Source organism: Mya arenaria, chromosome 7 (genome assembly GCF_026914265.1).
Source record: "Mya arenaria isolate MELC-2E11 chromosome 7, ASM2691426v1".
In the NCBI taxonomy this organism is placed as follows: Eukaryota; Metazoa; Mollusca; class Bivalvia; order Myida; family Myidae; genus Mya; species Mya arenaria.
The window spans coordinates 56,457,882-56,529,970 of NC_069128.1; the positions used below are offsets into that span (position 1 = coordinate 56,457,882).

At 33.3% G+C, this 72,089-nt stretch overlaps 1 protein-coding gene across 1 annotated transcript; it reads left to right on the forward strand.

Annotated features, from left to right (window-relative positions):
- The first annotated feature begins 29,715 nt into the window (after positions 1–29,715).
- LOC128240911 (uncharacterized protein CXorf38 homolog) lies at positions 29,716–43,036 on the forward strand. Its single transcript, XM_052957902.1, has 4 exons — positions 29,716–29,828; positions 39,753–40,349; positions 40,497–40,655; positions 41,590–43,036. Exons 2-4 carry the CDS (start codon positions 39,801–39,803, stop codon positions 41,923–41,925), a joined length of 1,044 nt encoding a protein of 347 aa, XP_052813862.1. The 5' UTR covers positions 29,716–29,828; positions 39,753–39,800; the 3' UTR covers positions 41,926–43,036.
- Positions 43,037–72,089: the final 29,053 nt, after the last annotated feature.

Here is a 72,089-nt window from a genome sequence, read left to right on the forward strand (position 1 = left end):
AGGTGAAAATGTTGATTTTGTGATGATGATTTTTAGGTTTTTTTTAAGGGACTATCCGCATACCCTATATAACAAAATGCAAACAATAAATCAAAGTATACGAGCTGTATTTCTACAGTAAATATGACATTGTGCATAGAGGACCCCAAGAAGTTTATGTATTGCCTTATTGTTCAGATATTGTTATAAATACAGTATTGTGCATTAATACTGTTGTGTTTTATAGTATGAATTACAGACCAACTCTGAAGACCATGAATACAAAAAGAAGCGTTTTTGGCTCAGCCAACCAAGAAACTGGGCTGCCCAGCCAAGGTTGTGGTGAAAGAGGTCATTGCTTTGATGCTTTCCAGGTACTTCATTGATAAGTTCTAATCAATTTCTTGTGTACTGTATAAACCACACAGAATCTATATTCAATGTAGATAATGGGTTCACAGGTTATTAATCTTTGTTGTGCAAATAAATATGTTTTGTTATTAAATTGTAACTTGTATGTTTATTGTCATGCACATGGATCTCTGTAGTTTTTCCAAATTATAAGACTTTAATAGTATTACTATGACAAAATAATGTCGTCAATTCTTTATCAATTTTTTTAATGCAAAACTAATTTCAAAACAAAACACAACATCAAGTTTTTGAAAACGTTAAATAATATTTTTCTTTATTTGTTCCCAGTTTTAGTACAATGATGCTTTTGATTATGAAACTCTATGATCACACAGTTTTAAACCTTTTATTTTATAAGGCAGACTGTGTGTGATGTTTTTGGTTTCTTACAATGACTGCATCGCATCTTTGAAAAGTATTTACATAAGGTGCTCTGAATTGTTTCCCTCCGTGTGCATATAAAGTTGGGATCTCTAATCATAGAAGTACTAAGGGTTTACCTTTTCGTTTTTTATTATTATTTGTTTTATTGATAAGTTTCCTCAAGTTAATGCATACTTTGATAAGATGTAACTTTTACGTTTTATCTTTATTAAGGATTGTTGGAATAAGAGTGAGGTTTGTGCACATAACCTGGTTTAAACCCCCAGTAAATTTACATTTTACTGAACGTTCCAAGGCAGTACCTAACAATTCTTGATACATAAACATACCAAACATATATATATATATATATATATTATTTATGCACTGTGCTGTTTGTAGAGTTTTGTGCTGTTCTATGTTTCTTGTTTGGGATTTTTTGTTCTATGTCTTTGGCGTTTGCCCATTGCCACTATATCGGGTTTATGGTTAAACTTATATTTCTGTAGCTTTTTGCATAAATATGAGTAGTAATGCAAAAATCATTACGTACTGCAATTGAGTTAATAGAAGAGATTGTTGGTGATATTGACATTTTCATTTATGATTTTAACCTGAATTCTTTTGCATTTGTTTTTTCCAAAGTTGCGCTCCTTTATGAGGATATAATTGTTACTTTCATGAAATTATATCATAATGGAGAGTAATTATTTGTAAAAGATGTCAAACCATGCTCAAAAGCAAACAAAATGTCTTGTCTAATCATCAGTTATGTATTTGTGTCTGTGTCTATACCATCACATGATACACATACAAATGTTGCAGTGTCTGTCAGTATAATAGTTGAGAAAGGGCCTTAAAAGAGTTATGCCATTTGAAGGAATTATCAAATATCAATTTATTGCAGGCGGCTGGGTGTTCCTTGATTATTGACGAGAAATAAATTTTTGAATTCAAACGTTTGGTAGAGGACGGGGTATCTTCAATGGCTGAGGTAACCCGTAGGTTAACGGTGTCTTCGTACACCATTTATCCACCAGGAACGCCCAAAACAAATAGGCGCTTCTTTCCAGACAAGAAGATAGTTCGTTATCTTGTGGACAAGTTGAGGAAAACCAGCTCCCTAAATGAGCAGGAAAAGGCAGACATTTTTGTAAGCCATATTACAATTAATTTGTCCACTTTCTAGTCAGTACATTAGGGGTATTATAAGACAGGCACTGTTTCATTAAGTCTATCCATTGTCTTTCTAATTGTTATCATAAGTTTTGTAACTTTTATCATGGTCTTTTTCTCAGTTTTTATTACAAATTTATATACATTATAGAATTTAAAATTTATTTATTTTTGAATTACAATCAATGACAAGGTTTGATTTTGTGTAACATCAAGAAAGATTGCAATATTTTGATCAGATCAAATTGGAATTCAGGTGGTGCCAAAACGATGTACATTGATATGGAGACTTTATGAAAAAAATTGGAGTGGAAACTTTCAAAGAGGTCTACACTTTTGGTCAATGTAGGTAGTTTCCCATGCTTGATATGGGATTATCAAATTCCATACTTTTATGGTGACTTACTTGCATTGAATGTTCATCTGAGAAACATCATCAATATTGTTTACTTGAATTGAAATATACAAAAACTTAGCATTCATCATACAGCTTCAACATTGGAGGGAAGAACACACACATGATGAAGGAGTTAGAGGTAACAAGATGGGAAGACTGTCTTGTGTAGTTTGATGTTACGTTTAATTTTAATTGAACGGTTTTGCACACCTCGCCTTTGCTGGTTTTATGGGAAGACATATTGGACTTGGTAATAAAAACATTTTCATTCATCATGGCTGAAACATTTTTAGCTAAGCATATGTGACATAAGATCTAAAGAAGTAAAGGACCTCGAATTGGAGAAATATCATGAACAAACACATACAAGAAAGTGAGACACACTTAACACTGATACCTTGTGTGAAGATAGTCAAACATCATTAATAGAAAAATTGATAAATTATGTTACTGTCAGGTCAAAAGTCAAAATTAGAAATGCAATATGTCATGTTTATCGACCAAGTTTGAAGATTGTAAGATATTGAAACCAAAGATTGAAACAGAGTTGTAAAGGGAACTCATCAACAAGCTGGGAAAAGATTGCATGGAATAGACCAAGCAGACCCAAAATAAGAAGTATGAGGAAAGCTGGATATATTATTGCAAAGCGATGGTTTGATCACTTAGGTTCAGGCAGATGGGGCAAGAACCTTACTAAGGATGATCCAAACATTCTGATTGGTCAATAAAAAAACATCAGAAGAACTTTAAGACCAGGTAAATTAAGAGTCTAGGAATTTTGAACACTATATATATGCAATAATTTGTTGTCATTTATATACAAAAAATAGCCATTTTGTACGGTAATTGTGAAGTTTTTTTTTTCAAATGTGCTTTTTTAAATTATTTGTATGTGTTGTTTGGGAATCTTACAAGTTGTGAGAAATAAACAATGTTGCCAAAACAATGTGTCATATTTAAGCACAAATTTATCTAAGATGTACTGTTGTATTTCATGTTCTTGTGTGTTTACTGTTCAGTTTGAAATTAAGTGTTCTTTTATTGTTTAAATATTATAAACTGAATCAGTAGGCATATTCAAATAAGGTGTGTGGTTCAATTCACTTTTTATTGTGTTATTATAAAAAATATCAACAGGAATCATAGCAGAAAGTGTGTTATCATGAATGACATTTTTATCTTATTTCTGTACTTGTTATACCAGGTAGTTGATAAAATTTATGTTTATTCATCTATAAAAGGAAAGGAATGTTCTGCTTTATCACATATTACAAATTATAGCTGAAACAAAAGCCAAAACTAAGATGTTAAAGATACCTTGTCTTTTCAGTGACAGCTGTTGCTATGGCATTACTTATGAAAAGTAACTTTTTGCAGACACATCAGAACTTCATGATTGCGTATCAATCAAAGCAAATGAAACACCTGCTTGCAAGATATGGACAATCAGCAATTTTAGATGCCACATACAGGACGACAAAATATACACTGCCCCTCTTCTTTTTATGTGTTCGGACAAATGTCGATACACAGGTTGTAGCTGTATAACAGAATGAGAATGAGAGCACACTAGCTGAAGCCCTTTCACTCCGAAATGCTTCAAATCCTCATTGGGCACCTGATACATTTATTACCGATTATCATGAAGCCGAAATTTAAGCGCTGGAGTCTGTTTTTCCCGGTAAAGAAGTTTAAATAATAGTTCTGTATAAAATAAGCACACAAATAAACTAAAATTGAGACTTTTTGCAAATGCCGAAATTAAAGCGCATATGTTTTAAAAGCTTATAATCCAACTTAATCAAACCAATAAATTACATTTAAAAGGTTGCTTTCTCAAAAACAAAAATTGTGGGAACTAAGTATTTCCAAAAAATAACAATTGTGGGAAGTTATACTAATACTATTGAGTCATTTATTAAATCAAACAATCATCAATTTAGTATTGCTAAATGAAATTTTCACATACTTGTCATACTGATGATCTACCTTGTAAGACGCGGATGTATTGCTGTGTGACTTTCACCGTTAGCAAGCATGGCAGAGGTGGCTCTGAAGAGCCAGCAACGGCGTTAAGGACAAAAAGGAAGCTATTAAGTTCCTCCGCCAACTAGGGAATGCCGCTACAGAGGAGAAGTTTGAGGAAATTCTGTCAACACTAAGATGCAACCAACCTCTGGCAGGCAATACCAAGTTCATTGCCTATGTTACAAAATCATGGCTTCCAATGAAAAAGGTGAAAAGGATCATTAACATGTCATCTTAAAGGTTAATTATAGATTAAAGTATTACATTTCATTGTAATAGTGTCAGCTTAAATTCAATGAATTGTTTAATCACTTTGAGATATATTCTGTAACAAATAATTATATTTTGCATACAATAATTGTGAATTTTGTTTACAAATATCTAATCAAATCTTAGCGTTAATGTTTTTGATGTAGCATTAAAGCTGCACTTTCACAGATTAAAAGTTCAGACATTTTTTTTTATTATATTTTGTCTTGGAATGAGCAAATATTTGCATACATATCTGCAAACCAATATTTAAGACCGCTGACAAAAGATCTGATTGTGGCTTGTCATATTTCATTCGAAAATTAATGTTTTTTAGCTAAAAGTGTTACTAATGTGTTAGAAAAATGCATAAATCATCAATTTGTTAACTAAAATTTGAAGATCTGATTCTTTTGTCAGCAGTTTTATATCACTGGTTTCCATGCATTGTTGCATGAATTGGCTTGGTTCCAATTCAAAAAAATGAAAACAAGTTGTCAAAACATTCAATCTGTGAGAGTGCAGCTTTAAACTGCAAACTATTGTAGGTGTGAAGACACATACTATTTAAATTCGTCAACATTCTGCAGTGTGGCCTGCTAAAAGCATTATTTATAGACTCCTATTATCTTAATATAAATATATTAATCTGAATAATATATTAATTAATGGACATTATGTTCCTTAATGCTTGTGGTTTTAAAATGTATGTCTAAGTAAATTGATAGGTTCAGATAACACAAGGATTATGTTTACATGTTGTTATGGCAGAGATGGGCTTGGTGCTACAAAAAAGGGAAAATGCCTGATGTTTTGACCACAAACGCTGTGGAAAGGCAAAACAGGGCATTCAAATCTTACTTAAACCCCTTACTTTCTATGTGTTATTTAGAGCATATAGAAGGAAGTATATAAAATATCACATTTCGTTTGAATACCATAGTCTGAATTGTATGCTAATTTATTGTAATTCTGGTATACAAACCGATGGTAAATGAAAAAAATCAGGCTAGTTTATACGTACTATATGTCACTTGAGCGTATCATTAAATTGTACAGGTGCTCGGTTTATACTACAATGTGTGTTTAAACGTTGCGAAATCTACTGTCTACGTCTGTATTCGTAAACATTTCTGTTTTTGGCTTTTGCTATCATTGCTGTACAATTAGGAGATTAAGATTGTTGAAGTTTAAGCTAATTTTGCATTTAGACATTTAGAATTTTAAACTGCTGTTGTATGCTAGATCGTTGGCAGGAGTAATCCTTTTGACAAATCGGAAGACAAAATAAACACATTTAGGTTAAATGTCACTAATGTATTTCATATGACACCAATTTAGTAATTACCTCAAGGGTATACGTTAACGTTTATTCGAAATTGCTAATAACTTCAGTCGTTTTTTTAATGCGGGAAGTCAATCGACATGCTTATAGATGAGGGACGAGAGTTAAAATTCAATATTGTTTTTGGAAAAACTGAAAGCCACGATCATTTAATACGTAAAACAATTGAAACGTTCAATTGCATGCAGTAGTATTAAAGTCACTCACAACACCACGCTATATAGTTTAATACCTTTGGCGATATTGTCGTCAAATAAAAAGTATTATAGGTACTTTCAATATATAAACATCCTTTAATTCAATTGTCGTTTCACTTTAATGCAATGATATAAATGGAATAAATCATATAATCATAATGTAACACTTGTTTGGGATTTTCCACTAGGCTTATATATAAGTAGAATAAAATGTCAGTAGTTGTATAACAAAGTTACTGGAACCATACATGATACGTCCAGTAATGTTTAAATCTCGTGTTTAAAGTCGTCGACTTTGAACTACTTTAACTAACGCAATTGGAATAAAGATGTATGGAAACACATTCAAAGCAAAGACACCTCTGTTATATCAAGCAAAACATTTTACGTGACAAGTATGCAATAGATGGAGTTTTTCGTTTATTACGTTCGTTGGAAAAAAGTCTAGAAAATCTCAAAGATCAACATAGTTTTGGAAATATTATAAAATTACATAAATATCGATAAATATTTGCAAACGTTAGAGTGTTATTTCAAAGGATATTGTAATGTAAGAAGTCACGGGCAAGTTAAACAAATATCTAATAATATGCAGATATAATTTTATTGTTTTCGATAATGTGCTGTTTTTATTTCGTTGAAGTTTAATCTCTTGTCTTAAGTCCAACCAACGTACTTTTTGAAATTACAGTATTACTGTACGAGATCCATAAAATATTTTGTTATTCATACGAGGTGGCTTCGGGATTCAATTTCCTGCCAATAAACGGATGAACAATTGTGACAGGACACGCTAATTGTACATTTTGTATTGGGAGAATTCGTCCCCCCATGACATTCAGTTATTTGCCAACTACAATTTGCACTTGACGACTGAACTAGTATGTTATTTGAACCCTATCTGATTTCCGACACAATAAAGGTTAAATACTTAATATTTTAAGATTTACTTCTGGACAAAACGCACATAATAAAACATTAGTGAGTTTACTGATGTGCATCTATCACTTATTTGTCTAAACATCTTAAGAGTCTAATAAAATAGTTAAGCCAAGCTTACTTTTTATTCAGTAGAAATTTGCGTAGTGTTGATAATTTAAAGAGTACATGGATTTTAAAATAAACGTATATTGATGAATATCACGAAAACTATTTTTATTTAGTAAAATCAAGACTAAGTAAGAAATCTGTCTTCATAATGCATGTAAGTTTGTTACGCAATTTGATTTACAATATTAAGTAAATGAATAATTATCCTAAAGTATACCAACATCATTTTAAGAGAAACCGCCTTTTAAAAAAGAGTATACCATATAGTATGTTTAATAATACTACGCAGTATGGTGGTAAAATGAGTTGAGCTTTAGATTGAGTTCTGACTTAATTGCCCTGTGCTGTTTGTGGAGTTTTGTGTTGTTGTTCCATGCTTCTTGAGTTGTTTTGTTTGTTTTTGTGTTATATGTCTTTGGCGTTTGCCCTGTGCCATTTAACGGGGTTTATGTTTAAACTTTTGATCAATGAGCTTGTTTCTGTAGTTTTTCACCTAAGTATTAAGTATTTTTTGTGATATTGAAGCCTGATGATAAGCATATTCGGTTTTGAGACGTTAAGTTAACTATACACAGTGAATCGAAGAGCATAGCTGAATATAGATGGATATATTTATTTCGGCAATGAGTGCATATTATGGACAATCAAAACAACATGTACAGCTAATATAAAAATAGTACATGCATGCAAATTTGACTGGTCCATGCCCACCAGCACCAAGGATAACTAAAAAGGGTCAAAGATAACCCTTATTTCCATTGAGGTCCTTAAGCGGTTGAGGTTGGTGGCATGATATAGAGCTGCATTTTAACCTACATAAAAATAGATAATAGCTTTTTTTTCAAAAAAGAAGAAGCTGTATTTGTCTTGCTCAAATGATCAAAATCAAATAATAATAAAATAAAAGAGCATGATAATCTATGTGTACACTTCGAATTGTTCTCGTTTTTTACTCCGTCACTTGCTATCCAATGTATACATATTCACGACACAAAATTACCAATGTTTTAACTAGTACGAATAAAGTTACAAATGGTTTGTTTTCGTTTCTCCATTACAAATCTCAAATGATCATACACAGCTTCAACACCGAATCGAGTTTAACAAACTGCCATATGGCCAGTATGGCACGCCTGTTTGGTAGGCCCTAAGTGCACTGAATTATAAACGGCATGCCATAAATATCGATATTAAGGCACTACGATGTCATTTATCACAGCTCAATTTTATTGTTTTGCCGTTTATTACTAATAAGTTATCATTGTTGTTAAGAAATAAATCGGATACCTGAAAGTAAAAGAATCTTGGAAATGGCTTCTCCTTTCAAAACCGTATTTCCTTAAATGGATAATTGTCCGTGTGCACTGTGGATAAAATACTAAATTTTGTCAATTTGATGCAGGTTCATCGAAAGATTTGTAATGCAAGAAGCAAAAACGAACGTCGTTTTTTATCGACACTTAACATCTAAACAAGACTACATCTTGTGATTGTCGGCCACTTATGTTTGTTCTCCTTTTGAATGACATGGCAAAACACGATATAATGCTCTGTATGCATACAAAACACATTAAACAAGCAGATATAATATACTACACGACCTAGTATGTTTATATTTATTATTCTTCTTAACTCTAAGAAGAAGTCATTGTTACACAAACTGGCTATATTTAGTAGTATGGCAAATCAAATCAGAGACGATATAGTTAATATTACAGCCTAACTAGAACTGGATGTTATTGCTCTCTTCTTGTTGTTTTTTTTTTGTTTGTATTCAAGTTAATTTATAAATCCTGTTGTGCATGCTATGATGATTGTTAAGATCATAAACTGAATATGCTTGTATCTAAATAAATGTTCTGTTCTATAATGGCATAACGAGCCTGGTTCTTGCTGCCAATTGACAAAACCAGGTTTATTCATTTTTTTTATTTACGTATTTATAACCTATGTAGTTGATAACAAGCGTGTATTGTATGACATTGAGTGTAGATAGGTAAATATATTTTATATTCATCTAGCGGCTATTTGCCATAACAATATCGAATAGCTTTGAATACTGTCATTTGCTAAGTAACACTTACTTGAATATAGTGCAATCATTTAATCAACACGACTTTGACAATGGCCAGTAAAACAATCAAAGAAGGCGGAGTTACGCAAACTTAATAAGTACATACTCTAGTTGTTTCATATTGCCGTGAGTTATGCTGCAAACATTGATGGATTGAAGATGGTGAAGATTTAACTGTCATTCTTAAGATATACCTTATACGATTTTTTTTAAATTGTTGCATTTTTTACAAGAGCATATAAGATCGAGTAAAATCTAAATCATTTCATACTAAAACATCAGTTAATAAACTTATTAATCAAGGACATGAACAGTGCATACTAACATCAATTGTCTTTTATACAAACTTCAAAAATTTGCAATTTTCACAACCAACATATTTTACATAACCTTAGCAATCCAAATTATCAAAAGCGCGGATATTACATAAACTTTAAGCGACAAATAAAATACATATACAAGTAATAATATGCATAATTCAAATACACTATGTGTTCAACAAAAAATGATATAGATGATTACCATGAGTGGTCATTTAAACGGAATTTATTAAATGAGTTTTTTTTTAACTTAAGTTAATAAGTTGAATACATTTTGTTTTGAATTACCACGAATGTGAGATTCTATTAATATAATAAATACTAATGTGTCAATTTATAGCGGTATATGATGCGGATATATTCAACGCTATATATTAATGGCGTAAAGTCATAACTTTTGGAAAGTTATTATAATAAAATTATGGTGACGGTATTTCATAGTGGCGACATTAAAAGTAAAAAAATGACTATTGAAGTCCTAACTACATAATGTTCAAAACATAATTAATATATCACGATGCCTAATGCTCAGCAGATAAAAATATGGCGAAGATGACAGTTCCTTAAAAACTTCTAGTAATAACTAGAATAGGTAAATTCTAAAAACAGGCATTACCTTTGAAGAAATAAAATTAATACGTACGTGTTACGAAATTCGATATATATCAAATTATGTATGGAAAAACAAGTACGAAAGATTGCCTTAATTGATATTGCAACATCCAGATGTCAACAAGAGCATCATAATGTATGATACATAGTCTCACTCTTGGGGCTTTTTATAATGTCGTTGGACTTAACACAACAACTTATCATGATTTCACTACAATATCTCCACAGCAAATTTTAATATCGTCTAGGAAGGAGTCTTAAGATTTATACGAAAGATTCCAACGCCCGGTTAAAACATGAATATACTATATATAAACATGAATCATATGCATATGTCACATTCAGTGCATATAATATTCAAATCTATATTTAAAACGCACAACTTTCATACCGGGTAGTCGATCGTTCATCTTCGGGAGGCCAAGACATACTCAACATCATCATCGCAACATCTCTACGATATCCGTATTGTTGATATTTTTAAAGTATATGAAGTTGTAGAACATAAGCATGTAGTGGAGTTTGTAGTCGTGTGTGTGTTTTGATATATTCTTACTATTGTTTAGATTTACCGGTAAGATTATACATTTGGCTTCTTGCGAAGGTTATGTCATTCCGTACTGCTAGTCGTTGTTATCACCAGTCTTACAGATATTGAGTCCACTGGTCTTTAATGACAGCTCCCTCTAGCAAATGAACAGGGTTTAACTATGAGTATTCGGCTACAAAACGGGTACAAAACTTGTCCGAGTAGTTTGAAGTGAAAATAATGATTTTAACGCCACTGCTAAAGCTGATTTGCCTAACACAACGTTTTATCAATAAATGAAGGCGGTATACGTGAACTATGTTTGGAAAGCTAATAAGCTACTTTCCGCGAAACAATTATTTTACAAATGACATTTCTTATCGCGATTACTCGTATTCTCGCGTTGATTGACAGGAAATTGAGACCTAACAACATTATTAAGACCAGGATGTCCTATTCATATAATATATACGGTAATATATACGTGTACATAATACGGATATCTTTTAGGAGTTTGTTTAATAATTCCTTTTGGCAAGGCAAGCCCATTCACTTTAAGATAGAGCCTCATATAAATGCATACAAGACGGAACCCTTGCACCCATACAATGCATCAAAGGCATTCTTGCTGTGTTTTTTTTTTAATTTTGGTTGCTTGCATTCTTTATGTGGATTATATTGTAGTTTCTGGACTTTCTCCTTTGGTTTATATTGTGGCTGCTGTGATTCTCCATGTTGTGAATGCTGGGATTTTTATGTGGTTTCTATTGTGACTGTTTGCATTTTACCTCTTGTTGCTATTGAGGCTGCAGAGGTTCTTCTTATATTTCATATTGTGCGCTGCTTGCTTTTTTATGTGGTTTCAATTGCGGCTACTGGAATTTCTCCTTATTTGTTTTATTCTTACTGCTAAGATTCATCAAGTTTCTTTTTCTGTTGTGGCTTCCGGGATTCTTGCTATGGTTTCGAATTAAGCTCTCTTCCTCTTCTTGTTTCTGTTGTGGCTGCTTTTATAATGTCTTTTCCTGGATGCTCAAATTCATGCTGTTGTTTGCAATGTTGCTGCTTGGATTATTGGTTTATTATTTGGCGGCTTAGATTCCTGCTGTGCTGTTGTTCTTTAATGGATGCAATTATTTTTGATTTCATTTCCATTGTTGATATAATAATAATCTCTGCAATTTAAATTGCAGCTGTATGAATATTTCCTAGGGTTTCGATTGTGTCTACTTTGATGCATAAACGAAGTCGAGCTTCTTCTAATTCCTCTGGAAGTTGTTGCGTATCAATTATTCATCGCCGAGTCTTCCAATGGGCATATATATAACATAAATCAATACTTTTCCTACAAGGGAAACTACGACGCAAGCCAAGTAACCAAGAACTTCCAGGAATACCTGTTATGAGGATAAGCGATAAGACCTAAACGGCATTTTATAAGAGACACACAGCCTGCGTTTGCTCAGAAATGTCGTCATTAATACATGTTTAGATGATCGCCTTAGAACGGACAGCAAAACGGAAATTTACTTGGTGGGTATGAACCAGTATATGAAAAGTCAACCTCACATATGTTTCAAAGTTTATCACCAAAGTGCGTGCGATTCCATGGAAACAACAAAGTAGTCCAAACATATTTCGCAATAATAAGTGAATAAAGGCTTTAAGCCGGTAACGGAAAGCGTTATGGAATACTCCGTGGACGTATATATATATATATCAATGGATGGAAGGAGTCTTCTCATGTATGCAATACAAAAATATTTTCAAATCAAAACAAATGCATTACAGTTCTAAACAATTTAATCATTATGTAAACATGTTGATTCATGTCCAGAGTCTACAGCCTACAGTGCGAATTATGTGTTAACAATCAACCTAAATACACTCTGTGGATTGTAAAAGCGTGATTAAGTGGTGTCCAAGTACCTAAGTGAATATTTTAGATATTTAAATTGTGTAAATTCGTGTATGTTTAGTGTTTGTTAAAGTTTCAGCATTAAATTAGTGACATAATGGCGGGTTTCATGTAAAAGGTACGAGGACTCGTTAACGACATACATTGGAATCGGAAATTGAAAAAGTGAAGAATTTACTTAAAAGTGATGAAAGATAATTGGTTAAAGAGGAAATCATAGACGGTGCATCAATGTGTATTGAAAAGATTCAGGTGTATATTGGAAAGATTGAGGATAAAAGCGAACAATTGGTATCGTGAATGGACGAAAGCGATATTGAAGGAATAGATGCAATAATAAATGAAGGTTGTAGACTATGTTCATATGCAATAGATATTTGCAAAGATCTTAAACAGTTTAAAGAAAAGATGTTTCTAGTCCAAAAGAAAGATGTGAAGCCTAAAGTTGAGTCACAAGAAGAGTCCAATATCAGTGAAATCTTTCAGTTGCAACGGTACATGCAACAACGTTTTGCAGCTCAAATGCAGCATCAGGAATATTAAGGTAAAAAGGAGGCAGACCAAGTCAGCGAAGTGAAATTGCCAAAACTTGAAATGCCTGTGTTTAATGGTAGTACAACAAAGTGGGTTGAATTTTGGGATTGTTTTCAGTGCGCCGATCACAATAATTAAAATATTTCAAATGTTGAAAAGTTCAATCATCTGAAAGGCAAATTGTTCGGTGATGCTCGAAAAGCAATTGATGGCCTTGTGTTATCGAATGAGAACTATAAAGTGACAGTTGATATTTTGGTTAAATTATTTAGGAACACTCAAGCGATCGTTGATCGGCACTATAACCAACTTATTAACTTGCATGCAGCATCAAACAAAGTGAACAGTCTGAGGGACTTGTAAGATAATATCGAACAACACATGCGAAGTTTGGAAGTCCTTAAACAAGACATCAATCAGGATGTGTTTGTGTCTATTATTCGTTCAAAGTTACCCGAAGATGTATTGATACAGCTTGAGGCCAAGAACGGTGTTGAAAAAAGGTGGACAGTTTTGGCACTCACTGAACGATTACGTGAATACGTTGTTGTTCGTGAAAGGGCTATGAAAGGTATTAACCACGAAAGGGCGGAAAATTGTGAATCATTCTCGCAACAGAAACCATCGATACGTAACGATTACGCTAAGCGTACCCACTCATCAGCTCAAGTGCTAACTGCCAGTTCCTCAACACAACAAAGCAACGGGAACTCTAAACAGATGGATAAGAAATGTCATATTTTGTGGCACACACCACTGGAGTGATGAGTGTGACAAATATAGAACTAAAACGAAAGAATCGAATTAAAGGGAGGTGTTACAAGTGCTTGAAGAATGGCCATTTATTCAGGGAATGTAAAAAGCAATAGGTAATGTGACTCTGGTGAAATGAATGTTCAACATAGAAGTTTATGTCCGATGAAGTTTTATTTGAAACGTTCATTAGCAAATGTTGTGAATGAAGTAGAACAGTCTGATGATGTAAATGATGAAACTGGACTTATGCCTATAAATGAAATGGTTTTAATGCAGACAGCATTGACAAATGTATGTAATCCAATGACTAAGGAATCGACTCAAATCCGACTTCTGATGGACTCAGGATCACATCGAAGCTACATTACTGAAACACTTGCACGAATGCTTGCCCTACGGACAGAAGGGGAAGAAGAAATACATCTTATTGCATTTGGTTGTACAACAGCGAAACGGTTGTCGAAAATTTCCCCAAATAAAAATGTGAAACTGAAAATGGTAAATACGTGCAAATAACAGTGAATATTGTACCATCCATCAGTGGCAATCTTCATATGAAACAATTTAGTGATTTATCTTCTGACCGAGTGCAAGATATTGTAAAAGAGTGTGGATCTAGCAAACGTTAATCCTACGTCATTGCAAGAGAGACATTCAGAGACACTCTAAAAATTGAGGAAAACATATGCCATGGAAAGACGACGATCCAGTTTTACCTACAAACAAAGAGTTAGCTATGAGACGACTCAGATAAACGTAGACGTTTTGGAGAAGTAAAATGAAGTGATTATTAATAAGTTAAACAAAGTGGTCATTCAAAAAGGTACGAAAACGGAGTCTAGCAGACTAGTGCATTACATTCCGCATCACGCCGTATTAAAGCCCGTAAAATCAACAACAAAATTAAGGGTAGTTTATGATGCGTGCGCCAAAAAAAAAAGGAAAACAAGAGCATGAACGAGTGATGTTGCAAGATTTGACAGAAATCCTTTTGCGTTTTCGGACTCACACGATTGCAGTAGTTGCCGACATTGAAAAAGCATTCTTACAGATTGGATTAAAAGACGACTAACGTGATATGACTAGATTCCTTTGGCTTAAGAATATTGGAACACCCACTACAGAGAAGGGAAACATTCAGGAATATCGTTTCAAAACAGTACCTTTCGGAGTTATTTCTAACCCATTCTTGTTAGGTGCCACAATAGAATCAAACCTGTACTCGTATAATGGTGACATACCGGAGACAATTAAAAGAGACATATACGTTGACAATCTGATCACTGGCACAAATACTGTTTCTGAGGCAAAAGAGTTGTACATAGCATCAAAACAAATGTTTAACGAGGGTTCAATGAAAATAAGACAATGGTTTACGAACAATCATGAAGTGGCTAGAACTTTTGCAACAACAGATAAAGCGGAAAAAGCAAGGAAAAGCGACAAAGATTTCAGGTCACGATTGGGATTTGAAAATTGATTTCTTATCAATCAAATCATCATCATCAGAGATATTTCAAAGGGGCGTGTGGAACAAGTAGAAAACGCCTCCTTTGTTTCTGTGATGCATCAGAAAAGACATATTCAAGTACTTTGACGTTAAATTGTCGTATTTACAGGCAAGAGAAAATACTACTGACATCGGGTCTCGGAGATGGACTGTAGATAAACTTAGCAACAACCAACTGTGGTGGAACAGTCCAAGTTGGCTATCGAATCAAAATGAAAAGTGGCCAGAAACCGTGATCTTAATTGACGAAGAATCTCTTGTTATTATTAAGACAGACCTTGATGAGACAACCAACATTTCCTAGAATGTGCTTGTAACCCCCCTCGAAAGGTTAACAATGAAACAATTCACCAATCGCAGTAAAGTCCATTGGACATTCAACCGATTTTCTTCAGTTACAAAGCTTCACAGCAATTAGTACAAAATGAATGTGTGCGAATTTTGTCATAGGGAATATAAAAATGCGAAAACCATAAAAAGACATGTGAAAGAAAAGCGTGTGGACCTGAAACATTACCCGTGAATCATTGCATTGTGTAAGGCAAGGTTTATTAAACGTGGCTACCTTACTACTCACTTAAGAAAAGAGCATAAATTTGAAAGGGTGTGAGCTAAAAAGTCAGCCAAAAAGAGAAAAGTGTAAAAATGTCACCTATAAAGGAAACTATGCAAAACCATGCATTTGGATTAGAGGACATAAGTGATGACGAACTACCTGGATTACCCGCTCCGCTTCTCACTTTTATACGTGAGAAGTATCAGCCTTACGTAGAAGAGATTTCGGATGTAGAAACATGCGAATCAATAATAGGCCATCTCAGTTCACTTATCGACTATATCAGAACTATAATAGTGCCGACATGCAATGTCGACGCCATCGTCAACAATATGTTGAGTGACGACGAAGCAGTCGTTACCAAGGACGCCATTATGGATAAAAATGGCGACGTTGATGTCGTCACCGAATACATTAACGTGAGTGACGTCCCCGCTTACGTCACGCTTGACTTTTCAGATAACAGCAACAACAATGAGTTATTGCAGCTTATTGAAGGACGCGGTGATAATGTTTACGCTGGTGACGCGAGTGGAGGGATTGCAGTAAACGCTAGTATCACCAAAGCTGGCAATTTTAGTATCCGTCAATGTTTATGACGCTGACGTTGGTGTAGCTTCAGATGACATTGGTGTTATGGACGGTGACATTAGCGGTATTCCAGTCGTGGATGTTGGTGATGTCGACGTGGGTGTTGCTCAAGATATTGTCGATGATGTTGATGATGATAATTTCATTAAACCTCACCTTATTAACAACAGAAAAGATGAAAATGGAGTTGTTAAAGCGATTGTTAGGTCAGCTTCTGTTCTAAGATTTTTTTTTGAAAAGCATGATAACAACAACATTAAGAATATATTTGATAATGTACACAATTAATTAACGGAATGCTAAATTTTATCATGAAAATAATTCATGAAGTGAACAATACTTTTCTCATAGTTATTAACAAAAAGTGTATTTGTTGATTATAGTTTGAATATTTGAATGTTTTAGTTTTTTCTTTTCTTGTGTCCGGAATGTCGCGAATATCGCGATTTATTCCTTATATATATAATTATGATGAACACAGTTTTTATACATTGGAGCGTTAAGTTGCACCGTTCTTTTTGCACCATTTGTTTTCTTTTTGAGACTTCAAAGAAGTCCCTTTTATTTTCCTCGAAACATATGTGCTACCAGGGATCGGGGCACCCCTGGCAACACTTACAATTATACATAACAAAAATAACCAATCAGTGTTTCAACAAAGGAAATATTTCAAAGAAAGATATCAGATATACATATATATTTTATCAGCAATACATCAAAGCAGTGGTGCAATAAATATGGTGTAGTGTAGACCCATTTACGGGTTGTTTCCCTTATCTTGAACATTTCTACTTCCAATAAATTTACATGTGCTTCGAATTTATACATTGTTCTTTTTGTCAATTTCTAGATGTTATTTTCGTTTGTTATGCAAAGGTTCAAATGAAGAATACTTGGATCTACTCCATCCATTAAAATCTACTGAATATCTTTGTGAGTAATGACTTTAATTATAATACGAAATGTATCAACATTTAATAGTTTAAAATAGTCATAGAGAATGTACATTTTATTATTATGAACTGGATATTTTTCAAGCTATAATATAATATTTACAGAGTATCATAAGTATGTAAGTTAAGATCAGATTTTGTGGCTATGCATCATTTTAAGTGTAAAATTGTATACTAATTAATATTTTCTTTCTTTCAGGTAAGTCCCAGGGATGTTAATCATTGATTATTTTCGCCATTGTTTGAGTTATCAAAAACAAAAGCAATGGTGAAATTATCAAATTTACTTCATGGAGTATTCACACTTGTCGCTGCCTTTAGGTATGGAACGAAAATAAACAAATTGAAGGCGTTGAGCTTAACAATCCCAAAAGAGATGAAATAATGTCTCTCTATTCTTCAGACATATATAACATAATTTCATATCTTTATACTTTCATTAGAGCAAGTCGATGTTCTGTGAAAATTATGTTTAATAGGTACTTCCATTGAAATTGCCGAGCGCCTAAAGATGCATTTGAGCTATAGATATAGTCCGAATTTTTGTTTCCAATTTATATATGCATTGTTTGATCTTGCTTCCTATTTCATTTCGCTTGGGATTTTCTTCCTTTGCCGTTGGAGGTTAAATTGTTTAATAATAGTTTTAACTCTAAGTTCACTACTTTTAATGTCCTTATATTTTGCTTAGTAATTTGAGAGTATCCATATTAATTTTTACGTACACATTCTGTGTTGATTCAAGCACCCCCAATTTTAGTGTGTCAATAACTGTCTTGGGAATGCTCTTTTTTATAACTGTGCATTCTGCTATCTAATTTTGTTTATTTTTTAATTTACTGAGTTAATTTTCAGTAGATACATACTCACTTTTTGTTAAATCCCATACATCTTTAATTCTTTTAATCCCACTTTTACTAAAATTTGCAATAAAAAGTGGCTTGCTTTAAAATTTTATTATGTGATTCCCAAATAATCGAGTGTTAAGAAATCCATCCGGAGTAAAAGCTCTAAAAGTCTAGAAGAACTTTCCCAAAAACTCCATTGCTTCCAAGTAGTATTTTGGTATTTTATTTTTTATAAACCTTAAACCTTAAATTTTATATTTCTGAGCATATACAAATGAAAAGTTTTGTGTTGAAGCTTTTATCTAATAGTCCAAGATAATACTTCCCTATGTTGTTCCATACTTCATTCTTTGAGTGAATACTTTTATATAATTTTATTTATCATTTTTATTTGTAGTGCTTGTTTATATTCAGTTACGCTTCATAAATTTACTCCTCCATGATCTTTTTCCCGCTTCAGGGTATCTCTGGCTACCTTCGGCGTTTTTCATTCCAAATGAAATTATTCATTATTTGTTCTAAGTTGTTCTATTTTTTTGTGAAATACCTCTTGTTTCTACTTCAAAGTTTATTTCTGAAAAGATATATGTTTTGACATGAAGTATTGTGTCTTGTATAGTTAGCTCTCTTGACTTCCATACTTGTAAACAAGATTTTATTTTATTTAGTTTGTTTACGCCAAATGTCATTATCATCTATATCATATCCATGACAAATCCCCTGAGTTTTTACAAATTGTTTGGTTCAAGTTATTTCTTTAAAGTTTGGAACTTCATCTTTTAATTTTCCGATGAATAATCCTATGGTTTTATTTTTATTCATTTTTGCACCTTTTCATACAGGCTTATGTCTTGAAAGATATATGGTAATGAACTTTTATTTCAAGCGAATAGCTGCGTATCATCAACATATTGATTTACCTTTGCTTTTTTGTATTTTACCATTATAATCGGGCATGCTTATGCCATTTATATTTATATTGCTTCTCATACGGCATGCAATTTGCTCGGCCTGAATTAAATACAAATACGGTGCTACTGGACACCCTTGTTTAATGGAGCGTGATATGGGAAATCAATCTGAAACAAAACCATTTGTTTGGATTGCTATTTTTGCGTGATTGAGGAGCATTGTAATTCATCCTCTGAATTTAGGCCAAAATCCAAATTTTTCATGGCAATTCACATCTGTCGAAGGCTTTGGTCTGATCCAAAAATATTATTAAGCCTTCATATTTATTTTAATCTGTATATTCTATTAGATCTTGTACGTATCTGTTTGCTTCATTAATGTTCCTTCCTTCAACATACCCTTTTTGGTCAGAATGTATTATCTTTGATAAAATGGGTTTAATTTGGTTTAAAGAGCTTTTGCGATTATTTTGTAATCAGCGCACATAATGTTTAATTTGCGCCAGTTTTTCTTAGATCCCCTCGGTCTCCATTTTTGTAAATTAATGTCAGTACTCCTTTATACTGTGTATCACACAATTTGTTTGTGGACAAAATTTCAGTTGTTAGTTCTACAAAGTCATGTTTAATTATATACCAAAATTTATGGTACCATTCTGCCGGTATTCCATCTATTCCTAGAGATTTTGATTTCTTAAAATCAAATACTGAATGTTCTAGTCCTTTTATGTTTAGATTATATTCCAGATTATTGCTATCATTATACTCCAATGATCTATTTACATTTGTTTCAAGTTCTGTTGCTGCTTGCATGTCAATGCCAGCTGATTTTTTTTATAAAACCTTTTTGCTCATGTAGTATATTTTGAAATACTTTCTTTAATTTTGACTATAATTATTTCCCCCTTATTTTTTCCAAGTTAAAGAAATAAGCTGTTGATTTTTCATTTTCTTTTTCATTTAGCCCTTGGCCTTTGCCTGATTTTTATAGTGATCTTTGTTCTGATAACAATTGTATTTCAGCTGTTTTTGCTTTAACTGTTCCATTGTTTTTTCTGACTGCTTGATGCCAGTTTTTTTTTATTAAGTTCTTTACAGGAGTCTATTGATATTTCTTTAATTCTTATCTGTGCAATTTCCCAACATAATGTTAGTGTTGAAAAGTTGCATTTTTGTTCCGTCCATCCTTTCCAAAAAAGTTTAACGTTTAACATATTCAGGATTTTCATGAATACTAGTGTTCATTGCCATAAGCCCGGCCCTCTTGTATCAGTTTCCATTACTAATTTGATTGAAATAGCATCATGATCTGTAAAAATGTTCTATTGTAAAACTGTCTATTTCATTACCTATGGATTCAGATGTTAAAATTTAATGAATTCGCGAGTATGATTTGTTTCTATTAAATGTGTACATTTTAGTTTTTGGATGCCGCCTTTGCCATATATCTTTTAACTCATTATCAAACATTATTTGATTCATAGAAGGTAGGCTTTTATCTTGTTTAATGTCTATGGATACAGTTTTCCTGTCTAACGTTACATTTTGTGTACAATTGAAATCTCCCCCAATGATATGTTTTTCATTTTGTATTTCTTTAAGTACTCTATTAATTTCAGTGAAAAAATATTTTTATCCACCGTATTATTCGGTGCATATACATTTGAAAGGGTGAATGTTTTGTCTGCTTCTACATTAATATTAATTGTTAGAAAACTACTCTTAATCATATGTGATATATTTTCCACACACACATATGACCGTCTCCGTGGCCTAGTGGTTAAGCGTCCGCCTACGGTGCGGGAGGTCGTGGGTTCGATCTCTGGCCGCGTCATACCAAAAGACGTTAAAAATTGGTACAAGTAGCTCCCTTGCCTGGCGCTTGGCATTTAAAGGGTAGTGCTTGGGTTACTGGTTTAACCCAGAAAAGTTGTACCCCGTATATCGGTGCTTTAGAACCAAGGGGTCACTTCGAAAAAAAGCTAGGGTATCGCACCCGGACTTCCTTGTATCCCACCACTGTCTCTTCAGCGTGCTGTCTCTTCAACAAAAGCAAAGGACTCCGTTGGAAATAACTGAGTGCACTCTCACGGGTTTTCCTTGACCGCAAGGTCTAAAGAAATACATACAAATACATACATATAGACACCTTTTTGTTAACCAGAATAGCTACGCCTTTAGAGTTACTATCTTCATTATTCCTGAAAGCGTTTCCGTTCCACTGAGAGCTCCAAATTTTAGCCTCAAAGTCAGTGCTACAACGTTTCTCTTGTAAGAGCGCATAATTGTAGTCATTGTCTTTGATCCAATTAAATACTGCAGTTCGTTTTAAGTTATTTCGTAATCTATTCACGTTTTGGGAAACTACCTTGAACATTTTATTTATATATACTAGTATTTATTTTAGTTTTTAAATATTGTTTACAGTTTTAAAATGATACAAAGCCACTATTTGCAAATATCTGATCTGCCTTGTTTTTGCAGCCGGTTTGCCGACGGCGGTGTGGAGGGGTTGCTTCCCCTGCCCCGCTTTCTCCCAATGCCGGGAGTGGGCGAAACCTATACAAGTTCGTCTGATTCGCCATCAAATACGAAAGCCAGAAAGTTAGCGTTTAGCTCATCCGCGCCCTCGTCGGAAACATGAACACCTGTGGGATCCCTATTTTTTGACTGATACAGTCTAAGAATGTTCGTGTTAATCAGTTTAGCAGCAGAGTTAATTTTTTTCACAAAAAGATTCGTGCTTTCACGCGGCAGAATACTTGAATACTTGGGACGTCCGGCCACGTTTCGGCGACGGTGATCAATGCGCGGTTAGTGTCTATGATGATATCGTAGCTGCTTCTTTTGCGCATGTCATTTGTGCCGAGGTGGATGACTACCGATGCCACAGCTTCATTGTCTCCAATTATCACCTTTGAAATCAAGCTCTCTAAAAACGTTATTGATTTACCAGAAAAAGAAACGTTTCTTATATCTGAATCCTTCACGTGTATTCGAGCGTAATTGGAGTCGCCGAGAATAATGTGCACTTTAGATTTACCCGCACTAATGGGTTGTGACGTCACTTCCAGCGGGGAAGGCTCTTTAACCGATGGCTGCGGGTTGCTCGCCGGTACGGGGATATCCACCGTAGAATCGTCATCACTGCTGTTCGAACAACCACTTACATTGAGGGAGCGCTGGCTTCCATCTCGGCAGCATAGTTGCCGTATATTTCCATAGGACATTCTGCCTTTGTATGCCCTTCCTCTTTACAGTAGTGACATATAACGTCGCAGGGGCAGTCTTTGCACAGATGGTCGTTTTCTTTGCAGTTAAAACATACTTTTATACTCTTTAGCCGCACTGCCTCTGATTATGATTGCCTCGGTCGTTGAAACCTGTCCTGGCACTTAAATACGTGTGGTCAGTTTTCTGAAATTTGTTACACCTTGTGCGGTCATTGTCAGCAAATAGTTTAATTTTGAATTCTCCTATTTCAATGCTTGGAGGAAGAATCGGAATACAGTTCAGTATCTTGTACCATTTGAGATGTTTGTGTGTTTTCTATTTTACCTCTCACTAAGCTTCCATCGATGACATCACCAAACTGATTCATAGTGGTGGCTTTGGGGGTATCCTGCATTTCGTAGGGGGCATCCTTTAAAGTAACATTTGTTATAACACTGTCCGAATATGAAAGCATAAAATGTCTTTCTTGTTAACTCAGTCGGAAATATAAGTGTAGACACTTTTGCCTCCTTGTTATTCATCGTTATTATACAACTGCGTTCGGTTATTTGAATCGCCTGAATATATTTTTCATCGATTGTGTGTTTTAATGACTTGAGCACTTCTTCGTGTGACAGTTTTTTAAGACCTCGAGTGTGAATTCGGAGTGGTCTAGCTAATAGATCTGCCATCTTGGATTAGGAAAAAGTGGCAGGTGGTGAATAAAGGGCCATTTCAAAAGTACATTTCCAAACCCTTACTCCCCGTCCTTTTCTCTCCTCTCCTCCCTGGTGGGTCTACCACGGTCTAGAGATATTTTCTTGGTTCCAAATGTCTGTGATAACTACTATATTACCTATTTATTTAGATTCACTGACTCCCGAAATAAATCACGACCGCCATTACTAGCGCATGCCGTTTTAATTGTCCCGCCTTTTTTAACGGTGCTGTTCATGAAGAATGGAGAATAAACTGTCACGTTTTCACTCATGCATATTTGCACCGTTTTTAACGGTGCTCTGTTTCGTATATAAAGTAGTGTTTTTTTGGAATCTTTTTCTACTGGATATTATTTAGATCACTTTTGGATGTCAAACTTGCAACAAAGAATTAAAAGTTTGAAAAGTGATTCTTCTTCTTTGTTAATTTATTCTAATTAAAAGGAAAATAAATATCGATATGGAAAGTCGAAGTTGAATTTTACAGTTCAATAAATTAAAATGATAGAGGTGTTTGCTTCGCCACAATTCGTATGCTCTACATAACTTTTTGGTTTTACTTTGATCTATTCTGTTTTTGCCTCCGAACAGCCACTTAAGGTAGAATATATCGCGAATGTTTGACCACGTACAATTTGTCAGTTAAAACTGACATTAAGTGCGGCGTTTTGTGACGAGCTAAAGGCTAAATGAAGATAAAACATGCGTTTAGATTGAATGATGCAATACAGGTTGGAAATAACGACTATTGTCGTCCGAACTCCGTTCCATTACGAAATATCTATCCGATAAAACTACAATACAACAGCTTGAACAGTTTAAATCAGAGGTGAAAGAAATTATTACAAAAGCCAATAATGATCTTTCAGAGTTTGCACATGAAAATGCATTGTTTAAAATCGGGTTTATACTGAGGACGAAGGACACAAACAAACATGATTTACTAAAATAAACCACATGCAACTCTAAAACATCGAGTAAGGCTGGATATAATGGAGTATAGTCAAAACAGATTATAAATATTGAAAAGCGTGATGACACACAATGTTTGATAATTTTATAATGTTTTGTTGTATACTTATTTGTCTCTTGCTCTGTGTGTGTTAAGTCTGGCTCTGTTAGCTTATCATGACATTTGTTTAAATCCCGAACACTGGAAGTGTCCACTCTCTTTTCTTTTGAGCCGATTGTTCAGTACTTTGTTAAAGGTAACAACAGTGCTTATGTCGTCGTTGTTAACTTTCGAATCTAATCTCCTCTGGAATTATCATAGAAACACCTGTGAAATCCGATGAATCTTACATATTTTTAGCTAACAGTTTTAGTGTCATTGTGCTATAACACCATTAAATAGTTTTTTAAGTTAAAAACGATGCTTTTAACAACGCTGCGAGGAACAATTGTTATCAACTTGGCCCAATCAAAGACGTGAAAAACGCATGAGACCACTGCTCTGAAAATCTTTTTAATCTGAAATTAATTGTTCAATATTTCGATAACTGATAAATAGGTCGATACAAAAAAATACAGGAATAAGTGATATATTGATTAAAATGTATGAATACAATAACAGTACAAAAAGGTAGTATACAACTAATATGATAATAATGAAATTGCAGTGGTATGATGTCTATTCAATATATTAGTATTTACAAACGGTGACTTGATAGATGCTTCAGTACCAGATTAATTATATGAAATAACTCGTTGGCAGACTGAATAATCCATTTCATTTACCATGATCATTTTTACATATTTGATTATATTCCCGTTGCTTTCAGTATATATGCAAAAAGCTACAGAAACATGCTCAGTAGCAAAACGTTTAAACATAAACCCGGTTTGGTGGCAATGGGCAAACGCCAAAGACATAGAACACAAAATCACAAACAAGAAACATAGAACAGCACAAAACTCTACAAACAGCACAGTGCATAAATACTATATATATATATATATATATATATATATATATATATATATATATATATATATATATATATATATATATATATATATATATATATATAATTGGTATGTTTATCAAGAATTGTTAGGTACCGCCTTGGAACGGTCAGTAAAATGTAAATTTACTGGGGGTTTAAACCAGTTTATGTGCAAAAACCTCACTCTTATCCCAACAATTCTTAATCAAGATAAAACGCAAAAGGTAAATCTTATCAAAGTATGCATTAACTTGAGGAAACTTATCAATAAAACAAATAATAATAAAAAACGAAAAGGTAAATCCCAAGTACTTCAATGATTAGAGATCCAAACTGTCAGGACAATTCTTTCAATGCAAATGTACAGCCCACGGCAGGTACTCTTAAGTTTCAATAAATGGTAACACTTCGTTCAGGGAAAGAAGAACTATAATACGAGAAAGTGTTAATATTAGTGATAGTCAAACTCTTCTCATCGGGCAAATGTTATAGTGAAAAATATTTTTTCTTGAGAATGAAGCAAGCGACCAAAGTCAACAATATAGTTCAAAAGGAAAGCACGCGTTCAAAATAAAGAACTTGATGAATACTTGACGCTGTATTTACAATTATTTTAAATAGACTTCTGAATCTAATCAAGATCAAATCAAGAACGCCATGTGGGTTAGAATTTTAATTTCGTGTTTAACCTTTGCCTATGTCCTAACATCCCTGATTTTTAATCATTGCATATAATAGCTCCAAACGTTTTATACATTTCTATTCATATTTATAATCATACAGATTTTAATTCAGCAACTTTTGAGGATTTTCTTTTACTTTTCCCGTCTAGAAGTAGAATAAAACGTTAGAATAGTATGCCAATGTTACTAGAACTTCGCACCATGCAGACTATGTTTAAATATTGTGTTTATAGTCTTCGACTATGAGTACATTACCTTGAAGATAGATAGCAACACATTCCAAGCTAAAGACAACTCTGTTTAAACAAGCAACATCATGTAATTGCTCAATCTTTATTCAAATTGGGGTGTTTGATTTCATAATAAAATTACAAAAATATAGATCATTTTTTGTTTTAAAGAAAATTTTAATTTAAGACATAAATGAATAGTGCAAAGTTTGTAATGATAAAACGATATAATTGTTGCCTTTATTTCATTATAGTTTACTCCCGTGTCTTTTACTAACTGACGTACATCTTGAAGTTACGATATTAATGTATGAGATTCATATGAGATTCTGTTATGCATACGAGATGGCTTCGGGATTTAATTTCCTGCCAATCAACGGATGAACAATTGTGACAGGACACGCTATTTGTACAGCATTTATTGGGGGAATTCGTCCTCCCATGACATTCAGATATTTGTCAACTACCACTTGCCCTTATCTTATTTAAGCCACTCTTAAACTAACTTATTTCTTTAAGATTTACTCAAAGACAAAAACGCACATAATGAAACATTATTAATTTGCATTGAGATACATCTATCTCTTATTTCTCTAAACATCATAAGAGTCTAATAAACTAATTAAGCTAAGCTCACTATTTGTGTTAGTAGAACTTTGAAACACGTTTTTTTTTTTAATTTTGGTTGCTTGCATTCTTTATGTGGATTCTATTGTTGTTGATGGACTTTCTCCTTTTGTTTATATTGTGACTGCTGTAATTCTCCATATTGTTTATGTTGTGATTGCTGGGTTTTTCATGTGGTTTCAATTGTGGTGACTGTTTGCATTTTTCCTCTTGTTGCTATTGAGGCTACAGAGGTTCTTCTTATATTTCATATTGTGCGCTTCTTGCTTTCTTTATGTGGTTTCAATTGCGGCTATTGGAATTTCTCCTTATGTTTATATTCTTGCTGCTGTGATTCTTCAAGTTTGTTTTCTGTTGTTGCTACCGGGATTTTTGCTATGGTTTCAAATGTGGCTTTCTTTCTCTTCTTGTTTCTGTTGTGGCTGCTTTTATAATGTCTTTTTGTGGATGCTCAAATATCTGCTGTTGTTTGCAATGTTGCTGCTAGGATTATTGGTTTATTATTTGGCGGCTTAGATTCCTGCTGTGCTGGGGTTTCTTTTATGGATGCAATTATTCTTGATTTCATTTCCATTGTGGATACATTAATTATCTCTGTAATTTATATTGTAGCTGTATGAATATTTCCTTGGGTTTCGATTGTGTCTACTTCGATAAATAACAAAAAAAAAAAAACATGAAATAACGCATCGTCTTCTAATTTCTCTGGAAAAGTTGTTGCGTATCAGTTATTCATAGCTGAGTCTTTCATAGGGCACAAATATAACATAAATCAATACTATAACTACAAGGGAAACTACGACGCAAGTCAAGTAACCAAGATCTTCCAGGCATAAGCGATAAGACCTAAACGACACTTAAAAAGAGACACACAGCTTCGTATGCACAGAAATATCGTCATACATGTTTAGATGAACGCCTTAGGACAGACAGCAAAACGGAAATTTACTTGGTTAGTATAAACTAGTTTATGATTAGTCAACCTCACATATATTTCAAAGTTTACCACTAAAGTGTGTGCGATTCCATGGAAACAACAAAGTAGTCCAAACATAATTCGCAATAATTAGCGAATAAAGGCATTAAACCGGTTAAGGAATGCGTTATGGTATATATTCGTCCACGGAGTATATATATATATATATATATATGTGTATATATATGTATATATATATGTGTATATATATGTATATATATATATGTATATATATATATGTATATATATGTATGTATATATATATATATATATATATATATATATATATATATATGTCTGCCCATGTATGCAATACATGAATATCTTCAAACCAAAACAAATGCAATACAGTTTGTTCCATTCAACTGAATTATTATGTAAACACGTTGATTTGTATGCTCTACGTAACTTTTTGGTTTTACTTGGATCTATTCTGTTTTTACTTCCGAACAGCCACTTAAGGAGAAATATATCGCGAATGTATGACCTCGTACAATTTTTCAGTTAAAACTGGCATTATGTGCGGCGTTTTGTGACGAGCGAATAGCTAAATGCAGATAAAACATGCGTTTGGATTAAATAATTGATGCAATACAGGTTGGAAATGTCGTCAATTGTTGTGCGAGCTCCGTTCCATTACAAAATAACCATCCGGTAAAACTACAATACTAAAATCTGAGCTGTTTTATTCGGAAATGAAAGAAGTTATTGCAAAAAACAATAATGTTCTTTCAGAGTTTTTACATGCGAGTGCAATAATTAAAACCGGGATAATACTGATGGCGAAGGACAAGGTCAAACCAATTTTAGTAGAAACCACATGAAACTCTTAAACATCGAGTAAGGATGTATATTACGGAGTTTAGTCAGAACCGCACTTTATACTGATTATAATTAGAGAATAGCGCGATGACAAGTACAACGTTTGATAGTTGTGTGTATTATCTTAATGTTATAGCACATAATATTATCATAACAAGGATGAATTGTACAACGCTGGGGAATTTAGATGAGTTATCAACAATTGGCCTAATCAATGGAAAGAAGAACGAGTAAAACTAATGCCCTGGATTTTTTTTATCCTAAATTCAATTATACAAGATTTCAGCAATTGATAAATATATCGATATAGAAAATGTCGCAAATAACGTGATATATGTATAACATTTGTTATTATGAAAACAAAAACGGTTTATATGCATGTAGAATACGATTAATTGTAACGACAATTTATGGGCTTCATATCACTAAGTAATGGTAACAAAAAATGATTGATAAGCATAACTGTAGACAAACGAAATGTATGTTGTGATATTAAATAAGGAATATTATAAGGAATGAGAGTCTGACTGATGTGGAAACTGATTATTTACACAATATAATATCATAACGGTAAATGTGTTCCTGGTTTCCGCCGTCAATAAATTAAATATGTCGCTGTAGTTATAATTAAATTGCAGTAAATATGAGTTATATGGCCAATTTGACATCAACTATTTACAATTAATACCCTTAACTGATAATAAGGACAACTACGTTGAGTACGTATACGAATTTTTAAACAATATTTATAATTTGTTCTCGTTGTATAAATTAGCCATATGTTCTGAAAAGTTAAAGGTCTAATTAAAGTGGCATACCGTGGTTAGATGATCCAAGAGTTTGAAACGAGCAATATGTAATACAGGACAGAGAAACAAACATGTTATCAAACTGTGTTTAATGTTTGTTTTGCCAAGACATGCAAGATATACTTATACAGCTTTTACAACCGTCCAAACAATCGAAATGTTAGCTATTATATTATGTTCGTGAATGTTGACTGCAATATTGACATGCCTATGGATTGTACGTTTTTGTTTCTCAAACAAAAACAATGTAAGTCGAATGTATCTTCGCTATGTAAAATATATGAGTTTAGCTTGAATGAAGGGTTTGAGTTTATGAGCTTTTGAAGTAGATGTAATCCTGAACTTAATATACCCTCCATGAATATTTTGCATATCAGATTACAAACTGACGCATATTCGGCAGTATAATAGTTTGAATTAAGCTGTGAAAAGGAGCATATGTATAAACACGTGTTTAATAGACGTGCTTAGTTTGGGACTACCTTGAAAGGTTTGTTTAATTTGCATGTAATCGTGTTAAATATGTAATTACGTTACTTATTTAAGGTCTCTATATTGTTATATAGCTAATGTGATTTTATTGTGTGTTTTGTTTTGTTTCAAATTGTAGATGGATCAATTATAAAACTCAATAATCATTTTCCATTAGTCAATTCAAGATTTGTTTACATTTGAAATATCAACGACACGTAAGCCTTGAACATGAACAATAATTATAGAATGAGATGTACACAAATTGAAAAGGTGACAAAGTGCAAAAAATGTATAAGACTGATTATATGTGTAATTATGATTCTAAGTATGAAGCAACAGCATCGACGCTAACAGGAAGTCATGACAATAAATCTGGCTATGCAGTGTCGCCAAAAGTAGCGTTTTCATTGAATTAAATATCATTAGGTATTAGGTTATTTAAGGCGTTTAACACCAATTAAAACCGAACAGAATGTTGATGCATTTTAAATTATCAGCATAACAAGTATGTTTTGTATTTGTATGAATTTGATACTATGATCAGATTTACCCTAACATTCCTTGATAAACACCCCTACTTTTATATATTATATATGTATATATTTGTGCTGTTGTTCAATGCTTCTGGTTTGTGATTGTTTGGTTTTGTGTACTTTTTTATTGGCGTTGACCGTGTGCCATTAAACGGGGCTTATGTTTAAACTTTCGACTACTTGACTTGTTTCATTAGTTTCTTTCATAAAAATAATGTCCGAAAATTGAGCAATATTTTGGTCCATCATAAGGGAATGATTATTTTAGTTTTCAATACAGAGTGCCGTGTTCATGCCATTATATTTGTTAGGCATAGACAACCTATATTGCTGTCGTTTGCTATCCTTAGATTGTCGTGGCAAAGTCATTATTTTTGCTATGTATGGTAAATCTTCAGTTGTATTGTGTGTGTGTGTGTGTGTGTGTGTGTGTGAATCACAATACCAAATTGCATTTCATATCCGTTGAAACTTAATATATTCTACTCTATCATTTTAAACTCAGTATAGAAATGTTAAGATACTTCAACATTTCAAATGTTTATGAGCATGGCAAAGTATCTTCTTTCGAAAACTTCACATTCATTCTTCAGTTTAACTATTCAGATGTGCAAGATAAATTGTGTACCTATTTCAATAGGCTTTTGTGTGTATTAAATAGGTGAAAAGTTTGACCTTCGAGTTATGTTTAATTAGAGGCTAAATAAAAATCTGTTTGAATACAAGCTTTAATTTGTTTATGGATCGCGCTTAACGCTTACCCATCTATGTCTTAAAAAGCTGGCCCCAATTTCTCGAAACGTCTTAAGCTTAACAGGCTTAAGTCGCTTATTTCAATTAGCCAAAATACATACTGAAAATGGATTTAGAGAAATAAAAAATGGTTTATTCTGATTATCATACAGGTTATTACTAAAGAAGTTTCGAGAAATTGGGGCCTGCAGATACAATTATGGCGAAGATGACAGTTCCTTAAAAACTTCTAGTAATAACTAGAATCGGTTTATTCTGTAAACAGGCATTACCTTTGAAGAAATAAAATTAATATGTACGTGTTACGAAATTCGATATATATATAGAGGGACCGTGTATCTTAAAAATTAATGGCATAATTGTTCATTTTACCATTTAAAACATTCGTTATTGTCAAAATTGGCCTTGGTAGTTTTTTTATACAATTTATTAAATGCCTTCCGGTGGATTTTAAACTAAAGCGATAAATTTGCTTTGGATCGATTTTTTTGCCTGTTAAGGAATACGATAAATAACGTCTTCATCGCTTTCATAGGTATTGTATCAGTCGTTGATATATTATATATTTTACTGCTTCTAATTTAAAAAAAAATGTTGTTATTTTAGTCTACACCAACATCCAAATCAAACAGCAACACACACAGGGATATAATAGAATTAACTGTAGTTGTACATATTTAAAGACATAACAGAAACGTGTATTCATTTTTTATAAAACGAATTTGACCGTTAGACTCAGGGATTAAGATATTAGTGTTTGATTGAGAGATCATCTTTAAGAATTTGAGTCCACGGGTGTTGATAGATTTGTGCTAGGGTTTAGAGATTACTGAGAATACAATATCATCGTTTAGGCTTAGAGATCTCTTGGCTTGTTAGTTCTGTGCTCGGAAATAGAGATAACAGTGATTCAGAGATCGTCGTTTGAGTTTAGAGTTCACTTGGCTTGTAAGATTTGTGCTCGGGAGAAGAGGTCACTGTGATTGATAGACCATCGTTTGGGTTTGGAAATGACTTGGCTTGTTAGATCTGTGCTCGGGAAATGAGGTCACTGTGATTGAGAAATCATCGTTTGGGTTTAGAGATCACTTGGCTTGTAAGATCTGTGCTCGGGAATAGATGTCACTGGGATTGAGAAATAATCGTTTGGGGTTAGAGTTCACTGGAATTGAGATATAATCGTTTAGGTTTAGAGGTCACTGGGATTGAGATATAATCGTTTAGGTTTAGAGATCACTGGGATTGAGAGATAATCGTTTGGGTTTAGAGATCACTGGGATTGAGAAATAATCGTTTGGGGTTAGAGGTCACCGGAATTGAGATATAATCGTTTAGGTATAGAGGTCACTGGGATTGAGAGATAATTGTTTGGTTTTAGAGATCACTGGGATTGAGAGATATTCGTTTGGGTTTAGATATCCCTTGGATTGAGATTAATCGTTTGGGTTAAGAGAGTACTATGATTGAGAGATAATGGTTTGGGTTTAGAGATCACTTGGATTGAGAGATTATCGTTTGGTTTTAGAGATCACTGGGATTGAGAGATAATCGTTTGGGTTTAGATATCCCTTGGATTGAGATTAATCGTTTGGGTTAAAAGAGTACTATGATTGAGAGATAATCGTTTGGGTTTAGATATCCCTTGGATTGAGATTAATCGTTTGGGTTAAGAGAGTACTATGATTGAGAGATAATGGTTTGGGTTTAGAGATCACTTGGATTGAGAGATTATCGTTTGGTTTTAGAGATCACTGAGATTTAGAGATGATCGTTTGGGTTTAGATGTCACTGGGATTGAGAGATAATCGTTTTGGTTTAAATATCACTCGCATTGAGAGATAATCGTTTGGGTTTAGAGACCAGTTGGCTTGTTTAATCTGTACCCGGGAACAGCGGTCACTGGGATTGAGAGATAATAGTTTGGGTTTAGAGGTCATTGAGATTGAGAAATAATCTTTTGGGATTAGAGATCACTGAGATTGAGAGATAATCGTTTGGGTTTAGAGGTCAATTAGATTGAGATCACTTGGATTGAGAGAGGGTTTAGAGATCACTGGGATTGAAAGATAATCGTTCGGGTTTAGAGGTCACTGAGATTGAGAAATAATCGTTTGGGTTTAGATATCACTGAGATTGAGTGATAATCGTTTAGGTTTAGAGGTCACTGGGATTGAGTGATAATCGTTGGGGTTTAGAGGTCACTGGGATTGAGGGAAAATCGTTTGGGTTAAGAGGTCACTGAGATTGAGAAATCATCGTTTGTGTTTAGAGAGCACTGAGATTGAGAGATAATCATTTTGGTTTAGAGATCAATGGGTTTGAGAGATAATCGATGGGTTTAGAGATCACTGGGATTGAGAGATAATCGATGGGTTTAGAGATCACTGGGATTGAAAGATTATCGTTTGGATTTAGAGGTCACTGAGATTGAGAGATAATCGTTTGGCTTCAGAGGGCACTGAGATTGAGAGATATTCGTTTGGGCTGAGAGATTACTGGGATTGAGAGATGATCGTTTGGGTTTAGATGTCACTGGGAATGAGAGATAATCGTTTGGGTTTAAATATCACTCGCATTGAGAGATAATCGTTTTGGTTTAGAGATCAGTTGGCTTGTTTGATCAGTACTCGTTTGGGTTTAGAGAGCACTGAGATTGAGAGATAATCGTTTGGGTCTAGAGATCAATCGAGCTGAGAGATAATCATTTGGATTTAGAGAGCACTGAGATTGAGAGATAATCGTTTGGGTCTAGAGATCAATCGAGCTGAGAGATAATCATTTGGATTTAGAGATCACTGAGATTGAGAGATAATGGTTTGGGTTAAGAGATCACTTGGATTGAGAGATTATCGTTTGGTTTTAGAGATCACTGAGATTGAGAGATGATCGTTTGGGTTTAGATGTCACTGGGATTGAGAGATAATCGTTTGGGTTAAAATATCACTCGCATTGAGAGATAATCGTTTGGGTTTAGAGACCAGTTTGCTTGTTTTATCTGTACTCGGGAACAGCGGCCACTGGGATTGAGAGATAATCGTTTGGGATAAGAGATCACTGAAATTGAGAGATAATCGTTTGGGTTTAGAGGTCACTGGGATCGAGGGATAATCGTTTGGGTTTATAGGTCACTGAGATTGAGAAATCATCGTTTGGGTTCAGAGAGCATTGAGATTGAGAGATAATCGTTTGGGTTTAGAGGTGCACTGAGATTGAGAGATAATCGTTTGGGTTTAGAGGTCACTGAGATTGAGAGATAATCGTTTGGGTTTATAGGTCACTGAGATTGAGAGATATTCGTTTGGGTTGAGAGATTACTGGGATTGAGAGATGATCGTCTTGGTATAGATGTCACTGGGAATGAGAGATAATCGTTTAGGTTTAAATATCACTCGCACTGAGAGATAATCGTTTTGGTTTAGAGATCAGTTGGCTTGTTTGATCAGTACTCGTTGGGGTTAAGAGATCACTGGGATTGAGAGATAATCGTTTGGCTTAAGAGGTCATTGAGATATAGAAACATCGTTTTTTGGGTTTAGAGATCACTGGGATTAAGAGATCATCGTGTGGGTTTAGAGATCACTGAGATTGAAAGATAATCGTTTAGTTTTAGAGGTCACTGGGATTGAGAGATAATCGTTTGGGTTAAGAGATCACTGGGATTGAGAGGTAATCGTGTGGGTTTAGAGATCACTGGGATTGAGAGATAATCGTTTGGGTTTAGAGATCACTGGGATTGAGAGGTAATCGTGTGGGTTAAGAGATCACCGGGATTGAGAGGTAATCGTTTGGGTTTAGAGATCACTGGGATTGAGAGATAATCGTTTGGGTTTAGAGATCACTGGGATTGAGAGATAATCGTTTGGGTTTAGAGATCACTGGGATTGAGAGGTAATCGTGTGGGTTTAGAGATCACTGGGATTGAGAGGTAATCGTTTGGGTTTAGAGATCACTATGATTGATAGGTAATCGTTTGGGTTTAGAGATCACTGGGATTGAGAGATAATCGTTTGGGTTAAGAGATCACTGGGATTGAGAGATAATCGTGTGGGTTTAGAGATCACTGGGATTGAGAGGTAATCGTTTGGGTTTAGAGATCACTATGATTGATAGGTAATCGTTTGGGTTTAGAGATCACTGGGATTAAGAGATCATCGTGTGGGTTTAGAGATCACTGAGATTGAAAGATAATCGTTTAGTTTTAGAGGTCACTGGGATTGAGAGGTAATCATTTGGGTAAAGAGATCACTGGGATTGAGAGGTAATCGTGTGGGTTTAGAGATCACTGGGATTGAGAGGTAATCGTGTGGGTTAAGAGATCACTGGGATTGAGAGGTAATCGTTTGGATTTAGAGATCACTGAGATTGAAAGATAATCGTTTAATTTTAGAGGTCACTGGGATTGAGAGATAATCGTTTGGGTTAAGAGATCATTGGGATTGAGGGATAATCGTTTGAATTTAGAGATCACTTAGATTGGGAGATAATCGTTTGGGTTTAGAGATCACTGAGACTGAGAAATCTTCGTTTGGGTTCAGGGATCAGTTGGCTTGTTAGATCTGTGCTCGGGAATAGAGATCACTCAGACTAAAAGATTATCGTTTCTGTTTAGATGTCATTTTTCTTGTCTCTGTGCTCGGGTTTAGACATTGGTGTGTTTGAAGGGTAATCGTTTGGGTTTGTATTATCTATGCTCGGGAAAAGATATGACTGTGATTCAGAGATAATCGTTCAGGTTTAGAGATAATTTGTGCTCGGGAATAGATATCACTGTGATTCAGGGATAATCGTTTGGGTTTAGAGATCACTTGGCTTTATAGATGAATGTTTGGGTTCAGAGATCACTGAGATTGAGATATCGTCGTTTGGGTTTAGAGATCACGGGGGTTCAGAGATCATAATTTTGTCCGAGATATCACTGGAGTTTAGCGATCGGTTTGAATAATTATTTGGTTTGAGAGATTACAAACACCTTATAGTTTCTTCAATTACATTCCTTTTGAATTGTTTATGCACACACCTTTATTTATAAATATCAAGTTAATTCACAAATCACAATTAAAGTCCAAGTGCACTGATATTTTACGAACAAAATTATAGTGTCAGGCATTGGGGTAGTATGAACCGTGAGCAAATTTGTATTTAAATATATGAACCTAAAGGCTGAAATTTAAGGATGTATAGAAGGATTTAAATTTGTCAATTTTTAATATTTGCCAGCGTAGGCTATGATGTTCTGATACGAGATATTTGTATTAATAATACAATAGAAACTTTATGTTTAGCAACAATTCAACCAACCTTAGGGACAGTTAAACTGATAAGTACTGTACTGAAATTACTTGTTACTTAATTGGTACGTACATCGTAATAATACAATGAATACTACATGGACAAGAAATCGAAACAAAAAAGTATCCAAAGAGACAATGCAATAGCCCACACGCCAATTAACTAAATACACAAAGCATGCGGATACCACATACATTAAAACAATCATTATCAAAGAAAAAAATGCTTCGAAATCAAAATCATTAACTTAAAATCTCTTCCAACGGACTCCATTCAGGTAGCCCATACTAAGCACATACTTATTGTAGATTTTCTGGGATGTATTGTATACAAACCATTGATTTCAAATGCTATGCATTGTATACAAGCCCGTATTTTCGCTGTGTAATTTATTGCATACATTACCTATGTGAAAATTTACAAAACCAAGCTCAGAAGCCAAAAGTTTCAATATTAATGGCACAGGGTTAACGCCAAAGACAACGAACACAAAAACAAAAAATCACAAACTAGAAACATGGAACAACAGCACAAAACTCCACAAACAGCACAATGCATATATACCGTATAAAAACAACTAGGTATGATTATCAAGCCCATTCTTTCTATGTGTAACTAATTGCCGGTACTATCAATGTGTAATTGAATGCAAACAAACCCGTTCTATGTGTAATTTATGGCATACAAGCACGTACTTTATATGTGTGATTTATGGCATACAAGCCCGTACTTTATATGTGTGTTTTTGGGCATAAAAGCCCGTACTTTATATGTGTGATTTATGGCATACAAGCCCGTACTTTATATGTGTGTTTTGGGGCATAAAAGCCCGTACTTTATATGTGTAATTTATGGCATACAAGCCCGTACTTTATATGTGTGTTTTTGGGCATAAATCCCCGTACTTTATATGTGTAATTTATGGCATACAAGCCCGTACTTTATATGTGTGTTTTTGGGCATAAATCCCCGTACTTTCTACGTGCAGTTGTTTTCATACTTAACCTTTCCTTCTGTACGTTGTTTATTGCATCCAAGCCTGTATTATCTATATGTAATTAATTGCATATAAGTCAGTATTTTTATGTGTAATTTATTGAATACATGTCCGTATATTATATTTGTAATTTATCGCAACGGTCCGTATTTTCAATGTGAAATTTATTGCATAAAAGTCTGTATTTTATATGCATACTATATTGCACACAAGTCCGTAATATTTTCTATATGTAATAAATTGCATACAAGTCCGTATTATTTTCTATATGTGATAAATTGCATACAAGTCCGTATTATTTTCTATATGTAATAAATTGCATACAAGTCCGTATTATTTTCTATATGTGATAAATTGCATACGAGTCCGTATTATTTTCTATATGTAATAAATTGCATACGAGTCCGTATTTGTTTCTATATGTAATAAATTGCATACAAGTCCGTAATATTTTCTATATGTAATAAATTGCATACAAGTCCGTATTATTTTCTATATCTAATAAATTGCACACGAGTCCGTATTATTTTCTATATGTAATAAATTGCATACGAGTCCGAATTATTTTCTATATGTAATAAATTGCATACAAGACCGTATTTGTTTCTATATGTAATAAATTGCATACAAGTCCGTAATATTTTTATATGTAATAAATTGCATAGAAGTCCGTATTATTTTCTATATGTAATAAATTGCATACAAGTCCGTATTTTTTCTTTATGTAATAAATTGCATACAAGTCCGTACTTTCTTTATGTAATAAATTGCATACAAGTCCGTACCTTCTATAAGAAATTCGTTGCATACTAGTGCGTTCTTTATATGCGTATTTTGTACACAAGCCCCTTTTTTCTTTTCAAATTCACTTAATAAAACCCCCTTTCTGCGTGCAATGTATTGCATACAAGCCCGTATTTTCTATGCGTTATTTATTTTAAATTGTAAACAAGCCGTTACCTTAATTTTAAATTCAAATAATAAAACCCCTTACTTTATGTGTGTAATTTAGTGCATAAAGCAGGAAGTCAATAAAATATCACATTTCTTTTAAATACCAAAGTCTGAATGGTATGCTAATTTATTGTAATTTTAGTATACAAACCGATGGTGAGTCAGAAGAGTCAGGCTAGTTTCACATTATATGTCACTTGAGCGTATCATTTAATCATAAAAGTGCTCATATTATACCACAATGTTTGTTAAAACGGTGCCATATCCACTGTCTACATCTGTATTCGTAAACATATCATATTTTGGTTTTCGCCATCGTCACTGTATAATTGGACGTTTAAAACTTAGTCTAGTGGAGTTTAAACTATCCGGACCTTTCGAAATTTTCTGACATTTTAAAGCTGCACTCTGACATATTTACCATTTTTACAACATTTTTGTTTATGAAAGAGCAAATTTTTCAGTAAATATCTGCAAACTAAGGATATAAGATTGCTGACAAAAATGAGAACGTAGATTTTCATATTTATGTTTGAAAATTAATGTTTAATGGCTTAAACCTTTACTGTTTAAGAAAAATGCATAAAACATCAATTTTTGAACTTAATTATAAAAATCTACGATCTATTTTTTGTCAGCAGTCGTATATAACTGGTTTCCATGTTGTTGTTTTTCAAAAATTGGCTCGTTCCAAGACAAAAAAACAAAACAAAAAAAAGTTCTCTAAACGTTCAATCTGTGAGAGTGCAGCTTTAAACTGCAGTTGTATGCTTGATGGATGGAGTAGCCTTTTTGATAAATCGGAAGACAAATAAATACTTTTAGGATAAATGTCACTAAATGTTTTTCAGTCATATGACACAAAAGCATGAGTTCATTCCTACCGATTGTGTGTACGGAGGCTTTGTTGGGTTATAAGCCAGACTATTTAGTAACAAGCTCATGTGTATACGTCAACGTATATGCGAAGTAGCTACTAACTTCAGTCGTTTTTAATGTTCGAGGTCCATCGACAGGCTTATAGATGAGGGACTTGATTTGAAATTCAATGTCGTGTTTGGGCGAACTGAAAGCCATGATCATTCAATATATCAAACAATTGAAGTGCCCAAAGTTCAATTACACACAGTAGTATTAATGCCACTCACAACAACAGGCTAAATAGTTTAATAAATTCACCTTTGGCGATATGGTCGTCAATAAAATAGCATTATTAGTTCTTCCAAAATAACATCCTTTAATTCAATTGTCGGTTCACTTTAAAGCAATGATATAAATGGAATAAATCATACAGTCATAATGTTAAACAATAGAACATATCGATACATGCCGTTCATGACTAAAAATCGAATATTTGTTTCCAAAAATGTCTTTAGAAAGCTTATGTTTCATAGATGGATATTTTATTTTATAGATGGCGCCAAAGTAACATTACAGTGCTGAAGACAAATATCAAATAGACATGGCGGCTTTTGAATATTACACCGAATCATTCAAACGGAACGAAAATCGCAACTGGCTGAAGGCATCGATGGGATTGATCATAACCAAACGTGGACTTGCACCTTTTGTAGAAAGAACTTTGGAAACGTTCAAAAACTGTCAGGTATCGCCAGGACAAAACTGTTATTCATGTTTAACGGCAGAAATTGTGCCCTGTGACCCTCGCAATAAGGTTTGCAATAAACGAAACTGCAAGTTCCATCAAGGTGTTATATATCGGCGGTGCCCGAACAAAGTGTGCAATCGATTTCAAAAAGTAATTATTATTGAACATAGATTTGCTGATCGGTACAACACCGTGGGTCCTTCTTGGCGAAACACAAACGCACGGGATTGGTGTTCAAACGCGTGGGAGGTGGCGAAAGCATTTATGCCCCCAGACGGCTATGACAAGATCACCACATCAGAAGATACCGATTTGAACGGCGTTGTCAGTGTTCTTATCAACTGTCTCCTTTTTGAGCAATACATCTCTGACCTAGCGAACGATGAAAACGTTGCAACCAAGGTAATTGTTTATGTCAATACATAACTATATAACTGATGCCGATATGCTTTGATACCAAGTTTTGGTAGAATAAATCACCGTTAAATAACCCATTCACTGACAACAAAACCAAGTTTTCAGAACAAAAAAAAACATATACACTTCTAGGTTCGTGACATTGGACGAAACGTACGCCATGCATCCAAACTTGAAGTCACGGACGATGATCTTAAACAATGGTTTGATGACATGCGAGCTTTGTTTCAAATACCACAACATCTTGCTGCGAACTCCAATGCTCAAATTGCAGTAGACCAACTGAACAAGGTACTATTAGTTACTATTTCCTCGTTAACCCTAATGCTGATATTGATCTCAATGCAAGTATTTTGAACTTTCAAGTCGCTTTGATTTTGCAAAAGAAAATTAACAAAAAAATGAAAAATTATGGTTACTCTTATTATTCTTGAATAGTTTAAGACGTTTGTATACCTCCCTAATGACTTGTTATTTAACGTCTTTTGATAACAGGATAAACACCCTTTTTATTACGTCTTGACCACCTCAAACTGCACTGATCTTTTGCTGGAAATACAACATTTGAAGTAATGTTACGTCACATTTGTATTAGAAAAACATATGCATGAAAGTACGGAATTAAACGATCGTGACGTAAGATATTTTAAAATATCTGTCTTCCAGGGTAATATTATTTGACGTCATTTTGTATTTCACACATAGAAAACAATCATCAATGCTGCAATCATTTATTTAGCCATGCATGGTTTACCAAATTGCCTAAAGTGTCCATGTTAGACCGAAATATTTAGGTGATCCCATAAAACTTTAACCCCCCCCCCCCGATAAAGTGTACAGCACATATGCTAATTGTTGCTCTAGAAAATATGTAAACACATGTTTAGTTTTTTCCGTATGCTGAAATGCACTGAAACCAATTGTATTAAACATTGACTAGTGGTCCATAGGTTAATGCTTGGCTAGTAAGCACTTACAAATAATTTTGATTGGTCTATGGTATTCATGGGATGAATATTTTACAAACAATGAACTTTACGATTCTTTGATCAAACCAACCAGTTATCTAGTCTTCACTTAAATATTAGAGGTTTGTCTAGATTTATTGATTACATCATTTGAAGGAAGATCTCTTTCTGCTTACTTTGACAAAACTAAAAAGCTTTAAATTGGCTTTTGACAATAAGTTTTAGTTTTATTAAAACTACACTTCTTAACTTTGCAGTTGGAGACCGACCAATTGCATATTGAGAGGACGGACGTCCTAAGTGCTATTAAAGATGTAGTCACCTCATTGGAACATCTAAAATGTTCCACAGATGCTGACCAGATTAGCAAGCTTCGGGATATTCAACAGGAAATTGCAGCAAAGGTTGAAGTACACAAACGTGACATTGGGGATTTTGTGGATGAGAAAAAGGCTGAGTTGACACAGCATGTATTGAATGCCTCATTACAATTAAAAAAAACTTTCAGATCGAGAATACGCAGACTTAGAAATTTCTTCCTCTGTAGTTTTTGTTTGATAGTTTTATACATTTTAGTTCATAAAAAATTATAAAATATACTTTTGCTGCTATTTGCATATGTTTGTAAGCAAAACTCAGTCCGCTAATGTATCTGCGGAAACATCCGTTATCTAGAATAGACCGTGATCGAGAATATCTCATGGTTTTTGTAATCAATATGAAAACCTACTCGAAACTCAAGTTAAAATATAAAATATGTATGATTGTTTGCTTCAGTTAGAAATAACAGCGTTACCTCGTAATTCCTCTTCACTCTTCTAAGCAATGCTAATACGACCCCTAGTTTATCCGGGAAACATTGAACGTATTGCCGAAATAGATAACGAATTAATCATGAATACTTATCAATCCGCTGTTCAAAGCGAGTCTTTTAATTATTTAAACCAAAATAAACCGAGCAAAGAAATTCACAAGCATTATTTGTATTCTGCCGTCTTGGACGTGTTTACTGACATTTTATACCTCTTTTTAGGCTATTTTAAGAATTGGTTTGATTTTCAGTGTATTTACAAAGATGCATTGACGTTTCTTGCATCGCTTGATAAGACATGTCAGGACATAAGAGCCCTGATTAACATAATATTTTGAAGATTGTTTATCGAAAATAAAGACCTTGTTTCGCAATATCTTGCAAATATGTTTAACTATATTTTTGACGGAGGGGTCTACTCCGATTCATGATTTTAAGGTGTGATTGTTTCAATTCAGAAAAATAAACATAAATTCCTCTAATTACCGAGACATAACACTTGAGAATATTATTTCTAAAATAGTCGCTTTAACATTACGTAATCGAATAAATAATTGATGTGAAAGATATAATAAAATAAATGATGCTCAGATTGGATTGAATTTAGAGACAACTGTAGTACAGTATTTTATTCTACATTCCATTATACAAAATGTGTTGGCAAACAACATGAAGCTTTACTGTGCTTGTGTTGATTATGAAAGGACGTTTGACACGGTCTTTCATGATGCGATTTGAAACAAATTAGTACAATCTTGCATTAGTAGTTAGTTGTCAATTATGTTAAAATATATATACCGAAACGTTACATCATGTGTGGAAGATATAGACAACATGTCATTTTCGTCTTTCCTTGATTTATCACTTGATGTGAAACAAGGAGAACCACTTTCCCCACTGTTGTTTTTTTTTTTTTTATTAACGATATTAGAGATAGCCTAGATTTCAACTACCTCACTAGTAAGGATATTGATAGGCTGTACGTATATATGAAACTTTTTTCTGATGACACAGCCCAATTTTCTACAGATCCCTAAAGCTTACAGTCTCAGCTCAATTATTCACGTAAGTGGGGTTTGAAAATCAACCTTAATAAAACAACAAAAAGTATTTACGAGAAGTGGAAACAAGAGAGGATATTGTGTGCTCATTAAATGATGATAGCATTGAAATTGTCGACCGACTTAAGTATTAAGAATTAAATTTAGCTACAATAGTACTCCCAATAATGCTGTTAAAACTCAATGAACACGCCTTAAAAATCTTTTAACAATCTATTATCCAAATTAAGCAGAATTAAACGTGTTGTAATGACTAAACCGCTATATTTTGACTCTTTAGTTGTGCCTATTATAGCATTCGGCTCTAAAGTTTGGGGGATTTATAATTTTATTGAAGTTGAGAAGTTACATCACAAATTTTGTAAATATATTTTGGACGTTTGTCAGCAAACATTGCATGCGACTGTTCTTGGAGAACTTGGTTGCTTCCCACTATATGTTCTTTGTTAAGAGAGAACTCAAACGGTTTTGTGTTATGAATTTCCCGTACCTGTTTAATATAATACTGTTAGAGACTCCTTTGTAAACATAAATGTTAAACAGAACTGGGCAAAATCGGTTAAAGGTCTTCTTGATGAATTAGATGTTAGTAATATTTGGTTAAATTATAACAATAAAACAGTTTCCCCATGCTAAAAGAAAGAATACTTGGTCATTATGTTCAACAATGGTTTGATATTCTTAATGCACAGAGTAAATTAGAATACTTCAATAATTTTAAAATGAATTGTATAATTGAAAAAAATATATTGAAACAATTGATAAAGAGTATCTTCGAATTGCTTTGTCAAGATTATGTGCACATTCATGAGAAATATAAATGGGAAGATCCCAATACCGTTATGGTTAAATCAGAGTACCACTTCGTGTGCATTTGTCATCTGTTTAATAAACTGAGATATAAATATAACCTGAATCGATTTTTTAACACTTTTTGCAAATCTGTTTTCATCATGTCTAGTAATATCAATCCACACACTAAAACTCTTTCAATAATGGGTATTTAAATCTATGACAAAACGTGCTGCTATCCAAAAGGTCAGAGGCATGTATTTGCTGATATTGCGAATAAACTGGAACTGAAACGGTTTAACTGATCTATGAACAATGATTTAGTTGTTTATGCATATTTTTTGGCAACAAAACTAATACAAGGGAAAGAACATGTTGATTTACATGTCTAAATGGACATAAATTTAAGTAAATTTGAGAAAACGCTGGGTAATTTTACGCATATCAATGTTTTATTATATAAAGATTACTATATATAAATGTTTGCCAATTATTTTGCATGAAATTGGTTAAAATGTTTTTTAATTATCAGAAATGAGATGAAATAGTCAATGACAATATTTTATTTAGCTGGATAGTGGGACCTATTTTATAGGAATCAACAGCACGTGTTAGGGATCCTAAAACAATCTAGTCACTTTCAGAAACTTTTTTTTTTTAATCCTTTTTGCATGTATTCTGTGGATCTATTCCTAGATATGTTAGGCAATACCAAAGGTACATCGCATACATCAATTCCTAAATGATATAAATGTCTTCGATATTACACATGACGTTTTTTAAGACCTTCAGGCAATTTCATGCCAATAATCCTAGAAATAAATCTTTTTTGCCGTCGTGGCCTAACACCAAAGTCATAAATTTCTATAAATCAAGGTTATGTATGACATTTTAAAACATCTACAACATAGCATCAAAGGTTTTGCCAGAGTAGTTAATGATGTAATCGTTAACATATTAACAGATTTAGAAACCCAAAAAATGCTTTTATTGCATAGCGCTACCAACGTTGGTAAAAGTAACATACGTACAATATATCGCACAAAACACATAAAGCCGGTTGATGCTTATTGCATCATTTAAAGATGAACACTTGAGTTAAACAGTTTATTATTACATTAGTTATTAACTATTATTAAGTCAAATCTACATATTATGTTACCCAACCTATTTAACTGATTAATTTAAGTACCTTGAAAAGGATGCAAAAACGTTCAAAACCTTTTTTCAGTGATTCGTGCATTAGTGCCTATTCCAAAGCCGTACTACCATCATTTATCGGTATAGCTTTTTTGATGCGTATGTGGTCTAGTTCTGTGTTTGCGTTTCTGTAAGTTTGTGTCTCTAGGTCTTTGTCGACTGGGCTCCTGCCTTGTGTTTCTAAACAGGGTGTTGTTCAAGTCAACATGAATCTTGAGCATTAAATATTGTCAGTACCTAAAACCTACCTATATCAAGTTATACCTGGTATGGTTCCAAAATGAATAGTGTAAATTTGTATGTTGTATAATTGTACCTTTGTTATACGGCCAAGTCTTCAGATGTTATAGTTTATGTTCAGTTTAATGAATTTCAAACTTTTTTATCCATTTAGTAAGTTTATTTTATTTATTTATTTTTTTTTTCAAATTTTATTCAACACAAAACAACAATGTTATAATACATGAAATGCACTAAATCTTTAAATGATGCCGAAATATTCAGCAAAACTATTCAAACATCTGTTTGTGACTCTATGCTTTTTATAGTATGAGAATAGAATGACAAATTCATTTTTAAAGATATGCATAATATCAACATGTTCTCGTCTACTATTGCTGATGAAATATGCTTTATATATACTATAACCTAGAGTGGCGAATATTAGGTTTAAATAAAAATATTCAGGATTAGAAATATTGTATCCAAGTACAATATATTCAATCTTTCTTATATTCTTGTTTACCCCGTTTTTTGAAAGTGCACTTGAAAAGATCTGCCAAACAGAGTTGACTGCTAAACAATCTATGAAAACATGTTCATATGTCTCACACGTGTTGCAAATATTGCAGTTTGGTGAGTTACTCATACCCCACTTATGCTTTATAACGTTGCACGGAAAAATGTACGGTAATTCGTAACCAATTTTTGGATTTGCATTTTTTGAAATATTTGCCTCCCACAAATTACACCGTCTTCATTTAATATATCATTTACATAACATATGTCAGAATTAATCCAGTTCAAAAAAATGAGTGATTTGTTGTGAAATTTAATAAATTTGTTACCCCAAAGAACTTGGTTCCTGATGTCATAACAACTCTTTGGGGATTCAGGTTCAACATTTTTTAGCCTTATCCAAGAGTAATTAAATCTCTATAAAAGGAGATAATTGACTGATTTCAATGCTTTTAGGACTATCTAAATTCATAGAAAAAACTAGAAAATCTTTGCCTAACTTTTGCATCATATATTTAGGTATAACTTTCCAATGAGCTTTTTCTTCTGAAATTAAAGATTTCACCCATTTTATTTTTATTGAGTGAATGTAAGATTCTAAATCTATCATATTTAAACCACCGTTCATGTTTGCAGCAATAAGCGTCCTTCGTTTTATTTTTTCATTTTTGTTATCCCACAAAAAGCTAAATATGATTTTGTTTAATAGTTTTATCACATGATTCGGAACGACCAATGCATGAAAGGCATATGTGAATTTTGGAATAAGTAGCGTTTTTATAATTTGAATTTTTCCATAAAACGTTAATTTTCTTTTTGACCAACCTTGTACTATCTCTTTGCATTTTTCTACTTTAGAATTCCAATTTAAAGATGCGCACTCTCTCTGGTTGAGACCAAAATAAATCCCAAGTGCTTTTATTGGTTTTTTTGACCGGTTGATATTGCCATGTTTAGAAAAGTCCTTGGCTTTTCCTATCCACATACCTTCCGTCTTAGTTTTATTTAACCTTAGTCCGGAAAATTACCATATTCTTCAATTATTTGTAATGCATTTTCAATATCATGTACAGAGTTTGCAAAAAGAGTCGAGTCATCTGCTAGCTGAGATATCTTGAGTGGAACTGTTACATTGTCTACTGTGACCTCAATACCTTTTACAATGCCACTAGATCTAATTCTAAGGGCCATAATTTCTGCAGCAAGAATGAAAAGTAATGAAGAAAGTGGACATCCCTGGCGTATACCTCTCTCAGGGAATACCGGATTTGATTTCCATCCATTATTGAAAATATGTAAGAAGCAATTTTTGTACAATGTTTGGATCCAAGTGATAAAGTCATCGTGGAATCCAAAATGTTTTAGAGTATGAAATAGAAAATGCCATTCAATCGTATCATATGCTTTTCTAAAATCAAGAAATATTATTGCGCTTTCGGATTGCAGCTCATCCGCATAATCTATAATATCTTGTATTTGACGAAGGTTGTACCCTATAAAACGATTTTTGATATACCCTTGTTGGTCTGAACTAACAATTTTGGATATAACTCTCTGTAGCCTTAGTGATAAAACCTTTGCTGCAATTTTGTAATCTACATTTAAAAGCGTAATTGGTCTCCAATTTTCTATATTTGTAGGGTCCCCCTTTTATATAATAATGACAATATTCCTGATTTTTGTGTATAGCTAAGCTCTTTTTTGACGAATCCCTCATTAAAAACATCACACAATAAAGGGCCTATTATTTTCCAAAACTTTCTGTAGAATTCAACTGATAAGCCATCGGATCCAGGGCTTTTATTTATTTTCATTGACAATAAAGCATTTTCGCATTCCTCATTAGTGAGAAAACCTTCACACATTTTCGCTTCTTTTGCGCTTAGCTTGTTTTCTAAAGGAATATCGTTAATATATATTTTTAATATCGTTTTCATCTAATTTATCTGATTTAAATAGCTTGCTATAAAACTTTACTTCTTCATTTAGAATATCACTTTTTTCTGAAAATAAATGGCCATCCACATTTAATTTTGTCAAATTTTTCCTCGTTTGTCTTGATTTTTCAAGGGACAAAAAATAACTTGTGTTTTTCTCACCTTCTTCTAGAAATTGAATGCGGGATCTTATTTGAGCACCTCTCGCTTTGTTTGCGTAAAATTCTTCTTAATCCATTTGTATTTTATTCTTTTCCTCATTATTAATATCATTGGCTTCTAAATAATTTAGTTTTTTTTCCAATGCTGTTATTTTATATCGGACGTCCTTTGATTCATTTTTTGCAAATTCAATGGATTTATATTTAATCTCAATTTTCATCAGTTCCCATTTTGTTTGTATGTTCATGTTTTTATTTAATGATAAACTACATTTTAAGGTATTAGACATTGCATTTACAAACTTTTCATCATCTAAATATGCATTGTTGAATTTCTAGTAACCTGGACCTCTTTCTATTTGTTTATGAATTTTTATAGAAATTGCCATGTGATCTGTGTATTTAATACAGGCTGGTCGGATATCAGTACTTTCGATAAAGGGAACAAATGTTTTATCTATTAACCAGTAGTCAATTCTGCTTTTTTCGTTACTGCTTTTCCTTCTCCATGTGTAATGTTTTGTATCTGGATTGCTTTCACGCCATATATCATTTAATTTGTTTTCTTTGATAAGTTTAATAACGTTTTGTCCCGACTTTGCATTATTGTTGTTTTTAGAAACTATCTATATTATATATTGATTCATTAAAATCACCTCCAATCACTTTAATACCTAAGCATTTATCTTTTAACATGTTATTAAGATTAAGAAAAAAAGATTTCCTTTCTTTGACATTATTATGCGCATAAATATTAATTAGGGAATATATATGTTCAAACATTTTGATATTTAAAATTGAAAACCGACCATTTAAGTCCTTCACATTATCGATAATGCAGCAATTGCTTAAGAAAGATTTTTTAATTAGAATAGAGCATCCCCGGCTTAGATTGTTTCCATTTGCATTAAGTATTACCCAGCCGTCTAAGTCGTTTGAGAATTGATTTACTATATCCTCAGTCAAGTGTGTCTCTTGCAAAAATGCTATGTCTACTTTTTGGTTAGACAAATATTCGTTAAGACGTAGACGTTTGTTGAGATCTCTCAACCCTTGACAGTTGAGAGATAAAATGTGAACAAAGTTAAACATCATTTACATGCACGTCATGCTTACTTAACGAAAAAAGCAAAATTTAAGTATAACATGGCATCACATAAAATTATGCATTGGTTAATTTTGCGTTTACACATATCATTTAGTCTTAGAGAGGAAGATTTAAGACAATTTGTATATATCATTTATATCTCTATAATAATATCTGTTGCATGCATCTGTAAAATACATGGAGTAGAAAAAGAGCAACAGTTGATTACAAATAATGGCTCAAAACATAAGCGTATACACGAAATAGGTTTATGCATATATCGAAGGTATCATGTTACCTGCGTCAATAATTAATTTAACTTCTTTTTAAATACCATCATTCATATATACATATACACATATATACATACATATATATATATATATATATATATATATATATATATATATATATACATACATACACATACACACACATACACACACATATACACATACACATACATACACATACACATACATATATATCCATATAAACATATACATTTGTTAATGGTGGTTAATTCTGAAGACAATATATTCAAATAATATACATGTGTCGTACATGAGTATTTGTATTTCAAAAACGCCTTGTATTTTGAGTAAAAACATGCGTTTTTAGAGCATGCGATAAAACATGCGCCGTAATCAAGATCATAAATCAAAATCATAGTCCGTTTATAAATGCAGAATGCCATATAGTTGGAATAAGCAATTAAAGTATCACTATTTTTTCTTTTTATTCTTTTTAGTTATGTATGATCTGTCGTGTATAATGTCAACAGGTGTGGGAGGAGAACGACTATGAGCGTGGCCTACTTTTTCTTTGTTAGGAGTCTCGTGTTTGTTCTCTTTCCCGGCCATGTTTACAAAATTGTCCATTGATCGCTGGCGATGGTCGTTATGTGCGTTCCTCGTGGAGGATGTTTGGTGTAGACTGGGACCGGGATCACGAGATCGCGGCTTTCTACTGAAATTGGATGCTGCCTTTTTGGGACTTTGGTTTGGAGAGGAATCAACAGACGCCTCTGACTCCGTATCCGAATCCGGGACATCGCTTGGACAGTCAGACTGCTTGTGACCTGACCTTTTACATCCGTTACATACCCAATCGTTCGGGCAATCTTGGAATTTGTGACCAATTTGGTGGCACTTTGAACAGGACAGTTCAATCTGGTTACCAGTCACTTTATTTTGTCCGTAGTGGAAAACTCGGCCTACAAACTGCCCAAACTGTACAGATTGTGGGAGAGGCTCTATCAGGGAGGATGTTTTGACTACTACTAGGCTATCGCCCGTTTCACAGTTTGTTAATTTTCCCTCTATGCGGAGTTTCTCGCGCAAGGCCCAGAAGGGTGAATTTGCGTGAAATAATGCCATCATCAGCAGAGAGGGGAATGTTTTTAACCCGATTGCGCGTCGTATTTTCACCATCCAATCTCCCTGGATTTGTATTTAGTACGTGGATTATATTACCCCGTATCTGTACCCCTTCGGCCATTAACTTTACTTTATCTTCTAAATTGTCTAAATAGATGCGCCACATACCACCAACTCGTTGCAATCCTGTAATATGTGCAGAATCTATTGTCTTGCCGATCGCTATAAACAGCTCAACATGATTAAGCCATTCATTTTTATCTGGCCTCCTATTGCCAAACAAGTCTCTCTCTCGTAGAAACACAATAGGGGCGCCATATTTGTGTGTTACATTTTGACCTTGGTCATTCATGATTGAATTTTCAGCCATATCTCAATAAATGTTTATAACATCACAAAAAGAGTGTACCTTTCTCAAAAAGTCCTATTTCCTAAATATCCATATATCACTTAAAAGATTCACTGGTGTTTTAATTGTGTTTAAATTAACAAATTAAAGACCGTAAGGTAAACACTGCCTTGGCTATGCCGCTTACGTCCACTTTCAGAAACTATTACTCTCAATTTCAAAGATAAACTGATGGCTATTTACCAGTTAGCTTTACTTAATAATATACGGCATGGAAAGGGTGAAGGCAGGGTGTTTTTTTAGTTATGCAAAAATAAAGAAGATGACTGCGCAAATGTGTTTATACTAGCCAAGCCGTGAAGCGCTGAAAACTAATAGACATTTGGCGCTAATTTGTATTTTAGCCATTCTAAGTAAGTTAATAATAATTTGTCCCGTTTAATTTTATTTGTGGTCATGCGCTTGCGTCCTCAAATGGTGTTGCCGTACAGACTCATATTTAAAATTAATAAGAGCCCTGACAACCAAAACTCAATTAAGCAAATTAAACCGGCCACATACTCATGAGACGGACACAGACACAAAGGTTGACTGGCGGTTTGAAAAAAAATTGATGACTAAACAATTATGGTTATGAAATTGATGTTGCTGTTTTTTAAACAAATTAATAACATATTACTATACTTTGAAGATTGTAAACCATTAGGCGTTGTTAAAAGTTTGTTTTGGAAATAACATTAATAACTATATTTATATACGTTATTATAACGTGATTGCATGTAACTAACATTTACACAACAGTAGTGAACATTATGTGACCAACATAATAAAAAGCAAACTGTTTATCACCAAATTTTAGAAAGGTCTGACCGATACTGCCAGCCATGGTAAGGAAGGTGCAGCGAAACATGAGTGCGTTGGGTGTTCAAAGTGGATTTCTGCTTTTTAACCGTACTATTTTTTTCCCTTTGGACGAACTATGTATCGGCATTCTATTTAATCTAAATGGAAGCAAGGATTTAAATTTTGTAATTAAACTTAAGACGAACGATGAGAAGTAGTAGCATCAATTCAAGAAATATTTTTTCAAGTGCACAATTAACAATGCAGAACGGGCGCTATTTTTAAACAAAAATACCTTTTCACTCATAAAGGTAATGTTACTTATTCAAAGTCATCCCTGTGTATTTTTTATTGTTTATGATAATGGATTTAACTGTAGATATTAAAATTGAAAAACATGTGTTTAGACAAACTGTTATATACTCGTACTATTCATAGTAATGTCTGTAATGATTTAATGACCATTGTTCTCACGTTAAATGTTCTTTTTGTTCCTATTGAAGAGATTATTAGCTTTTAATTATCCTGCTTGGTATATCCATGAAATGCTAAATGACGTAAATGAGCACATTGTCTGTACGAGGCTCGTCAGTTATAGCTTTGCTTTTCTTGAGAAATACATTCTAAACCAATATTGAGATGAGGACGTCTGTATAATACCGTATCTTCTACAATCGTTTCTCAATATGTATTGTGTATTGATTTCAATAGTTCATGCCAATTAGTCCAGCATTCAGAGGTCTCAATCTTAAGAACTTAATCACAAGGATGAGTAATGCAGTATAGACTACAGGAACAAGGTCATCAGTACAACGGTAGTTCTTAATGCACAACGCAAAGCCATATACATAGACAATTAGAGAAATACATCATTACAAGAAAATAATATCAATTTGTGTTTGTGAATAATTGTTGGGTTAACCATATTGGCATGATCACACGTAAACGCATTACTGACATGGCATGATCACAGGTATACGCCTAATAGTCCTGACATGGTCAAAAGTAAACATATTTTAGCCTTCAGATGGTCACAATTACAAACATGATAGCCTCGGCATTGTCAGAAGTACACCCATTATTGCCTTGGCACTGTCGCAAGTACACAAGATATTGCCTTCGCATTGTCACAAGTACACACATTACTGCCTTGGCATTGTTGTCACAAGTGCACACATTATTGCCTTAGCATTGTCACAAGTACAAACATTACTGCCATGGCATGATCACAAGAACACACATTACTTTATCGGCATTGTCACAAGTACACACATTACTGCTGCGGCATGGTCCCAAGAACACACATTACTACCGTGGCATAATCACAAGTACACATATTATTGCCTTGGCATTGCCACAAGTAAACACATTACTACCTCGGCATGGTCATATGTTCACACATTACTGCCTTGACATGATCATAAGAACACACATTATTGCCTGGGCATTGTCACAAGTACAACGATTATTGCCTTGGCATTGCCACAAGTACAACGATTATTGCCTTGGCATTGTCACAAGTACAACGATTATTGCCTTGGCATTGCCACAAGTACAACGATTATTGCCTGGGCATTGCCACAAGTACACACATTACTGCCTCGGCATGGTCACGAGTACACGCATTATTAAAGGGGTGATTCACCTTTTTGAAGTCGTTACCATCTATTAATGCCCGTCAGATGGTTTACAGCCGACGTGCGTAGCACGGGGGTTGTAAACTATTTTAAGGGCCTTTGCAGACGGTAACGACCGAAAAAATGTATATTATCGCTATTATTGTCTAAAATATACATCATGAGTTACTTTTGCTTTTAAAAAAGCTGTTAAATGTAACGAAAATGCAAAACTAATTAGTTCAAAATAACCTCCATAACAGGTACTTGTGTGAAATCATGAACGATGTTGAAAAAGTATTTAAATACGATAAGGGCCGCAATATTACATAATGAGTATATTGTTTAAACTGTGTCTATCCAAACATTATCAAGTATCATATGCAACTTATGTATTATATAGTTGCTACTAATATATCATGCTGTTAATTGCTGTTTGTTGTTATTATTATGATTTGGTACGGAAATTGTCCGGTCCGGCCAGTCTTTTTATACCTGATCCAAATTCTGAAGACTTCCGCACGATTTCCGGACTGAGACGGAAATTTTCGTAGGTCCAGAATTGGTCCGGTCCAGCCAGTCTTTTAAACCCAACCCATTTTTTATTCGACTCCGTTTTGTTCAGTGTTCAGTCGATTGGAAAGTGTTTTTTCTTAGGAATTTACTCGATAACTTCGATTATTTTCACGCAATAGCTTTATATGTTTCTACTTTTATCATATCTTTGTTTTGGCAACTAATTAAACAGAAAACTTTTCTCAAATGGTCTGGATAAAAAATTCAATGAATTCAGCATCTTCAGCATCAGAAAAGAGAAATGTTGGAAAATTCTTTGTTTATTGCATACGACGTAATGTAATCATGTCCATATATATTAAGTCTTTTTTCTGAATAAAATCGACAGAAATAACATCAGTTGGGAGGAGTTAATTGTTTAAAACTTAATTTAGTTCTTGTATAACAAACACAGAGTCAAACAACTGCAGATAGTACTACTAAATAAACACATATCAGACAGCCAGGAAAAGACAACTCACATAAAACATTGTAAGTTAAACGTGGTTTATTTCATTTCTTTAATATTTTATACAGCTATATATGTTGAAACTCAAAACATGTTAAGGTTAAAATGACCAGGGTTCTCAATAAGTTTTGGTTAACATTGAACTGTTCCAAATCAAAATGTGAGCGTCCAAAAGTTGCTGGATTTGTCCTTTTCCTGGCATCCGTTTCTTAATGACTGAATGACAGTACATTAATCTGCACACCTACAGTAAACTTGTTTCATTTAAATATAATTTCTTTTGTCAAGTATTACAGTCTTAGAAATTTAGCTTTCAAAGCACTTGTTCAAATTTCAATATACTGATGAAATACTAGCCCAGCACTATATACTTATATGTAATAGGAACATTGAGAAATTTTAGAAGCACAAATTATTTTCAACCTGGTTTTTACCTCCGTGCTAGTAGGAAATTCATGAAAGTGAAATAAAAAAAACTTAATTTAGAACAAAACACTAAATAAATAAATTTGATTAAAAACAACAATGTTACCGCTAAACCATGATAATTATGATACATGTATGATATGGTAAAATATAACCAATTTACACACAACCGGTGCCAAAACTGAATTAGCCCGATGCTATGATAAAACATTGCAAACTTGAAAATGTCCAATAGCCTGAAAAAAGTTCTTTCTCAAAGCTTAAAGGATTCATCATATTGAATATTTTTGTAAACATAACACTAAGCTTATGATGAAAACTTGTTTAGACAGATACCATGTGCAAGAAATTGGTTAGAACTGGAATCAACAAAAACTGAAAACTTCAATATCATAAATATGTTTCTTTATGACTTATTTGTATTACTAAAGTAGTCATGGTTACTTTAATGGTAAAATATATTGACAAATTACAAGGTGGTATTCTGTTGCCTCAACAGTCTGAATGTTTATGGTTTTTAAAAGGTACCCTATTTTATGTTCCCGTGGGATTGTATAAATATTTATCATTGAAATGAATTTGATATTTCAGTGTTTTAATGTTATATCCTATTTTCACACCCTATTTACATCTTAAGCAAGCAAAATATGAGGACACTATTTAAATAAACAATGAGGCTTATCTTGCACTTAAGTTCGTCAATAAATGAAATGCCACATTAAATTGTCTATATTTATATCATTTAATATTGATCTGTGTAAATATACCAACATCTACATAAAAAAGGCAAAGGCATCTAGATTTTCAATATCTTCCTCATCCAAATCATTATCAGATGCCTCAGCTGCATTTTCTGTTACCACATCATGTACTTTCTCCGTATCTTCTGTTAAGTCTGCTACTTTTTATTTCTTTACCTATTTATTCATCTGTTTATTTGTTTTTATTTATTAATTTTTTTATCTATATCTTTATTGATACTTATTGCTCTTTATTTGTATATTATTTAATTCATTTTTATTTGAATTATTCATATATTTATATTTATACTTTTTATAACCTTTCATAGACCAATCGTTCAGAATGCTGTCAAGTATACCAGTCGGCAATGTGTGAAGATCTTTGTCTGTGTCATTGTACATGTAGTGAGCTGGAAAAAATGTAAACATACCGTGGGCATTAGAACATAAGTGCTGTTAATTGATGGACATATGCTCTTGTAGAATAAAAGTGAAATCATTCAAAGTTTTAAACTCTCTGCTAGTATATTATTAAATGAAAATGAAGGCTGCCTATTAAGTGATATTCGTTGATTTCGTTATTTGGTATTTTACTGCGTAATTAATGATGGAGATACCAGGTTCCGTATCATTGGGCCTTGGACTCAGGCGGCTTGGTGATGCTGGTTCTTACACTCTCGCGGCTGCTTCATTGTGAATTGACTTTATAAAGAATTTAGGGACGGACCATTCTTGAACAATATCAATAACCTGATACACAATATTGTCATTTTAGTGCAAGAGTTTGCATCGTTGGCCCACTTTCGGCCAAATCCAGGTCGCTCAGCGTCCATTGTTAGGATATGGGTCATTAACGGCACGTGAATTTACTGAATAATGCACGTTTACTACCGATAACGCCCGGATTTTGCGTTTTAACAACGATAACGAACCAAAAACACACAATTTATGCAATAATGCCTTTTACTAGTAGTATGTTTACGTGTTATATTCTGTTGATAACGTTAAGACAATGATGGAAAAAAGCTCATAAATTGTGGCAATTGATCCGTTAATGACACTCATCAATGGAGTTAAATGCCAGTTAGTGAACCTGCTAATCAGAACAACCGAAAAGGAAATGTTTGCCTTTATAAAAAAAATGTCAAAGCAGTGCCGCAGATCCCGTTTAGTTAAAAAGTATAATTAGACTTAAAGCATACTTCATAATACAAGTATCAGATCTAAACGATGGAAACAACAGGATGCCAGACAGAAAATAAGCAAAAGCCTCACAATATAACAAACTTAGTTTTTTAATCAGTCTCTGAGCAAATCAAGCATTTATAACTCATTAATAATTATGTTTGGTATTACTTTAAAATGGTAGTGTTCATATGGATTTTAAAACATTATTACAATGAATTATAACGGACAACCCCAGTAGTTGACAAAATAAATAAAAATACCCTAAAGCATACCTTTTTCAAGGTTTATTTTATTGTCAGATTTACGGGTTCAAAGAGACAATCTGCATCTGCAATGAGTGCTCAATGTTCACTAAGTGGTTATTCCGAATCCAATATTATTAAGATTACCTTTGTTATAGTACAAGGTAAGTGAATGAAATGAATGGAATTGATAACGATATCAAACGGTTAGTGTTTCAAAATTAAAAAAATTGTAAAATTAAGGCATTACTATGGCAACTTTAAAACTATTATGATGATCTTCGTTAAAGTATTAAGTTAATCAACTTTTATCAGAAATCATAACACGTTTGTAATCCAATTAGTGTTCATATAAAATTTATGACAATGATATCGATATGTCTGATGAACGAACCAGACAATTTGGCATTTTTCTAATGCAGACTTGCGATATAACAATACCACTTTGAAAACACAGCTTCGAAATGATTGTATAAAACTTGTTATTGTTCTGGTCAAAGCTAGCCAATTTGTTAATGAGCGGTAATATGTGTCTTCCACTTAATATCAACCAATCAACTCAATTAAGTATACTGTAACCGTGTCTTATGTTTGATGCATGTTAGAAGTAAAAGCTTGTTCAGGTTGAACTGTATGGGTCTGATATATATATTTTAATGTTAAAACATAAGGGTGGAAATGTTAATATGTGTTTGCCTCTGGACTAACAGAATAACGTAAACTTGCACTTGTTTCCATTGTATAAAAATACAATACAAACCACAGGAATAAACCCAATTAGCAAAAATACTTAACGATAAGCAACATGGTATGTTAAATTTTACACAACTTGAATTGAGTTTTTTATTTATATAAAGCATCACCAACCAAAACTGAAACAGCCAGCGGAAACAAGCACATCGTATATCTGAAGGATAACATTTATAGTGCTTCTGAAACCCGCGGTGAAGAATGAAAAAGAGGAAATGTGATTAGATTGTATGATAAGCATACACAATAGAACGCGACAAGAATCTGGAACACAAACACCCAAGAAGCACTGTTATTGCAGTGGGAAGGTTAGAGTGGTATTGCGGCTTCTTCGTTCGCCTCTCGCCCAATAAGTTAGCTGGCGGCATTTCATATGGGACCAATTTAAACATGCATCATCAAATTTATCCGCAAACTAAAAACATGATATCATTCACCAGTCCTGTTCATTTCTGAACTTGATTATTATTGATTTAGGCTATTTTAAGAATTGGTTTGATTTTCAGTGTCTTTACAAAGATACATTGACGTTTCTTGCATCGCTTGATAAGACATGTCAGGACATAAAAGCCCTGATTAACATAATATTTTGAAGATTTTTCATCGACAATAAAGACCTTGTTTCGCAATATCTTGCACATATGTTTAACTATATTTTTGACGGAGGGGTCTACTCAGATTCATGAGCTTAAGGTGTGATTGTTTCAATTCAGAAAAATAAACATTGATTCCTCAATTTACTGAGACATAACACTTGAGAATATTATTTCTAAAATAGTCGCTTCAACATTACGTAATCGAATAAATAATTGATGTGAAAGATATAATAAAATAAATGATGCTCAGATTGAATTTAGAGACAACTGTAGTACAGTATTTTATTCTACATTCCATTATACAAAATGTGTTGGCAAACAACATGAAGCTTTACTGTGCTTGTGTTGATTATGAAAGGACGTTTGACACGGTCTTTCATGATGCGATTTGGAACAAATTAGTACAATATTGCATTAGTAGTTAGTTGTCTATTATGTTAAAATATATATACCGAAACATTACATCATGTGTGGAAGATATAGACAACATGTCATTTTCGTCTTTCCTTGATTTATCACTTGATGTGAAACAAGGAGAACCACTTTCCCCACTGTTGTTTATTTTTTTTATTAACGATATTAGAGATAGCCTAATTTTCAACTACCTCACTAGTAAGGATATTGATAGGCTGTACGTATATATGAAACTTTTTTCTGATGACACAGCCCAATTTTCTACAGATCTCTAAAGCTTACAGTCTCAGCTCAATTATTCACGTAAGTGGGGTTTGAAAATCAACCTTAATAAAACAACAAAAAGTATTTACGAGAAGTGGAAACAAGAGAGGATATTGTGTGCTCATTAAATGATGATAGCATTGAAATAGTTGACCGACTTAAGTATTAAGAATTAAATTTAGCTACAATAGTACTCTCAATAATGCTTTTAAAACTCAATGAACACGCCTTAAAAATATTTTAACAATCTATTATCCAAATTAAGCAGAATTAAACGTGTTGTAATGACTAAACCGCTATATTTTGACTCTTTAGTTGTGCCTATTATAACATTCGGCTCTAAAGTTTGGGAGATTTATAATTTTATTGAAGTTGAGAAGTTAAATCACAAATTTTGTAAATATATTTTGGACGTTCGTCAGCAGACATTGCATGCGGCTGTTCTGGGAGAACTTGGTTGCTTCCCACTATATGTTCTTTGTAAAGAGAGAGCTCAAACGGTTTTGTGTAAAGTTATGAATTTCCCGTACCTGTTTAATATAATACTGTTAGAGACTCCTTTGTAAACATAAATGTTAAAGAGAACTGGGCAAAATCGGTTAAAGTTCTTCTTGATGAATTAGATGTTAGTAATATTTGGTTAAATTATAACAATAAAACAAACTGTTTCCCCATGCTAAAAGAAAGAATACGTGGTCATTATGTCCAACAATGGTTTGATATTCTTAATGCACAGAGTAAATTAGAATACTTAAATAATTTTAAAATGAATTGTATAATTGAAAAAATATATTGAAACAATTGATAAAGAGTATCTTCGAATTGCTTTGTCAAGATTATGTGCACATTCATTAGAAATATAAATGGGAAGATACCAATACCGTTATGGTTAAATCAGAGTACCACTTCGTGTGCATTTGTCATCTGTTTAATGAACTGAGATATAAATATAACCTGAATCGATTTTTTAACACTTTTTGCAAATCTGTTTTCATCATGTCTAGTAATATCAATCCACACACTAAAACTCAATAATGGGTATTTAAATCTATGACAAAACGTGCTGCTATCCAAAAGGTCAAAGGCATGTATTTGCAGATATTGCGAATAAACTGGAACTGAAACGGTTTAACTGATCTATGAACTATGATTTAGTTGTTTATGCATATTTTTTGGCAACAAAACTAATACAAGGGAAAGAACATGTTGATTTACATGTCTAAATGGACATAAATTTAAATAAATTTGAGAAAACGCTGGGTAATTATACGCATATCAATGTTTTATTATATAAAGATTACTATATATAAATGTTTGCCAATTATTTTGCATGAAATTGGTTAAAATGTTTTTTAATTATCAGAAATGAGATGAAATAGTCAATGACAATATTTTATTTAGCTGGATAGTGGGACCTATTTTATAGGAATCAACAGCACGTGTTAGGGATCCTAAAACAATCTAATCACTTTCAGAAACTATTACTATCAATTTCAAAGATAAACTGATGGCTATTTACCAGTTAGCTTTACTTAATAATATACGGCATGGAAAGGGTGAAGGCAGGGTGTTTTTTTAGTTATACAAAAATAAAGAAGATGACTGCGCAAATGTGTTTATACTAGCCAAGCCGTGAAGCGCTGAAAACTAATAGACATTTGGCGCTAATTTGTATTTTAGCCATTCTAAATAAGTTAATAATAATTTGTCCCGTTTAATTTTTTTTGTGGTCATGCGCTTGCGTCCTCAAATGGTGACTCATATTTAAAATTAATAAGAGCCCTGACAACCAAAACCTAATTAAGCAAATTAAACCGGCCACATAGTCATGAGACGGACACAGACACAAAGGTTGACTGGCGGTTTGAACTTTTCTTTGATGACTAAACAATTATGGTTATGAAATTGATGTTGCTGTTTTTTAAACAAATTAATAACATATTAGCTCATGCAATATTACTATACTTTGAAGATTGTAAACCATAAGGCGTTGTAAAAAGTTTGTTTTGGAAATAAGATTAATAACTATATTTATATATATTATAACGTGATTGCATGTAACTAACATTTACACAACAGTAGTGAACATTATGTGACCAACATAATAAAAAGCAAACTGTTTATCACCAAACTTTAGAAAGGTCTGACCGATACTGCCAGCCATGGTAAGGAAGGTGCAGCGAAACATGAGTGCGTTGGGGATTCAAAGTAGATTTCTGCTTTTTAACCGTACAATTTTTTTCCCTTTGGACGAACTATGTATCGGCATTCTATTTAATCTAAATGGAAGTAAGGATTTAAATTTTGTAATTAAACTTAAGACGAACGATGAGAAGTCGTAGCATCAATTCAAGAATTATTTTTGTGTTTGCATAATTAACAATGCAGAACTGGGCGCTTTTTTTAAAACAAAAATACCTTTTCACTCATAAAGGTAATGTTACTTATTCATAGTCATCCCAGAGAATTTTTTATTGTTTATGATAATGGATTTAACTGCAGATATCAAAAATTGAAAAACATATGTTTAGACAAACTGTTATATACTCGTACTATTCATAGTAATGTCTGTAATGATTTAATGACCATTGTTCTCACGTTAAATGTTTTTTTGTTCCTATTGAAGAGATTATTAGCTTTTAATTATCCTGCTTGGTATATCCATGAAATGCTAAATGACGTAAATGAGCACATTGTCTGTACGAGGCTCGTCAGTTATAGCTTTGCTTTTCTTGAGAAATACATTCTAAACCAATATTGAGATGAGGACGTCTGTATAATACCGTATCTTCTACAATCGTTTCTCAATATGTATTGTGTATTGATTTCAATAGTTCATGCCAATTAGTCCAGCATTCAGAGGTGTCAATCTGAACAACTTAATCACAAGGATGAGTAATGCAGTATAGACTACAGGAACAAGGTCATCAGTACAACGGTAGTTCTTAATGCACAACGCAAAGCCATACACATAGACAATTAGAGAAATACATCATTACAAGAAAATAATATCAATTTGTGTTTGTGAATAATTGTTGGGTAAACCATATTGGTATGATCACACGTAAACGCATTACTGACATGGCATGATCACAGGTATACGCCTAATAGTCCTGACATGGTCAAAAGTAAACATATTTTAGCCTTCAGATGGTCACAATTACAAACATGATAGCCTCGGCATTGTCCGAAGTACACCCATTATTGCCTTGGCACTGTCGCAAGTACACAAGATATTGCCTTCGCATTGTCACAAGTACACACATTACTGCCTTGGCATTGTTACAAGTGCAAACATTAATGCCTTAGCATTGTCACAAGTACACACATTTTTGCCTAAGCATTGTCACAAGTACAAACATTATTGCCTAAGCATGGTCACAAGTGCAAACATTATTGCCTAAGCATTGTCACAATTTCACACATTATTGCCTAAGCATTGTCACAAGTACACACATTACTGCCTTGGCATTGTTACAAGTGCAAACATTATTGCCTTAGCATTGTCACAAGTACACACATTTTTGCCTAAGCATTGTCACAAGTACAAACATTATTGCCTAAGCATGGTCACAAGTGCAAACATTATTGCCTAAGCATTGTCACAATTTCACACATTTTAGCCTAAGCATTGTCACAAGTACACACATTACTGCCTTGGCATTGTTACAAGTGCAAACATTATTGCCTTAGCATTGTCACAAGTACACACATTTTTGCCTAAGCATTGTCACAATTTCACACATTATTGCCTTAGCATGGTCACAAGTGCAAACATTATTGCCTAAGCATTGTCACAATTTCACACATTATTGCCTAAGCATTGTCACAATTTCACACATTATTGCCTTAGCATGGTCACAAGTACAAACATTATTGCTTTAGCATTGTCACAATTTCACACATTATTGCCTTAGCATGGTCACAAGTACAAACATTATTGCCTTAGCATGGTCACAAGTACAAACATTATTGCCTAAGCATGGTCACAAGTACAAACATTACTGCCTAAGCATTGTCACAATTTCACACATTATTGCCTTAGCATGGTCACAAGTACAGACATTATTGCCTTAGCATGGTCACAAGTACAAACATTACTGCCATGGCATGATCACAAGAACACACATTACTTTATCGGCATTGTCAAAAGTACACACATTACTGCTGCGGCATGGTCCCAAGAACACACATTACTACCGTGGCATAATCACAAGTACACATATTATTGCCTTGGCATTGCCACAAGTAAACACATAATTGCCTAGGCATGGTCATATGTTCACACATTACTGCCTTGACATGATCATAAGAACACACGATATTGCCTTGGCATTGTCACAAGTACAACGATTATTGCCTTGGCATTGCCGCAAGTACACACATTACTGCCTCGGCATGGTCACGAGTACACGCATTGTTAAATGGGTGATTCACCTTTTTGAAGTCGTTACCATCTATTAAGGCCTGTTAAATGGTTTACAGCTTACAGTTGTAAACTATTTTAAGGGCCTTTGCAGACGGTAACGACCGAAAAAAGGTATAGTATCGCTATTATTGCATAAATTATACATCATGAGTTACTTTTCTGTTTAAAAAGGCTGTTAAATATCACGAAAATGCAAAACTAGTTCAAAATAACCTTCATAACAGGTACTAGTGTGAAATCATGAGCGATGTTCTTGAAAAAGTATTAAAACACGATAAGGGCCGCAATATTACATAATGAGTATATTGTTTAAACGAGGTCTATTTAAAAATGATCAAGTAGCATATGCAACTTATGTGTTATATAGTTGGCACTAATATATAATGCTGTTAATTGCTGATTATGATTTGGTACGGAAATTGTCCGGTCCGGCCAGTCTTGTTATACCTGATCCAAACTCTTCTGAAGACTTCCGCATGATTCCCGGACTGGGACGGAAATTTCCGTAGGTCCTGAATTGGTCCGGTCCGGCCAGTCTTTAATACCCAACCCATTTTTTATTCGACGCCATTTTGTTTAGTGTTCAATCGATTGGAAAGTGTGTTTTCTTAGGAATTTACTCGATTACTTCGATTATCTTCACGCAATACCTATCGGGTAAACGATTTACCACCGATATGTTTCTACTTTTATCATATATATGTTTTGACAACTAATTAAAACAGAAAAAACTTTGTTCAAATGGTCTGGATAAATGATTAAATAAATTCAACATCTGCAGCATCAGAAAAGAGAAATGTTGGAAAATTCTTTGTGTCCATATAAGTCGTTTGTTCTGAATAAAATCGACAGAAATAAAATCAGTCGGGAGAAGTTAGACTTAATTTAGTTCTCTTAAAACAAACACAGAGTCAAACAACTGCAGATAGTACTATTCAATAAACACGCATCTACCAGCCAGGAAAAGACAACTCACATGAAACATTGTAAGTTAAATGTGGTTTATTTCATTTCTGTAATATTTTATACAGCTCTATATGTTGAAACTCAAAACATGTAAAGGTTAAAATGACCAGGGTTCTCAATAAGTTTTGGTTGACATTGAACTGCCCAAATCAAACTGTTAGCGTCAAGATCACCGTTATTTTTTTTTTTTTTTTTTTCATTTTGAACCGGACCAAAAGTTGCTGGAATTGCCCTTTTTCTGGCATCAGTTTCTTAATGACTGAATGACAGTATATTATTAATCTGCACACTTACAGTAAACTTGTTTCATTAAAATATAATTTCTTTTGTCAAGTATTACAGTCTTAGAAATTTAGCTTTCAACGCACTTGTCCAAATTTCAATATTCTGATAATATACTAGCCCAGCACTATATACTTATATGTAATAGGACCATTGAGAATGTTTAGAAGCACAGATTATTTTCTACCTGGTTTTTACCTCCGTGCTAGTAGGAAATTCATGAAAGTGAAATAAAAAAAAATAATTTAGAACAAAACACATTGTTTGAACTTAAATAAACTTGATAAAAAAGCAACAATGTTACTGCTAAACCATGATAATTATGATACATGTGTGATATGGTAAAATATAACCAATTTACACACAACCGGTGCCAAAACTGAACTAGTCCGATGCTATGATAAAACATTGCAAACTTGAAAGTGTCCACCAGCCTGAAAATAGTTCTTTCTCAAATTTTAAGTGATTCATCATATTGAATATTTTTGTAAGCATAACACTAAACTTATGATATAAACTGGTTTTAGACAGATACCATGTGCAAGAAATTGGTTAGAACTGAAATCAACAAAAACTAAAAACTTCAATATCATAAATCTGTTACTTTATGACTTATTTGTATTACTAAAGTAGTCATGGTTACTTTAATGGTCAAATATAATGACGAATAACAAGGTGGTATTCTGTTGCCTCAACAGTCTGAATGTTTATGGTGTTTAAAGGGTACCCTATTTTATGTTCCCATGGGATTGTATAAATATTTATCATTGAAATGAATTTGATATTTCAGTGTTTTAATGTTATATCCTATTTTCACACCCTAACTACATCCTAAGCAAGCAAAATATGAGGACACTATCTAAATAAACAATGAGGCTTATATTGCACTTAAGTTTATCAATTAATGAAATGCCACATTAAATTGTCTATATCTATATCATGTAATATTGTTCTGTGTAAATATACCAACAACTACATAAAAAAGGCAAAGGCATCTAGATTCTCAATATCTTCCTCATCCAAATCATTATCAGATGCCTCAGCTGCATTTTCTGTTCCCACATCATGTACTTTCTCCGTATCTTCTGTTGGGTCTGCTACTTTTTATTTTTTTATCTATTTATTCATCTGTTTATTTGTTTTTATTTATTTATTTATGAATTTATTGATCTATATCTTTATTGATATTTATTGCTCTTTATTTGCATATTATTTAATTCATTTCTATTTGAATTATTTATTTATTTATATTTATACTTTTTATAACCTTTCATAGACCAATCGTTCAGAATACTGTCAAGTATACCAGTCGGTAATGTGAGAAGATCTATGTCTGTGTCATTGTACATGTAGTAAGATGGAAGAAATGTAAACATACCGTGGGCATTAGAACATAAGTGCTGTTAATTGATGGACATATGCTCTTGTAGAATAAAAGTGAAATCATTCAAAGTTTTAAACTCTCTGCTAGTATATTATTAAATGAAAATGAAGGCTGCCTATTAAGTGATATTCGTTGATTACGTTATTTGGTATTCTACTGCGTAATTAATGATGGAGATACCAGGTTCCGTATCATTGGGCCTTGGACTCAGGCGGCTTGGTGATGCTGGTTCTAACACTCTCGCGGCTGCTTCATTGTGAATTGACTTTATAAAGTATTTAGGGACGGGCCATTCTTGAACAATATCAATAACCTGATACACAATTCTGTCGATTTAGTGCAAGAGTTTACAATGTCGACCAACTTTCAGCCAAACCCAGGTCGCTCAGCATCCATTGTTAGGATACGGGTTATTAACGGCACGTGAATTTACTGAATAATGCAAGTTTACAACCGATAACGCCCGGCTTTTGCGTGTTAACATACAACGATAACGAACCGAAAACACACAATTTATGCAATAATGCCTTTTTCTAGCAGTATGTTTACGTGTTATATTCTGTTGATAACGTTAAGACAATGATGGAAAACAGCTCATAAATTGTGGCAATTGATAAAAAAAGGAAATGTTTTCCTTTATAAAAAAAATGTCAAAGCAGTGCCGTAGATCCTGCTTAGTTAAAAAGTATAATTAGACTTAAAGCATACTTCATAATACAAGTATCAGATCTAAACGATGGAAACAACAGGATGCCAGACAGAAAATAAGCAAAAGCCTCACAATATAACAAACTTAGTTTTTTAATCAGTCTCTGAGCAAATCAAGCATTTATAACTCATTAATAATTATGTTTGGTATAACTTTAAAATGGTAGTGTTCATATGGATTTTAAAACATTATTATAATGAATTATAACGGACAACCCCAGTAGTTGACAAAATAAATAAAAATACCCTAAAGCATACCTTTTTCAAGGTTTATTTTATTGTCAGATTTACGGGTTCAAAGAGACAGTCTGCATCTGCAATGAGTGCTCAATGTTCACTAAGTGGTTATTCCGAATCCAATATTATTAGGATTACCTTTGTTATAGTACAAGGTAAGCGAATGAAATGAATGGAATTGATAACGATATCAAACGGTTAGTGTTTCAAAATTAAAAATTTGTAAAATTAAGGCATTACTATGGCAACTTTAAAACTATTATGATGATCTTCGTTAATGTCTTAAATTAATCAACTTTTATCAATAATCATAACACGTTTGTAATCCAATAAGTGTTCATATAAAGTTTATGACAATGATATCGATATGTCTGATGAACGAACCAGACAATTTGGCATTTTTCTAATGCAGACTTGCGATATAACAATACCACTTTGAAAACACAGCTTCGAAATGATTGTATAAAACTTGTTATTGTTCTGGTCAAAGCTAGCCAATTTGTTAATGAGCGGTAATTTGTGTCTTCCACTTAATATCAACCAATCAACTCATTTAAGTATACTGTAACCGTGTCCTATGTTTGATGCATGTTAGAAGTAAAAGCTTGTTCAGGTTAAACTGTATGGGCCTGATATATATATTTTAATGTTAAAACACAAGGGTGGAAATGTTAATATGTGTTTGCCTCTGGACTAACAGAATAACGTAAACTTGCACTTGTTTCCATTGTATAAAAATACAATACAAACCACAGGAATAAACCCAATTAGCAAAAATACTTAACGATAAGTAACATGGTATGTTGAATTTTACACAACTTGAATTGGGTTTTTTATTAATATAAAGCATCACCAACCAAAACTGAAACAGCCAGCGGAAACAAGCACATCGTATATCTGAAGGATAACATTTATAGTGCTTCTGAAACCCGCGGTGAAGAATGAAAAAGAGGAAATGTGATTAGATTGTATGATAAGCATACACAATAGAACGCGACAAGAATCTGGAACACAAACACCCAAGAAGCACTGTTATTGCAGTGGGAAGGTTAGAGTGGTATTGCGGCTTCTTCGTTCGCCTCTCGCCCATTAAGTTAGCTGGCGGCATTTTATATGGGATCAATTTAAGCATGCATCATCAAACTTATCCGCAAAATAAAAACATGATATCATTCACCAGTCCTGTTCATTTCTGAACTGGATTAAGGATATTTTATTATTAAACCGAATATCATTCCCGTTTCACGAGACCTGATCTTGTTTGAACTAGCTATAAAACATAACGATATTGCCATTAAACGTTGTCTGCTCAAAAGTTATGCCTATCCCTGAATGTGAAGTCTGACAACAGGCAGTTTACGTTCTTTAAATAATTTTATATTCGTCTGTTTGTAATATTTCTCAGATAAACATGCCTAAATATAGGTGTTTGTTTTGCCTACATTGCAGAAATATATTTACATCAAGAGTGACAAAATGTGCAAGAGGCAACAAACATGCCTCAAAAAATAATGCCGGCCAGTAAAACATGTTTAAGAGCTGCATTTAACCACAATCTTTTTTTAAACTAATATTCGTACAACACTATTGATATTTTACAGTTTTGTATTATATTAACACTCAAGCGTCTAATTTTGCTGAAACATTGTACAAAATCAAGTCAATACTGAAATACGGAGAAAGTTTGTAAAACCACGATTCCCTCATATATGCAGTGTGTGTACGCTATACAGTTGACCTTGTGTTCAATACGTTCCAAATGTGATATACATTTGTAAATACATAAGGGAATTACATATTTGTTCCATTGCTTCACATGAACAACAATCAAACGGTTTAGAGTAACCTGTAGCAGAATTTAATTTCGACTTTAGACATTCTCTCATATAAAATATACTAGGCACATGGCCTACCTGCCTGCCTGCCTGCCTGCCTGCCCGACCGACCGACCGACCGACTGACTGACTGACCGACCGACCGACCAACAAAGCAACTACTATCAATCAATCCATCAGTATTGATTTGCAATGGAACATACAGGGTGTATATATTACAAGGCCAATACTAAAACTTTTAAAAATAGTTCTTACACAATTACTAGCTGTGGAAGGCTGTTGTAGATCAAGCGTCACTTGAATGACGATACTAGATACTTGTTTTATGGAGGTTTATGTTTATGTGTAAGTATTGCTTAGTGTTGGACCAAGTAAGAGCTTTTAGCCATACCACCTAGTTAAGACCCTAAGTAGACTCATGTTTCAGTGAACTCGTGTTTCTCTGATCGTTCTAAGACGGTCATCCCATATGATATCGGTAAACTTAAACTCAAATTGATAAGTGTGTCGTCTTTCTGTGGTGTTTGTATTTGTAAGTTTAGTTTCATTGTAATATTTGAAATATGTTGTCTTATCAAGTGATTTGCCTAGTGACAAAGCTGTTCGTAAATAAATGGAATTAATATGATTACGCTGTTGCGCACTACCAACACAATGAGGCCTTTGTTCAATGACAATTGTAGAAGCATTTTTTCTTGTGTCTTTTACGTCTTTTTCTGGTTAGTAAAACTCTGATTCGGAATACAAATCTGCTCAAATATTTTCGCTGTTAGTGTTTACCTTTCAACACATCAGCTTTCACTATGACATTTGTTTGTCTTTTTCTGATGCTTTATCGCGAGGTTTTATTCATTTTTTCCGATATCTACAAGCCAGAAATGTGACTGTACTATGTAAGTTTTCCATTTCTAAGGATAAGGTTATGAATTGTCTCTGTTGTTTTGATTGTATTCTTGAAAATAAAAAAGAAATTGGACAAAATAACCTAATGCCAATTTTTGCGAAAATGCATGGCAACCAGTTATATAAGACTGCTGACAAAAATAGATCGCATAAATATGTCTATACTATGTACGTTTTCAATTTTTAAGCATAAGGTTATGAATTGTTCCTGTTGTTTTCATTGCATTCTTGAAAATAAAACAAAAGGACAAAACTACCAAAACCATTTTTTTAACATATTTTATCTTCTTTATAATGCACTGTGCATTTTAAGCGTATGTCATTACAGCTCCAGCAATCTAAGACACAAGTGTAAGCATTTACTTACAAACTATCTTGATAATGCCAGCATGAATCTATGAAATAATGGGTAGAACTGATATCGACCTTCTCACATTAATACATAAAGCATTTTGAGCGTATGTCATTGCAGCTTCTAGCAATCATAGATACAGGGTTAAGCATTTAATAACAATCTGGAACCTTCCAGAACGGAGGTAGGGAACAACGAGTTAAAACGATTTCGAGGATCAAACATTAATACATAAAGCATTTTTTAATTATGCTTATCGTCATAGTTGCATGTCAACGGTATTATTAACCTTCTTAGCATATTTTCACGTATAATGTTATAAGCTTGTGAATATGCATGCCTTTGTCCAAATGTCGTACAAGGGTACAGGTACAGTACAGAGCCTTATTCTCCATCAAGGAAAGTTGAAAGCACATTTAAAAAAAGAAATGTTATAGAGAAGGATATTGCAGGGGGAGACCAATAAGAGATCCAATATATTGTATTACAATGTTTAGCTATTTACAGTGTTCGAATGTGTAAATAATTGTGATTTTAACATCTCGGTATTAGAATAGTGTTTCCGCAAATCGTAATTTGAACTTGCTAACCAGTCGACAAGGACTATGGTCATATTCAATGACTGAGTAACGCTGAACAATAAATGGCCAATGTTAAAGCTCTTTTACCAACGAAGAAAAGAAGTTAATAAACCTGACAAAAATAGATATAAATTGGCTTACTTAAATATTCCTGTATATTGCTGCATCCATACTCGATATTCTAGTCATTGCACATTGAGCATTAATATATATTTATGCAATCCTAGGTCTTGTATTCTATCGCTATTTAAAATGAACCTCAAGACACCTGACTTGTAGTCCTGACGTTTAGACAGCCTGCTGACGATGAGGTTGAACGTATTTCTTATTCGATAAAAAAATCTTCATTGAAATTGACACCTTCGTTGTTAGACATTAAGTAAAATGATAGTATTCTGCGTCAGAATATAAATGAAAATAGGACGACTAAATGTTGTAAAGCCGGATTAGATTTTCATTTTACTGTATTGTGTGATACTTACTAAATGTTTCAGTTTAAAATTATATCCAAAATAAGACAAATATTATCATCATATAATCTTAAGCCAGCATTAGTGATTAGTTCATGTTATATATAAATAGTAATGATTGATGAGCCAACAGTTGTTTTCTAGTTAGACTCTCAACAGTACAATGCAACCGTTCATAAACATTTGAATGATATTAATTTGGCTTCCATATATGAGTATGTGCCGAAAGACCTGTCAATCAAAGTACACTTTTGTTGCTAACATTTAACATGTGTTTAAGGTCATTGTCAAAATATACCACGTATACATTGTCGATATACGTTCTCCATTGCTTCGAATTCGATTGGCATTTTAAGAGTATCGAAAAAAGTAGGCTTATCAAAATCAATAGTTTCTCCGAATCGATAATAAAACATGCAAAGATATCTTCTTTAGTGGTCGGTAACGGTAAGCCCTTGAGAGGACCCGATACGTTCACGTGTTAAATGTCGTCTCTTCGCAATTAATTTCCTTTCTCATTGTAATTGGCCTGTAAAGCAGTGCAGTCATAGAGAGAATTTTATGTACATAATTATCGATAATACAGCTAAATTGTTATGTGAAGGTCTTTCATATCCCATGTTTTGGTTATGTGCAAGTATGTTTCTTTTAGAAGGCTCCTAAATATTTGAATAGTGGCAAAATATAAACCTTTGCTTTAATTCATTGTTTTCTATTATTTTTATTAACAATCTGGCAGATACATCAGTAATTTAAGGGAATTTTGGAATTTAAAAACTCAGTAGGGATCCTTTATTAACTTTATCACAATAGAGCTATAAAGTTATGTGCTTGTTTATATGTAACTTAGCGTTTTGGAAGTCAGACTTGAATTTAAGAAAACATTTATCGGCGCTTAATAACGTTATATCGCAACTTTATGATAGTGCATTTTTGATTATCTAAATTATTGTAAAACATCATTGATAATTAACACTTTGTTTTAACTGTAT

Bases quoted from the DNA above. Each gene is read 5' to 3' on its own strand.
- LOC128240911 (XM_052957902.1), top strand. From the start codon at position 39,801: ATGGCGGCTTTTGAATATTACACCGAATCATTCAAACGGAACGAAAAT. The intron at 40,350-40,496 runs GTAATTGTTTAT...ATACACTTCTAG, and splicing joins ATGAAAACGTTGCAACCAAG to GTTCGTGACATTGGACGAAA. The intron at 40,656-41,589 runs GTACTATTAGTT...TTAACTTTGCAG, and splicing joins CAGTAGACCAACTGAACAAG to TTGGAGACCGACCAATTGCA.